Genomic DNA, 72089 nt, shown 5'->3' with positions numbered 1-72089 from the left:
TACATGGAGTCGGTTACATAAGAAGGAATCTTCGGTCGCCAAGCTTGCCTTCCACGCCAAGTAGAGTCCAATTCGGACACGGTGCAATCTTCGGTCTTCATGTCTTCATAGCCCATCAGTCCGGCCCATGGATAGCAGGCTGGATGCCCGAGGACCCCTTAGTCCAGGACTCCCCCAGTAGCCCATGAACCTGGCTTTCAGTGACGAGTGAGTCCGGTGTGCAAATTATCTTCGGAATTGCAAGGCGGGTTCCCCTTTCTCCGAACTCCAAGATAGTCTCCGGATGCGATGATAGTATCCGGACCTGTCACATACCACACACAACCGCAGAGAGAATATATATTTTCGCATGAGTTCTATCCACTGACAGCTTTTCACAACATGACATTACGTTTGTCCAGTCATAATTTCGAACCGCTTTTCGTCTGCCACTCCATGTTTTGAGACGCGGTTGCCATTGGCACGTCTCGTCAAAGTAGAGATCGTGTCCCCTTATCGCGGGATTCTCATCAATGCGGGCATGGGTAACCCAACCACGCCGTTTATACAGCCCTTGGGAATAGGCGAGTTTTTTGGACAAGTGGGGAGGCGCTTGATATTCACGGCCTTCATAAGGGGATAAGAACACTCTCCCTTAACTCACACCCTTCTTCATCTTCAGCCCTTCCGTCCTCGAGCTCTAGTGCCCAAGCTTTAGCTTTTCCTCTTTTGAGAAGGCACTCCAATCATGTCTGGATCCGGAGCTGGAGGCAAGTGGATGGCCTCCTCCGTTGAGAAGAAGAACATTACGGAGCTCCGGGAGGCCGGCTATTTAGCCAAGGAGATTGCTCACCGACTCCCGGCAAAAGGGCAAATCGTCCCTACCCCCGAGCCCCATGAGAGGGTTGTGTTTCTCACACACTTTGTCCGTGGGCTGGGATTCCCTCTTCATCCATTCGTCCGTGGATTGATGTATTACTGTGGGTTGGACTTCCACGATCTGGCCCCCAACTTTATCCTCAATATCTCCGCATTCATAGTTGTGTGCGAAGCCTTTCTTTGCATCCCACCTCACTTTGGCTTATGGCTGAAGACTTTTAATGTAAAGCTAAAGGTGGAGCACGGCCAACAGGCCGAGTGCGGAGGTGCCATGGTGGGCAAGATGCCCAATACCACCTGGCTCGAGGCTCCTTTGTAGAGACGGTGAAGGAATGGCAATCGGGGTGGTTCTATATCACCGAGCCGCGCAACGCCAACTGGGTGGCGGCTCCCGTATTCCGATCTGGAGTCCCGATGCGGCTTACCTCCTGGCAAGAGAAGGGCCTGACCTGGGGATCTTTGGAAGAGATCACGGGGCTCCAAACGTGCCTCCAGAATATGATAACCCGGAAGATCAAGCTCGTTGATGTGATCCAAGTCATGCTTGTACGCCGGATCCTTCCGTGTCAGCGCCGGACATGTTATTTGTGGGAGTTCGATTCGGGCAAGCACCAGATGCTGCTAAGGCTTTTCGGCACGATGCACGAAGATATCTGGAAGGTGCTCTTCAAGGGCACCGACACACCGCCACCCTTGACCAAAGACCGCGGGCTCAACTTTAAGCGTCAGGCCAATTTGGTAATCTGCCATGGTATAGTCTTTCAGGGCACACTTCGAGGAAGGATACTAAGCCTTCTTATCAATTTCTTTTTCAGGCCTGGGTTGACCTAGCGGGACAGATTAATAGTCTGGCTCCGCTGCCTAAAGATGAAGAAACCCCACCCCTTATGAAGATGCTATTTCCGGTGCCTTACGACGTACTGGAGAAGAAGGTCAAAACCACGGCCAAGGGGACCAGGAGTGGGCTTTGCCGAAGGAGCACCTTGGTCATCTGGTCTAACGATGAGACAGACCCCTCAGCCACCGACGATGACGACAAGGAGGGAGGCAACTCCCCTCCTGCGAGAGGAAGGGAGAAAAGGGAGGCCCCCACGAGTTTGGAGGCGGAGGCGCCCAAGAGGGGAAGAGGCTCCCTCGCAGATAACGCCGCGTGGGATGTTGATAGCAGTCCGGAGCGACCTCACTGGACCAAGCCTCAGGCCGCCTCGTGAGTACCAGAATCAAAAATATCTGGCCTTCTCGGTTTGTAATATTGATACATATTAAACCTTGTCATTGCAGTCCGGCATGCGATGGCTCCCCGCTATCCTCGATAGAGGATTCGCTGGACTCGAAGGATATGGCTAGTATGTCTCTGCCACCTGCTCATTCCATCTCACCCAAAGGTGATAACGAGGTGGTGTCCAAAAAGACTTTCCCAGGCCCGGGGAGATTTCGGAGACCATCGGGGTGACGTCCCAGGATGACTCCTTGGCCGTCGGATATACGGGGGGAAAAGTCCCCATGAGGACTGGTGACGGGGCCCGAGTTCCCTTCAGGCCTCAGCCGGATACCATTTCGGAGATCTACATGGCTCTGGGGTCCAGCGAACGACATTCCCCCAAGGAGGGAATGTGCCTGTTCCACCGGTGACCTCTGTCCAACCAGAGGCACCGGATAATCTGCTGGGGGCGCTACGAGGCGCCTCTATCGTGGATGAGCATCGTGTCCTTATGGACACGGTAATAGAGAAGGTTCAGTTTATCAAAAGTAGACTGACCGAAGCCTGCACGAGCCTTCTAATGGGCTTTGAGGTAAGTAATGTGATTGTAGGAAAAACATCATCGTATAGACAGTAGCCCCTGATGCTCTGTTTGGTGTTCGGGAGGAAAAGCCAAACAAAGGATCGAGAATGAATTTCGCATGAGTCTAACATGAGTTGTCTATGTGAATAAGCAGGTATCGCTGCAGGCTGCCACTGCTCATGTTGCGGAAGTTTCCGGACTGAAGCAGAAACTGGAGCGGGCCGAGGAGGAGCTCGGCCTCATGAAGAAGCAGCTGGAAGATAGCCAAGGTATGCAGTAACCTATGGGTACATTTCGAAAAAATGAGTAGTCCAGCCGGACTAAAGTGTCATAAACTTTATTAGTGGCCACGACCGAGGTGGCGGCCCTTAAGAAGGCGCTAGATGAGGCCGAGGACAAAGCGGCCAAGGAACGCGCCTCGCGCGAGGAGCACGTGGCCCGGGTTGGCGAGGCACAGCAACAGCTCCAGGGCGCGATAGAGAGGTTTGAGTCCTTAGAGCGCGATTTTAAGGTGCAAGAGTCTGAATTGGCAAAGGCCCGCCAGAGCACGCAGGATGCACGAGCCGAAGCCCTGAACGCCCTCCAGGAAATTCACGGCCAAGAAGATTACAGCAGGTAACTCTTTCATCATGCATAGCAAGTGTGTAGAAGAAACGTTCCTTGTACTTATCCTGAATTTGGATTTTTCAGGGGCGTTTACAAATCTGCCGCATAGTGTGTCAAATGCTGCCGAGCATTATAGAGCCGAAGAAGGGATGTCTGCGGAGAAGCTATTCTGGTCCCAATATCTGGGATCTTAACATCCGGTGCCCTTCAGCGACCAGCTAAACCAGTTGGTCGAGCTGCATAGGTTGGCAGAGCTAGCCATGAAGGACCTAATAGTCTGGTTGTGGCCTGCCGATCCTATACCTAGCAGCTACTTCGGGCTTGTGCAGCGGCTTGTGAGTGACTGTCCGCGGGTCGAAGTCGTGAAGCGGTCGATCTGTGTTGAAGGTGCGTGTATGGCCTTTGCTCGCGGCAAGACGCATTGGGCAAAGTTGGATGCCAAGAACCTGATGACCGAGGGACCGCCAGAGGGCAAGGAGCATCGTCCGCCCAAGCACTATTTTGAAGGTGTCCTTGAGGGGTCCCGCCTTGTGGCAGAGCAATGTTCGAAGGATATCATATTCCCATGAGAACATGTGTATTACCTTGCCCTATAATATGGAACAATGGTGTTTATGTAGTATAATGCTTATGATTTAAATTTACCTCATGTGCGGCCGTTTATTAACTCTGAGGGTTGACCAGTCGTCGGCTTCTGCCCCCATGTAGATAGTACGGGGGTGTTCGGGATAAATCTAAACACTCTTTACTCCACATTCTGGTCCTTTTAAGGAGGTGTTTAGCGCAACAAACAAGGCAATCAGACTATGTGGCCTTTACCGCCCTCACTTAGCCATAGGAGTTTGACAATTGAGAAAGTTGGCGAAGCTCCTGGTATTCGGAAGACCGAACTAGGGGCGCTATGCGCGCCTAATCGGGGGAACCGATTCTTCGCAAGAAGCGGAAAAAATCTCTAACAATATGGAACCTCTCGAACAGCTGACCGGCTCTTGCCGCATCATGACAGTCAGTTTTCGGCTTTCTCTACTGAGGTGCTCGTCCGGAAGAACCGGGACACAATCGCAGTAGTTCTCCCTTTACTACCCTAGTCGATATAGCGGAATGTAAGGTAGCAAGCACAGGAGCCGGGCAACCCAACTATTGACCAAAGACATGATTCGGAGCCGATGCATATAATGCTATAAGTTCGGGGTGCCAAACTGTACTATAAAAGTGTTCGGACTTTTATTGCCATAGTGTTGGGTGTAATGAAGCCCCTGGCGTAGTAATACATACCATGGTGTATGTGTGCGGCGAGTACTTAATACCGAGGTGAGTAAACGAAAAAATGAAATAATGAGCTGACGCTACTGTGTATTCACCATTGTGATGCAACTAGTACGTCAAGGCGTACTTTGTACAAGTAATGTGATAGGCAAAATAGGGCTATTTAACATGCCGCAACCAAGGGCGAGCTACATGCGGGTATGAAAAGCGAGTATGGCAATTGTTTAGTAGAGACCACCTGGGGATTCCCTTGTAAGCCAGAGCTCCTTGCCTCCTTGGTGTGTTCTGCAAGCAGGTTGTCCGCATAGACCTTCAAAAGAGAAGAAAACTTGTAAAAAGAAAAGGTAAAATCGTGCGAATCCCAGGGTGGGTCGAGCCGTACAGTGGGTCGCGAACGAGTTATGCCTCCGTCAATTCCCCTAGGGTTTTGAGTGCGTAATTTATGTACACGCAGTATTGGTGCCATTGCCTCATCAGGGCTAGGACGGAGGTCAAATTGCTAATTCGTCCAAGCCGAGCTGTCCTGCTGCAGTGTGGTCCGGACCCTCTTGATGATGTCTAGGGGCTCGGCAGCCGGATTACAATGCTTCTTGAGAAGGCCGCTCTGTACTTTTGCTGCTAGGGCGGCAGTGTGCTCCTCTGTACGGAGGGAGCGTTCCGTGTTTCCATTTACTGTAATGATGCCACATAGGCCGGGCATCTTGAACTTGAGATAAGCGTAATGTGGCATCGCATTGAATCTAGCGAATGCGGTTCGTCCGAGCAGGGCGTGATAGCCGCTGCGAAATGGGGCGATATCAAAGATTAGTTCTTCACTTTGGAAGTTACCCGGGGAATCGAATACTACCTCTAGTGTTATTGAACCCGTACAACGGGCCTCTACGCCTGGTATGACTCCTTTAAAGGTAGTCTTTGTGGGCTTGACTCGTGAGGGGTCGATGCTCATTTTACGTACTATATCCTGATAGAGCAGGTTGAGGCTGCTACCGCTGTCCATTAGGACTCGTGTTAGGTGAAATCCATCGATGATTGGGTCGAGGACCAGTGCGGCTGAAATGCCATGGCGGATGCTGGTGGGATGATCTCGGCGGTCGAAGGTGATCGGGAATGACAACCATGGATTGAATTTTGGGGCGACTAGCTCTAACGCATAGATGTCCCTAAGTGCGTGCTTGCGCTCCCTTTTGGGATGTGTGTAGCGTATATCATGTTCACCGTTTTGATTTGAGGGGGAAATTTCATTTGCTCCCCAGTGTTCGGCTGCCGGGCTCCGTGTCATCGTCCTCGCTTTGTGATTCTCCTTCCTTGTTTCTGCTATTGACCTTGCTGGCTTGTTTAAATACCCGGCAATCTCTGTTAGTATGGTTGGCCGGTTTGTCTGGGGTGCCATGTATCTAGCAAGGACGATCGAGTATGCAGTCCAAGCTGGATGGTCCTCCGCTGCTCCTTTTATAGGGCTTCTTTCGCTGGCCGGACTTGGAACCACTGAATCCAGCGTGAATTGTAGTGTCATCGGTGTTATCGCCATTGCTTCAGCGTTTGTGTCTGTTGCGCCAGAGCTTGTCGGTGCTGTTTTTGGCCTCGGCAGGGCCTATGTCGTTGGCTGAGTTTGTACTGCGAGCCAGCCAACTATCCTCTCCCGCGCAAAAGCGGGTCATAAGTGACTATTGACTTGCAAGATAGGATCCACAACTCACATATATTTATGGAAACATAATAGGTTCAGATTTGAAATCATGGCACTCGGGACCTAGTGACAAGCATTAAGCATAGCAAAGTCATAGCAACATCAATCTCAGAACATAATGGATACTAGGGATCAAACCCTAACAAAACTAACTCGATTACATGATAAATCTCATCCAACCCATCACCTTCCAGCAAGCCTACGATGTAATTACTCACGCACGGCAGTTAGCATCATGAAATTGGTGATGGAGGAAGGTTGATGATGACGATGGCGATGGATTCCCCTCTCCGGAGCCCCGAACGGACTCCAGATCAGCCCTCCCGAGAGAGATTAGGGCTTGGCGGTGGCTCCGTATCGTAAAACGTGATAAATCCTTCTCCCTGATTTTTTTCTCCCTAAACGTGAATATATAGAGTTGGAGTTGAGGTCGGTGGAGCCTCAGGGGGCGCGTCCCAGGGGGGTGGACGCGCCCCCACCCTCATGGACAGGTGTGGGCCCCCTGGTGTTGATTCTTTCGCCAGTATTTTTTATAAATTCCAAAAATATTCTCCGTGAAGTTTCAGGTCATTCCGAGAACTTTTATTTGTGCACAAAAAAACACCATGGCAATTCTATTGAAAACAGCATCAGGCCGGGTTAGTTCCAGTCAAATCATGCAAGTTAGAGTCCAAAATAAGGTCAAAAGTGTTTGGAAAAGTAGATACGATGGAGACGTATCAATGCCCATCACATGTTTGATGGAATGCAGACCCCGATGCCCGATGACCCAAGGTACTAGGATGATCTCATGGCGGGCATGATCAATGAGGGTGGCCAAGGGGATGGTGGCCAAGAGACTCAAGGCAGAAAGACCGAAAGAAAAGATACTCAAGGCCAAGAGACGGAAGGCCAAGAGAGTGTCAATATCGAGTAAGATCCATTGTTTGAGGAGGAACTATCTCATCAAGCCCGGTCACAAAAGAGTTGGTAAAGTGTGACGACCGGAGCATACACGAAGGAGGAGGACAAGTTGTTTTGCGAGGCTTGGATGAAAATTGGACAAGATCCCAAAACGGGCACCGAGCAAAACGGTTCAACATTTTGGAAGAGAGTCCATGATTTCTTCCATGAACATAGGAAGTTTGAACCCTACAAATTTGAGAGTGACCGAGGTGATGTGTCACTTCAAAAGAGGTTGAGCTTCATCCAAGTAGGCGCTAGCCGAATCGACAGCCAGAGTGTAGGCGAATGCACCCCCACCGCCACCAGCCCCGCCCGCATCAGAGCTTGTGAAGGAGGATTGGAGGGGCCGTGGTAGTTACAGCGCAATCGTGGTAGTGGATGAACATGTGACGCCCTCGATTCAATCGTACACTAATCATACACGCAAATGTGTATGATCAGGATCAAGGACTGACGGGAAGATATCACAACACAACTCTAGAGACAAATTAAAATAATACAAGCTTTATATTACAAGCCAGGGGCCTCGAGGGCTCGAATACATAAGCTCGAATACACAAGAGTTAGCGGAACCAATAATATCTTAGTACAAATATAAGTTAAAAAAGTTCTGCCTTAAGAAGACTAGCACAAACATCAACGATCGAAAAGGCAAGGCCTCCTGCCTAGGAGCCTCCTAAACTACTCTAGGTCGCCAGCGGCCGTCACGTAGTAGTAGGCACCCTCAGGGTAGTAGCAGTCATCAGTGGTTTCATCTGGCTCCTGGGATCCATCATCTGGTCGTAACAATCGGGTATGGGGAAAAAGAGGTAGCAAAGCAATCGTGAGTACTCTTACAAAGTACTCGCAAGACTTACATCAGATCTAAACAAAGTATGCATCTGTATCAAAGGAATGGGTTGTTTCTGTGGACTAAACTGCGGATTTCCAGAAGAGAAGGGGAAAGCCTAGCCTATTGAAGACTAGCATCTTCAAGCAGCTCCAAGCATCTTGCAGCATCAAAAGAGATAAGAGTTGCATATTATAATATTAGTAAGTATGTTGTAACATTGCCCAGAGATCACTTCCTCGACTCCCTGCGAGGAAACAATCCCGGAGCCATCATTTCCATTACATGCCTCAGCATCCAGTTCTAGTTGTATCGATCGGGATACAACTCTGAGTGTCCGTTACCGTAGGACAGGCTATCGATAGATGGTTCCTTCCCTGCAGGGGTGCACCAACTTACCCAACACGCTCGATCAACTCCAGCCGGACACACCTTCTGGTCATGACTGGCCTCGGTCGATCAACACACCGCAGCCCTACCTAGGCTCGACAGAGAGGTCAGCATGCTGGTCTAAATCCTAAGCGCGCAGGGGTCTTGGGCCCATCGCCCATTGCACTCATGCACATTGCGTACGCGGCCGGTGAGCAGACCTAGCTACCTCCATAAACAAGGCAGATGCTTATGCAGTCCAACCCGGCGTGCGCTGCTCAGTCACTGACGTCCGGAAAGCTTCGGCTAATGTATATGATGCAGAGTGCCCATACTTATTCCCGCGTGATGGTTAGTGCTATCAGGGCAGAGGCCCCTTAGCTCAAATATGCAAAATCATAGTGGATTAGGAACGCGCGGTAACGAGCAGAGACTCACGATCGATGTGACCCCGTCGCCCCGTCTTGAGGACTCATGGCAAGGGCAAAGAATGCCCAGCCACGCCTCGTAATTATCTCATGGGAACCTTCCAGGTCAACCTGACTCCACATCACTCGCAATTAAGCTCGCGCGGGTACCCCTCAGGGCCAACCCGTCTTTAGTAACATGGTTCAGTGTAAAGTCGTAGTAACCATAGTACCCGTGTGTCTAACACCAAGGGGAACCCTGAGGAATCACCCTCGATGGAATTCCACCTGATGTTATCGTCAAGGTGAAGGAATGAGGAATCACCCTCGAGGTCCACTCTTGAGGAGTTGCACGACAGTGTCATTATCGGGAGTGGAGAAGGAGGAATCACCCTCGATGACCATAACCGATGAAGTAACCTACAAGGTTAACATAAGAAGTGCTGATGAGGTATCACCCTCGGCACTCGATAGTAACCCAGTAGTGTCGAGCAACTAAGGGGAAAGTGATGTGCGGTGCCGGGGCCTGGTCTTCGATCCCGTTGATCGGGTCTTCTGATAATCCAGCGGGGCAGTCAGGGCAAAGTGGGGGTCTCTGATGGGTCTCTACCCAGCCTATACTAAACAGTTTAGGATAAGTAGGTAGGTAACAATAGGAGGTTACAATAAACAGGCTATGCAGCAGGATAACAGTAGTAGTAGCAGATTCTAATGCAAGCATAAGAGAGAAGGGAATGGGCGATATCGAAATGCTCAAGGGGGGTTTGCATGCCTGGAAGCTCCGCTAAAAGGGAAGAAGGATCGTCGTCGACGTAGTCAATCATAGCGGCATTAGCATTGGTCTTGGGGTCTACCGGAGAGAAGAGGGGTAAGCAACAGTAAATACAAGCAAACATAAGCAAGACATGATGATACGCGGCGCTAAGGGTGATCTATGATAGTACTACACGATACCCACGAAGGGGGATAACATGTGGGAAAGTTTTCCCAAAATTTGGCTTTTTCGGACAAATGAAAGAGAGGAGACGGTTGCACGTTTGTTATGCTAGGGATATGTGGCAGACGAACGGACCACGTATTTGGAACCGTCTCATTGTTCTAAGCAATTTTCATGTATAAAGCTTTTTCATCTGACTTACAGTTTAATTTCTATGATTTTTCAAAGATTTAACAATATTATGAATTTATTATTAATTCTAAAATGGAGTTATTGCACCAGCATGACATCATCGGTCAACACTGACCGTTGACTGGTCAGATAGGGCAGTGGGGCCCGTCTGTCATTAACCCAGCTTAACTAAACAGGTTTAACTTAACTAACCTAGTTAATTAGGTTAACTAATCAAAATTAATTAAGTTAATTAATTAATTAATTAATTACTATTATTATTTTAAAATCTCTTTTTTTAATTTCTTCTACATGGGCTGGGCCCCACCTGTCAAAGGCCCATAGGCCATAGCGGGTGCGGGTTATTGGGCGCGGGCACGGGCGCCCGACGGGGTGAGCCCGAGCGCAGCGTCGCCCAGACGCAGGGGTGCGCCGGTGAGGAGGAGCGGCTCAGGCGCGGTGTCCGGCGCGGCAGGGCGGGGCAGAGGAGGGCAGGGGCGGTCATGGCGAGGTGTCGGCAGTGGCCGTGAGCGGTGAAGGCGCGGGTCGCAGCGGAGGCAAGGCCACGGCGGGGCAGGGAAGTAGCGGGCGGGCGCTGGCTGCACGGGGTGGCACAGCATGCGGAGGAGGAAGTCGGAGACGAAGCGCAGCGGGGTAGCAGCAGCGGGGCGCATCGGTGGCAGCTGCGGGTGAGCAGAGACGAGCGAGCACGACGGCATGCGATGCGACGCGGAGCAGGGCACGGGCCGTAGTGGTGGATCAGCAACAGCGGAGGCGGCTCGACGGGTGCGGCAGGGCGCCGCCAGGGGTGGGCTAGCAGTGTACAAAGGGGGATGCCGGGGAGGCATTGCACGGCTGGAGCGCGGGCGCAGTGGGCGGCAGCAGCGGCCGGCAGAAGTGGGCGGCGGCGATGCGAGCAGCCGCGGGCAGAGGCATGGGCGCAAGCGGCGACAACAGGTGCGGGGTGGGCAAGCAGCGGCGACCTACAAGGACAGCAGCAAGCCCGACGGGGCAACGCGGCCTGTGAGAGGTTCGACACGGGGAGGTGGGCACGTAGCACGCACAAGTAGTAGAAGCAGCAGTGGCACGTACAGAGGAGCTCGGGCTCCAGCCATGGCGACTATATACGAGCACGAGAGCAGCGACAAAAGGCATCGATCGAAGGGGAAAAGTGACGGATCAGTAGAGAGGCTCATGCTCGTTGGAGAGAAGGCCCGGGGACGACTCGAGGTGCTCGGGGCAGCGCAGATCGACGACGAGCTCCGATGCGTCCGACGGTGGAAGACGACGATGGAGCGAGTGCTGCCGTGCTCCCCGGCTCCAGGCGCTTGGCGTAGACGGTGAAGAAGACGCCCGCGAGGCGAATGGACAGGGAGGTGGACGCGGGGATGAAGGTGGGCGCGGCTAGGGCGGAGCCATGGCGATGGTGGCTTGGTCTCTTGCGCGAGGAAGAAGAAGCGGTGCAAGGAATGAAGGGGGAAGTGTCTAGGGTTTGCCCGAGGCTCGAGGGAGACCTTATCTGCATCAGGGAGACACGGGATAGACGTTGTGTGGCCATCCGCAGCCATGGACGGGGCTCATGTGTCCACGGCGCTCCTGGTGAGCAGTAGGAAGGAGGAGGTGGTGAAGTGGGGTGGGCTCCCACTGTTGAACTAGAGCCCAGTCCACCAGTAGTTTAGATCTTTTACTTTTTTGTTTTAATTATTTGTTTCCTACTTTGCATTTTATTTGAGCTACTACATGAGTTTTGTTTAATACAAAACTTGGCACAAAAATACAATGCAACATTCTAGGTTGCTAAAAAAAGTTCCAAAGCATGTGGGAGTGTCTAGCTATTTTCAAAAATTGAAAAGGCCAACTTTAAATGTTGTTGGACCACTAAATAAATTTCCAGGGGCACTTTGGGAATCCAAAAGAGAATGGTTCCAACATGACAAATATCCAGGGATTATTTGCCACCATTTGAACATTTTAGATTTTATGTTTGAAAACTTTAATTTAAATTTGAATCTGGACCGGATTCAAACCAATGCGAGTTTAACAATAGTAATCATGATGACATTGCATCATTAGTAGGGAATTACTGTAGCTTAATTATCCGGGCGTCACAAAGGGGCGGAGTAAGGGGGAAAGACTCGGGAAGGACGGAGCTCAACACAAGATAGTTACCTGGGGGCTATCTCAGTGAACGTGGCGTAGAGGCACCTCTCGAGTCGAAATTCAAGAAAGACGTTGAGAGCAAGGTAAGGAGGTGCAACAAGAAGCTTCAACCGGGTAGGCAATCGTTCGTTGCCTAAAATAGAGGGTGAAGGGGTTCAGAGCAATGGGAGTAGGTATTGCATCTGATACCAGAATAGATCGCTAGGAATGTGGCTTGTGATTTACATACGAAGCCAAGTGTGAGGAACAATTTTGGAAAACAGGGATGTACAGGAGAGTCAGGTTTCGATCCTGTGGAACTGTGGGTTAAAAAATAGGAAGGGTGTTGACATCTTGCACGGTCATGATAGCAAGGCATGTCCGAGGATAGCCTATCAGTTATGCTGGCAACAACGTCGGTACCAAGGGCAAGGGACGAAGAGAACCATTTTCCTGCTCGTTAAAACGAAGCGGACCAATAGGCAAAGTTCTCGTCCATCGGTGGTTACCGGAATGTCAACGACAATAATAACAGGGTCTTACTAACAAATTGTACACCGAGGTGTTTACATAAGCAGGGAACTATTACTGCTTAGATCTCATGAATTATAAGAAAGATTAAACAAAAACAATGGAAGGGAAAATATGATTGTTAGTTTAATCAGAACAATAGAAAGCAAAATCTGTTTAAACACAATTGTAAGGAGTATTCCCTTCCCAAGGACAAGCAGAGGACGATATCCCTGGCAGGATAGTAAGTAGATAACCAACTAGGTAAAGGGGCGGGGGAATTCATGTTGTTGCCCATACAACAGGGTTTGGATAATCGATCAAGAAACATTTAGCATTGCGCTTCCAATGTTCTTATGATGACCGGAGTACCACAGACATGCTTCAGGATAGCATTGACATGGTCATCAGGTAAATGTCAGACTTTTGGATTCACAAAGGATCCCGCGGGAACTGCTAGAATAGTTCATACAGTTTCATTATGGAAAGGATGAGGATGTGTCCGATGGGTTCAGCAGCAATCCATCGACATGTCAAAAGGATGTAATGCCAAAATGATAAGAACAAGTTTGTGTTGGGGGAAGGCAAGAATGTTGTCGATGATAACCAAAATCATCGAGGGGCAAGGATCGTATTTCTCATCATGAATTCGATTGATATCCTGGAAGAGCATCAGAATGTTGGTGATGATCATGACACATTTGTCGAGAGATTTCATGAAGATGTAATCGATCGGCGATGGCATCAAGTCAACGGAATGATTGTAGCGACCAGACCTCAAGCAGTCTGATCTCTGTGCTCCGGTGTCATCCCTGGATCAGTAATGCTGACACCACACAGTACTTGGAGGATTTATAGTAGAGTAGCAATCACACACTTATTAAATCGAGTGTCTCAAGAGAGAACTTATTACAATAAATATGGCTTAAGGCCATCTAATAACGATAACAGCGGAAGGCTTGGAAGATAAGTGAGTCCATCAACTCCAACGGCATCACTGAGTATAGAACCACGACCTAAAAACTCCTTAATCATCGTCTGAAAAGTCTGCAACATTAACGTTGCAGGCCGAAAACGGGTCAGCACATGGAATATACTGGCAAGGTAACACATAGAGAGTAATGGAATGAAACACCTATAGTATATGCATATTTGGCTGGTGGAAAGCTCTATGGTTACAGTTTTGTGTAAAGCCAATTTTCCCTACTTCAAAGGAATAAAATTTTAATTACTATCAAGGTGGTTGTTAAACATTGAGAATGGTTGACAGCATTCTCAATCCCAATTAAGTATCATCATTAAAAACCAACAATATTAATTTAAAGTAACATGATGAGATTCACATGATAATCCAAGTACTAGATACTCAAGATGTCCATAACCGGGGACACGGCTAATCATGATTAGTTTGTTACACTCTGCAGAGGTTTGCGCACTTTTCCCCACAAGACTCGATCGCCTCCGTTTGTTTTATCGCACTACATGGTGTTTGAGAAGACGGATGACCGAGACATAGTCTTTCAGAAGCGCTAGCACCTTACGATCGGGTAGATCGTACCACCTACATCCCCTACATCTGCTAGTCTACCACTGTAAGAGTTCGCACAACTTAGTCAACTATGCTAGAGCCCATAATAGCTTGTGGCTGCACACGGAAGTTTCTAGTATGAATAGTCTCATGATCCCTTTGAGCCTGGGTGGCAGTCCAAAAGAAAACAGGCAAGTCCAGGAATACCCACGTGCCTCAATCCACCCAGATGTGTGTTTAAGTTGCCACCTTAGATAAACCATTAATTATCAATCTCACATCTGTCATGGATATCACTCACCCAATCCACGTCTACTAGCTTAGCATGGCATAATAAGCAAACGTAGAAGTAACTCCCAAAGGTTTGATAATAAACAGGTAATAGGTACTACCTCATCTACTTCCCATCCCACAATTTAATTAGATCCTAATCATGCAATGTGGGAGGATTGATCTAATGCAACAAAACTGGGTAGTAGCAAAGGTATGATCAAAGTGTTACTTGCCTTGCTGATGATCCGGGAAACCTAACAATTTGAAGTAACACGCGGCGCACTCCGGGTACTCTATCGCAGACAAACAAACAAGCATACAATAAGTACTCATCTAATGCATAGGTAAAACTCAAATAAGAGATCTAAGCAGAAGGTTCAACTTAAGAACTCCGGTTGGCAAAAAGAATCAAATCGAACGAAGCAACGAAATTCAAACGGCGAAAGAAAACAACTTCGTTCTAGTAATCTGGATCTAGGGCAAGTTTTACAGTAGCAAAATCTTGTTCAAGTTGGTTAAACGGATAGAGGGTTTCGAGACGAAACTCTCGGCGCTTGAATCGCCTGATTCCGATAAATGAGCGAAAAGTTATACTAAAACAAAAATCGGATCAGGAATCGCGATCAGAAAAATCGCGGATTTAATTCGAGAAAAAGAAAATGACGAACGGATTAACGAACGAACGTTCGTTATCCAGATCTAAACGATGAACGTGTTCGTTTGAACGAACAAACGAGCGAACGCTCGCTATTTAACCTAAATCGAAAAAAACTGATCTAAAAAAACGAAAACTAAAAAAAATCCGAAAAAAACCCGACGGAAAACCAATCGGTTTTCTAAAAAAATGGGCGGCGCAGATTACGAAGTGGCGGCGAACCTCGGCGGCGCGGCGGGGCGGCGGCTCCGGTGGGCGGCGGCGCGGGCGGCGGGCGGCGGCGCGGCGCGAGCGGCGGCGGCGCTGGCGGCTGGGGTGGCTCGGGGCTGGGGCTAGGGTTCCTCCCCGGGGGGCTGGGCCGACTTTTAAAGCCTGCCGGGCCAGAGTCCTATCCGGACACGGCCCGGTTAGGTCGGTTCCCTTTTTTTAAAATATTCCGCTCGGAAGAAAAATAAAAATAAATACTAAAAGGACTCCAAAAATCCTGAAATGAATTTTCCCGGGTTTCTAAAATCCAGCCCGACAAAGTGAACATTTATTTGGGCCCTAAATGCAATTTTGAAAAATGCACATTTTTCCTAAATTCAAATAAAACATCGAAAAACTCCAAAATAAAATCTTGTTTGATTTTATTATTAAATCCTCAATATTTCTCTATTTTGGGAAAGTCATTTTATTCCCTCTCTCATATTTTTGTAATAGAAATAATTGATGATAAAATAAATAAAATGAAATGATCCTATTCTCAAAATTTGAGAAAACTCAAATATGAAAATAACGAAATCCCCAACTCTCTCCGTGGGTCATTGAGTTGCGTAGAATTTTCTAGGATCAACCAAAATGCAAAAATAAAATATGCTATGCAATGATGATCTAATGTATAACATTCCAAATTGAAAATTTGGGATGTTACAAACCTACCCCCCTTAAGATGAATCTCGCCCTCGAGATTCGGGTTGGCTAGAAAATAGGTGAGGGTGGTCTTTGAGCAAATCTTCCTCTCGCTCCCAGGTGGCTTCATCCTCCGTGTGGTGGCTCCACTGAACTTTGCAAAACTTGATAACCTTGCTGCGAGTAACTCGGCTGGCAAACTCGAGGATCTTAACTGGTTTCTCCTCGTAGGTCAAATAATTATCCAACTGAATAGTTTCCAAAGGCAATGTATCTCTCAACGGTACGTCAGCCATCTCCGCAGACACTTCTTTAACTGAGAAACGTGGAACACATCATGTACTCCTGACAATCCTTCGGGCAATTCCAATCTGTAGGCTACTTCCCCCATACGTTCCAATACTCGATATGGTCCTACAAATCATGGTGCTAACTTCCCTTTAACTCCAAAACGCTTTGTTCCCCGAAGTGGAGATACTCGAAGATAAACTCTATCTCCGACTTCGTAAACTGTCTCCTTGCGTTTAGAATCCGCATAACTCTTCTGTCTCGACTGGGTTACCTTGAGCCTATCGCAAATCAATTTCACCTTCTGTTCAGATTCTTTAATCAAGTCAGGTCCAAACAACTGGCGGTCTCCAACTTCGTCCCACGACAGCGGTGTCCTGCACCTCCTTCCGTACAAAGCTTCGAAAGGGACCATCTTTAGACTGGTTTGATAACTGTTGTTGTAAGAGAACTCTGCATATGGCAAATTATCGTCCCAACTAGATCCGTAATCTAGCGCACAAGCTCTCAGCATATCCTCCAAAATCTGATTGACTCTCTCGGTCTGTCCATCTGTCTGTGGATGAAAAGTTGTACTGAATTCTAGCCTGGTACCCAAAGTTTCGTGCAACTACTTCCAGAACTTTGAGGTAAATTGGGTTCCTCTATCTGATACGATACTCCTTGGAACTCCATGCAGACATACTATTCTGGTCATGTATATCTTTGCCAACTTAGCACTGGTGTAAGTGGTCTTTACTGGGATGAAATGAGCTACTTTCGTCAATCGATCAACTACAACCCAAATTGAGTAATAGCCCGAACGAGTCCTGGGCAATCCCGTGATAAAATCCATGCCTAGCTTATCCCACTTCCATCGGGTATCGGCAATGGTTGTAACAATCCTGCTGGCTTCTGATGCTCTGCCTTTACTCTCTGGCATACATCACAAACTGCTACATACTCTGCAATATCCTTCTTCATTCCGTCCACCAGAAAATATCCTTCAAATCCAAATACATCTTGGTATTTCCTGGGTGAATTGAATACGGTGAATCGTGTGCCTCTTGCAAAATCAACTTCCTGATCTTCGGGTTATTGGGCACGTAAACACGGTCTTCAAACCATAGGGTATCGTGCTCATACTCACGAAATCCTTTAGCTTTTCCTTTGCTCAGTTTCTCCTTTATAGCGGCAATCTCTTTGTCAGTTCTCTGAGCTTCTCTGATTCTATCCATCAAAGTTGACTGAATCTCTAGTGCTGCTACATAGCCTCTCGGAACTATTTCCACACATAGTTCATGAAGATTTTCTGCTAACTCCTTGGGTATCCCTCCCATCATTAACGTATTGACATGGCTCTTACGGCTTAACGCGTCAGCTACTACATTAGCCTTTCCGGGGTGATAGTGCAATTTCATATCATAATCTTTGATAAGCTCCAACCATCTCCTTTGTCTGAGATTCAACTCCTTCTATGTGAAAAGGTACTTCAAACTCTTATGATCCGTGTACACCTCACAATGGTTTCCAATGAGGAAATGTCTCCATGTCTTCAATGCATGCACTACGGCTGCTAACTCCAAATCATGCGTGGCATAATTCAACTCATGGGGCTTCAGTTGTCTTGAGGCATATGAAACAACTCTCCCTTCCTGTATAAGCACTGCTCCAAGTCCTCAACGTGAAGCGTCACAATACACCTCATAATCTTTGGTCTGGTCTGGCAAAATCAACAGTCGTGAGGTAACCAAGCGTTTCTTCAACTCCTGAAAACTAGCCTCACACTCCTCCGTCCATATGAACTTGGTATCTTTCTTCAACAACTCCGTCATAGGCTTCGCAATCTATGAGAAATTCTCAATAAACCTCCGGTAGTATCCTGCGAGTCCAAGAAAACTCCGGATCTCTCCAACTGTTGTTGGGGCTTCCCACTTGGTCACGGTTTCAACTTTAGCGGGATCTACTGCTATACCTTCTCCGGATATAACGTGTCCGAGGAATCCTACTTCCTTCAACCAAAACTCACATTTGTTGAACTTGGCATATAATTGGTGTTCTCTGAGCTTTCCAAGTACCAAATGCAAATGCTCCTTATGCTCCTCTTCATTCTTCGAATATACCAGGATATCATCAATGAACACTACGACGAACTTATCCAAAAACTCCATAAACACTTTGTTCATCATGTTCATAAAATAGGCAGGCGCGTTAGTCAGACCAAATGACATAACGGTATACTCATACAGCCCATACCTGGTGGTAAAAGTTGTCTTCGGAATATCCTGTTCTCAAATCTTCAACTGGTGGTATCCTGATTGCAAATCGATCTTGGAAAATACTTTAGCTCCTTGCAATCGATCAAACAGATCGTTGATCATTGGTAGTGGGTACTTGTTCTTGATCGTTACCTCGTTCAATCCTCGATAATCAACAACCATCCTTAATGATCCATCCTTCTTCTCCACTAGAAGTACTGGCGATCCCCAAGGCGAAGAACTTGGGCGAATATATCCCTTATCCAGTAACTCCTTAATCTGCTTCTTAATTTCCACCAAATCCTTTGCTGGCATCCTATATGGTCTCTTTGATATTGGCCCAGTGCCTGGCAATAGCTCAATCAAAAACTCAATATCTTATCTGGTGGCATGCCTGGCAACTCTTCTGGAAATACATCAGGGAACTCCCTTACCCCTGGTACTTCCTCCTGCACAACTCCTATTAGGCAATTTACTTGGGTCCTCTTTGGCACATGCCGGGATACATACTTGATCCTTCTCCCTTCTGGTGTGGTAAGAAAAATTGACTTACTGGCACACTCAATATTCCCTTCATACTTTGATAACCAATCCATGCCTAATATCACATCCAATCCTTGAGATTCCAATACTATTAGGTCTGAGGGAAAAACATAGTTACCAATCCTTAATGGTAACCGATCACACCATAGACTAGCCACATACTCTGCTCCTGGCGAGGTTACTAACATGGGTGACCTAAGGGATTGGGTTGGTAGGTTATACTTATCCACAAATCCCCTTGAGATGTATGAATGCGATGCTCCAGTATCAAAAAGAACGAGTGCAGTAAATGACTTAACCAAAAACTTACCTATTACTGCATCGGGCTGAGCTTCAACCTCCTCCACGCTAACGTGGTTCACCTGTCCCCTGTTGAAAGGGTTCGGCTTCTTCCCAGAACTTCCATTGCCATTTTGGCCTTCAGGACATTCATTGGCATAATGTCCTGGCTTCGAACACTTATAGCAAGTGACTTGGCTCAAGTCCTTCTTGGCTGGGGTTGATTGGTTGGTGCGGTTCTGGCCATTGCTTCCTCCATTGCCATTACCATTCTTAGTGCCATTGTGATTGTGCGAGCTACCTCCCCCATGGGTATGGTGAAAATGTCCTCCCGGTCTAGGGGTAAAACGGGGCTTCTGCTGAGCTCCTGAATTGTACTTTCCTTGTCCATACTTCCTCTTGCGATTCTCAATTTGCTGCTGCTTCCCTTCAATCATAAGAGCATGATCTACCAACTCCTGGTAGTTGTTGAAGGTGGCTACCATCAACTGCATGCTCAACTCATCATTCAGTCCTTCCAGAAACTTCTCCTTCTTATTTGCATCTGTAGCAACGTCATCTGGGGCATAACGTGCTAGCTTACTAAACTCCTCCACATACTGGCCAACTGTCCGTCCTCCTTGGCGCAAGTTACGAAACTCACGCTTCTTCATGGCCATAGCTCCTGCTGAAACATGGGCAGTATGGAAAGCCTGCTGAAACTGGTCCCATGTGACAGTGTCGACTGGGAAGGTGGCTGTGAAATTCTCCCACCATGATGTTGCGGGTCCTTCTAACTGATGTGCGGCAAACTTCACCTTCTCCGCATCTATGCATCCTGTTGTGGTCAACTCCCTAGCTGTCTTGCGGAGCCAATCATCTGCTACTATCGGCTCGATGCTACAGGAAAACACCGGCGGATTCAGCCTAAGAAAACGGGCTAAGTGGTCAACAGGTGGTGGTGGTGGTGGGTTGTTGTTGTTGTTCCCCTGATTCTGATTCTGGACTAGCAACTGCATCAATGTGTTCTGCTGCTGGATCAACTGGGTGAGCTCCGGTGGAAAGGCAAATCCAGGGTCACGTCTCGGAGGCATCTGAGGGTTTAGAAAAGATGAGATATAAGAATAGAGAGGGTCTAAAGAGAAAACACTACCCACATGCACATGAGGCAAAAGCAAACAATTCACTTCAATCAATCAAACAAGGGCATACAATCGATCTAATTATCGCAAAAGTGCTCGGACTACTATATTTACATGGTGGACTACTACTACTGGTGAGGTGGTCTATTAGAAATATTCTACGGTTGTTGACTCCATAATATCTGCTCCAGCTTCATCAACATAATCATCATCACTACTATCTGCTTCCGAGTCGGTGCCGTCGATGATGATGTAGTCTTCCGGGCTAATCTCCTTGGGTTCTTCGTCTTCCTCTACTGGCGTCGGGCCTCCCATAAATATTCCAATCTTCTTTGTTAGGTCGGTATTCTTATCCACCAATACTTCAATTTCCTCTTCATAATCTTCATGTGTAGCCTTGAGTTCTTCCTCCAGTTCCTTGATTCTGGTCTTAGCCTTCTTCAGATCTATCATGTCGGCGCACATCTGGTTCTCCTGTCGTCGAATGTGCTGGTTTAACTCTTGGATAAAAGCTGCAATTGATCTATCATTCCGGGTGCTGATCATCTCCCAGTGTTCATCTCGGCCCCCACAAATCTGGTAGATAGTATCCCTGAGATCCTTGCGGTAGACTTCTCCAATGCGTCCCATGGTGATGTGAGCTGCCATGCTCTTTCCTAGACTCCAAGTTGGTGCATCAAAAGAAAATTCTATGGGCTCAGTGACTGGCATGAACGTCCTTCCTGGAACTTGAACTTGAATCATCTAGCGCTCTTCTTCAGGTAAAGTGGCGTTGTAGGTTCCCGTGAAGCTTGGTACTCCTATATTCAGGTATCTAGTGACTTCCTTCAAGTGACGTCCAAAGGGTGTATCTTCATCCGGTTGCGTGAACTTGTTCCTTGCATCCGCCATCCTAAAGAGTAGAAAAGATGAGAGGTCAGAAGAGAAGAGAGTGAGTAGTGATCTAGGTCTTTAGCTTAGTGGTCGTGTCCTACAGTCAGCGTGTGCTCTGATACCATCTCTGTAGCGACCAGACCTCAAATAGTCTGACCTCTGTGCTCCGGTGTCATCCCTGGATCAGTAATGCTGACATCACACAGTACTCGGAGGATTTATAGCAGAGTAGCAATCACACACTTATTACATCGAGTGTCTCAAGAGAGAACTTATTACAATAAATATGGCTTAAGGCCATCTAATAACGATAACAGCAGAAGGCTTGGAAGATAAGTGAGTCCATCAACTCCAATGGCATCACTGAGTATAGAACCACGACCTAAAAACTCCTTAATCGTCGTCCGAAAAGTCTGCAACATTAACGTTGCAGCCCGAAAACGGGTCAGCACATGGAATATGCTGGCAAGGTAACACATAGAGAGTAATGGAATGAAACAGCTATACTATATGCATATTTGGCTGGTGGAAAGCTCTATGGTTACAGTTTTGCGTAAAGCCAATTTTTCCCTACTTCAAAGGAATAAAATTTTAATTACTATCAAGGTGGTTGTTAAACATTGAGAATGGTTGACAGCATTCCCAATCCCAATTAAGTATCATCATTAAAACCCAACAATATTAATTAAAGTAACATGATGAGATTCGCATGATAATCCAAGTACTAGATACTCAAGATGTCCATAACCGGGGACATGGCTAATCATGATTAGTTTGTTACACTCTGCAGAGGTTTGCGCAGTTTTCCCCACAAGACTCGATTGCCTCCGTTTGTTTTCTCGCACTACATGGTGTTTGAGGAGACGGATGATCGAGACGTAGTCTTTCAGAAGCGCTAGCACCTTACGATCAGGTAGACCGTACCACCTACATCCCCTACATCTGCTAGTCTACCACTGTAGGAGTTCGCACAACTTAGTCAACTATGCTAGAGCCCATAATAGCTTGTGGTTGCACACAGAAGTTTCTAGTATGAATAGTCTCATGATCCCTTTGAGTCTGGGTGGCGGTCCAAAAGAAAATAGGCAAGTCCTGGAATACCTAGGTGCCTCAATCCACCCAGATGTGTGTTTAAGTTGCCACCTTAGATAAACCATTAATTATCAATCTCACATCTGTCATGGATATCACTCACCCAATCCACGTCTACTAGCATAGCATGGCATAATAAGCAAACGTAGAAGTAACTCCCAAAGGTTTGATAATAAACAGGTAATAGGTACTACCTCATCTACTTCCCATCCCACAATTTAATTAGATCCTAATCATGCAATGTGTGAGGATTGATGTAATGCAATAACACTGGGTAGTAGCAAAGGTATGATCAAAGTGTTACTTGCCTTGCTGATGATCCGGGAAACCTAACGATTCGAAGTAACACGCTATAACGCCCCAAGACCGATGTGCCAGGTGTCGTCCAGTTATTCACTTTTGTTGTCTTGTCATTGCTTGCGTGTCATGCTTTGCTTGTCATGTCATCATGTGCATTGCATCATCATGTTTTCAAAACTTGCATCCGTCCGAGTTTCCCCAGTTCCGTCCGTTGTCCGTTCTGAGCCCAGACACACTTGCACGCGCCCGCGGCATGTCCGAAATATTATTTTATAAGTGCCCAGAAAATGTTCTCGGAATGGGATGAAAGTTGGCGTGTGGTATTATTATAGTGTAGATAGACCGCCTGTCAAGTTTCATCGCATTCAGAGTTCGTTTGATAGCCCAACCATTAAACTATAGCGACGATATAGTCGGTCTAACATCGGACGTTTTCGGTCTCTGGAAACAGATGTCGGGCCCTCTCTCTCTCTCTCTCTGTTCTCCCCCTCGCAGTCTCGCCACAGCCCACCTAGTCCATCCTCCTTCACCTCTTCGCTTCCGGAGTTGTCTGATGCGATCGCACGGTCCCAAAACCCTCTCTGCACAGTGCATCGAACCCCTCACGTGAGCGTCCGAAATTTGTCCCGGACCCGACCCGAGCAGTCACCACCGTTGAGTCCGGATCATCCCCAAACATCTACAAAACGTCACCGTTTTCTCATTTGGTCTCCCTAAGCTTTTATTTCGCGACCGTCCGTTTAAGATCGGAGGGACCAAATGCCTCTATCCGAAAATCCTTTTGCTATATATAGCCCCAACCCTAAATCCTAGGGATCCGTCCCATCCATCTCATCACCGCCGCCGCAATCTTCTTTCTCCTTGTTTTCAGCGCTGAGCCAACCAGCCACTTTCTCCTCGATCCAAATCCTCACCTCACGATCCAGCCCCATGCTCGCACCGCCCCACCCCTATAGCCTCCTCCTTCCTCGGTCCCGAGCAGGAGAGCAGCCCCGCCGGCCAGCCAGGCCATCGGAACTCCCTCCGTCGTCGAGCACCGCTAGTAGATGAGCCCCGCACCAGCCCCATCTCTCCTTCCTTTGCCTTCCTTCTTCTCCCTTCTTCTCTGCTCCTCATTTTCCCTCTCTGTCTCTCGCAGGAGCAACCAGCCGGAGCCCCCGCAACCTCGACGCCGGCGTGCCCCATCTCGGCCCAGATCTGGTCGGTTCCCGTGCACCTTCGCCCCGCCAAGTCCCTCGTCGCACCTTCCCCCACCTCAAGTCCTCGTCGCCGGCCTCTGTTTCTGCGTGTGGAAGAGGACGACCAGCGCCAAGTCCCGCATCGCCGTTGACCGCGTCCCTGTTCGCCTGGAGCCCGCGCCAGATTGCACCAAGCCCAGCCACGCCAGGCTCCAGCTGGCCCGCGTCCGACCTCCCCAACCGGCCTCCTCCAGCCTCTCTGCACCGACCGGGCCAAGGCCCACTGAGTGAGGCCACACCCCAGCGCCCCGCCTTTGTTTTTCCTCCTGTTGGCCCAGCTTGATTCGGCCCATAGTATTTTTTTCCCTGGCTGCGTTTTTGTCCAATTATCCAGTGTAAAACAGTTTTGCAGAAAAGTCCCTCTAGATCATGCATTTAATATCTCCACAACCGTGCATCAGACTAAAACATTTTAGATATGAAACTTGCTCAGAATTTTGTCTAGTTTAATAATATGTCACTTTCATCCATGTTTAAAATGTTTAAAATGATGTTTGTTCAAAATTGCACCTATGCCATGCTAAAATGATTTAATTCATAACTAAATAACCGTAACTCCGAATTTAATAAACTTTATATGTAAATGGGGTAGAATTTTGCCTAGTTTATCATGGTGACATTGTCTTGCATGTTTAACAACTCTAAAATAATGTTTAGGGTAGAACAGTACCAAACCTTAAATTATGCATATGAGGATTTTCCGGAATTGTTGTTCGTTGCTTCCGGCCTCATTTAAACTTGCCTAGATAGGTAGTTTTGTTATGCTTCACCCCTTGCCATGTTAATCAACATTTAATATTGTTGGGTACATAACCGAGAGAGAACTAAATAAGCCATGTGGTGTTTCGTCAATATGCAACTCGTTGCATATTGATCTCCACTTAATTTGTAGTTTTGTTTGTGCCCCTTGCCATGCCATGCATATTTAAACTGGACATGCATCATACTTGATTGTGCATCATGCCATGTTCATGTCGTGGTTGTTTACTGTCTTGTTTGCTTCTTTCCGGTGTTTGCTTCTTCGGGTTGGTTCCGGTAACGTCGCGTTTGTGAGGACCCGTTCGTCTATATCCGTTTGTCTTCTTCATGGACTCGTTCTTCTTCCTTGCGGGATTTCAGGCAAGATGATCATACCCTCGAAATCACTACTATCTTTGCTTTGCCTAGTTGCTCGCTCTTTTGCTATGCCTATGCTGCGATGCCTACCACTTGCTTTCAAGCCTCCCAAATTGCCATGTCAAACCTCTAACCCACCATGTCCTAGCAAACCGTTGATTTGCTATGTTACCGCTTCGCGCAGCCCCTCTTATAGCGTTGTTAGTTGCAGGTGAAGATTGAAGTTTGTTCCTCGTTGGAACATGGAGGTGTTGTTCCTTGTTGGAACATGTTTACTTGTTGGGATATCACTATATATCTTATTTAATTAATGCATCTATATACTTGGTAAAGGGTGGAAGGCTCGGCCTTATGCCTGGTGTTTTGTTCCACTCTTGCCGCCCTAGTTTCCGTCATATCGGTGTTATGTTCCCGGATTTTGCGTTCCTTACGCGGTTGGGTAATGATGGGAACCCCTTGACAGTTCGCCTTAAGTAAAGCTCCTCCAGCAATGCCCAACCTTGGTTTTAACATTTGCCTCACCACCACCTACTTTTCCCTTGGGAGTCGCTCTCTCGAGGGTCATCTTTATTTAACCCCCCGGGCCAGTGCTTGTCTAAGTGTTGGTCCGAAATGGGCAGCCTACGGGGCCACCTCGGGGAATCTTGAGGGCTGGTTTTACTCGTAGCTTGAGCTATCCGGTGTTGCCCTGAGAACGAGATATGTGCAGCTCCCATCAAGATGTCGGCGTATTGGGCGGTGTTGCTGGTTTAGTTTTACCCTGTCGAAATGTCTTGTTGTACCGGGATACCGAGTCTGATCGGAATGTCTCGGGAGGAGGTCTATTCCTTCGTTGACCGTGAGAGCTTGTGATGGGCTAAGTTGGGACACCCCTGCAGGGATTTGAACTTTCGAAAGCCGTGCCCGCGGTTATGGGCAGATGGGAATTTGTTAACGTCCGGTTGTAGAAAACCTGAAGTCGACCTTAATTAAAATGAATCAACCGCGTGTGTAACCGTGATGGTCTCTTTCTGGCGGAGTCCGGGAAGTGAACACGGTTGTTGGAGTTATGCGTGACGTAGGTTGCTCTAGGATCACTTCTTGATCATAGTTTCTCGATCGTGCTTTGCCTTCTCTTCTCGCTCTCTTTTGCGTATGTTAGCCACCATATATGCTAGTCGCTTGCTGCAGCTCCACCTCCTAACTTTACCTTACCCATAAGCTTAAATAGTCTTGATCGCGAGGGTGCGAGATTGCTGAGTCCCCGTGGCTCACAGATACTTCCAAAACCAGCTTGCAGGTGCCGATGAGTCCGTGCAGATGACACAACCAAGCTCGGGAGGAGCTCAATGAAGATCTTGTCCTTTGTGTTGTTTCGTTCTAGTTGATCAGTAGTGGAGCCCAGTTGGGGTCGATCGGGGACCTTTGTCGCATTTGGGGTTCTTCTTTTATTTTGGTTCCGTAGTCGGACCTTGATTTTATCTGGTTGATGTAATGCTTTATTCTTGTATTTGTGTGAAGTGGCGATTGTAAGCCAACTATGTATCTCTTTTCCCTTAATGTATTACATGAGTTGTTTGCGAAGATTACCTCACTTGCGATATTGCTTTCAATGCGGTTATGCCTCTAAGTCGTGCTTCGACACGTGGGAGATATAACCGCATCGAGGGCGTTACACACGCGGCGCACTCCGGGTACTCTATCGCAGACAAACAAACAAGCATACAATAGGTACTCATCTAATGCATAGGTAAAACTCAAATAAGAGATCTAACCAGAAGGTTCAACTTAAGAACTCCGGTTGGCAAAAAGAATCAAATCGAACGAAGCAACGAAAGTCAAACGGCAAAAGAAAACAACTTCGTTCTAGTAATCTGGATCTAGGGCAAGTTTTACAGTAGAAAAATCGTGTTTAAGTTGGTTAAACGGATAGAGGGTTTCGAGACGAAACTCTAGGCGCTTGAATCGCCTGATTCCTATAAACGAGCGAAAAGTTATACTAAAACGAAAATCGGATCAGGAATCGCGATCGGAAAAATCACGGATTTAATCCGAGAAAAAGAAAACAACGAATGGATTAACGAACGAACGTTCGTTATCCAGATCTAAGCGATGAACGTGTTCGTTTGAATGAACAAACGAGCGAACGCTCGCTATTTAACCTAAACCGAAAAAAACCGATCTAAAAAAAGAAAACTAAAAAAACCAAAAAAAAACCGACGGAAAACCAATCGGTTTTCTAAAAAAATGGGTGGCGCGGATTATGAGGCGGCGGCGAACCTCGGCGGCGCGGCGGGGCGGCGGCGGCGGCGCGGCGGCGGGCGGCGGCGCGGCGGCGGGCGGCGGCGCGGCGGCGGCGGCGCGGCGCGAACGGCGGCGGTTGCGCTGGCGGCTGGGGCGGCTCGGGGCTGGGGCTAGGGTTCCTCCCCGGGGGGCTGGGCCGGCTTTTAAAGCCTGCCGGGCTAGAGTCCTATCCGGACACGGCCCGGTTAGGTCGGTTCCCTTTTTTTTAATATTCCGCTCGGAAGAAAAATAAAAAGAAATACTAAAAGGACTCCAAGAATCCCGGAATAAATTTTCCCGGGCTTCTGAAATCAAGCCCGACAAAGTGAACATTTATTTGGGCCCTAAATGCAATTTTGAAAAACGCACATTTTTCCTAAATTCAAATAAAACACCGAAAAACTCCAAAATAAAATCTTGTTTGATTTTATTATTAAATCCTCAATGTTTCTCTATTTTGGGAAAGTCATTTTATTCCCTCTCATATTTTTGTAATAGAAATAATTGATGATAAAATAAATAAAATCAAATGATCCTATTCTCAAAATTTGAGAAAACTCAAATATGAAAATAACGAAATCCCCAACTCTCTCCGTGGGTCATTGAGTTGCGTAGAATTTTCTAGGATCAACCAAAATGCAAAAATAAAATATGCTATGCAATGATGATCTAATGTATAACATTCCAAATCGAAAATTTGGGATGTTACAATGATGAAGCGAAAGGTTATTCGAACCACGGGTATGATACAAACTTGAAATCAAGATTGTTGTTCTGGGTGAAATGATATGACAAGGAAGATCGACGTAAGCTTAGCTCATCGTTGAAAATTGTGCTTCGGGAAGAAGAACCAAGTAGCATAGTTGAAAATTTGGCACAATAATGATATAGCCGATCAGGCTAGGAATTACTTGAAGGATTATTAAACATGTAAGCAATGAAAATTACTTAGAGTTATTGAATCGGAGTGCGGAATCGATTCGCTTATCGGTGCTCTTGGTTGACAAACAACCCAGAACCCATGAAGTGACAAAGACAGGGTAAGGTACTACTCCATCAAAACTTATAAGATGTAGTGCAATGGCATGATATCCTCGAGATACCAAGGGTAATACTCGAAGGTAGATGATAATAGAGGTTGGGCAGGCATATTGACCTGCAGAAGACAAGTGATTTAACTTGTCCAAGAAATGGGATCAGAGAAGAACATATGGTCGAAACCACGGTTGCAAGGATCAATTCCCTGATACCAAAGGATATTATATCAAGGAAAAAGTTATTATTACAAGAAGCTTCCATGATAGGATCTACATCGTGTCCATGGGCATGAACACAAAGGTTCAAGGTCGACTCCCACTTCTTCAATGCATAACCTTCCATTCACCTCTCATATTTCAACATTGACATTAGTTGTTGAAAGTTTTACCTGGTGCAATACTAGATAAGTATGACCCCTAAAATCTTTTGGATTCACACAGATTAGGGAAAGCGTTGGTTCAACCCATCGGGGCATCTCCTACCTCTTGAGCATGCGTTGGTTTTCCCTTGAAGAGGAAAGGGTGATGCAGCAATGTAGCATAAGTATTTCCCTCGGTTTTTGAGAACCAAGGTATCAATCCAGTAGGAGATAACACGCAAGTCACCTACTACCTGCACAAACAATCAAGAACTTTGCAACCTACGCAATAAAGGGGTTGTCAATCCCTTCATGGTCACTCACAAAAGTGAGATCTAATAAAGATAATAAGATAAATATTTTTGGTATTTTTGTTGTATAGATTGGAAAGTAAAGATTGCAAAATAGTAAACAAGGTGCGATAATAAAAAGAGAGGCAATATAATAAGGAAGAGACCCGCGGGCCATAGGTTTCACTAGTGGCTTCCCTCATGATAACAAGTATTACGGTGGGTGAACAAATTACTGCTGAGCAATTGATAGAAGAGCGCATAATTATGAGAATATATAGGCAATGATTATGAAATATAGGCATCACGTCCGTGTTAAGTAGACCGAAATGATTCTGCATCTACTACTATTACTCCACACATCGATCGCTATCTAGCATGCATCTGGAGTATTAAGTTCATAAGAACAGAGTAACACTTTCGGCAAGATGACATGATGTAGAGGGATAAACTCAAGCAATATGATATAAACCCCATATTTTTATCCTCAATGGAAACAATACAATACGTGCCTTGCTGCCCCTACTGTCACTGGGAAAGGACACCGTAAGATTGAACCCAAAGCTAAGCACTTCTCCCATTGCAAGAAAGATCAATCTAGTGGGCCAAACTAAACTGATAATTTGAAGAGACTTGCAAAGATATCAAATCATGCATATAAGAATTCAGAAAAGAACCAAATATTGTTCATAGATAAACTTGATCATAAATCCACAATTCATCGGATCTCGGCAAACACACCGCAAAAAGTATTACATCGAATAGATCTCCAAGAACATCGAGGAGAACTTTGTATTGAGAACCAAAGAGAGAGAAGAAGCCATCTAGCTAATAACTATGGACTCGAAGGTCTGTGGTAAACTACTCACACATCATCGGAGAGGCTATGGTGTTGATGTAGAAGCCCTCCATGGTCGAATCCCCCTTCGGCAGATCGCTAGAAAAGGCCCCAGATGGGATCTCACGGGTACAGAAGGTTGCGGCGGTGGAAAACTGGTTTCGCGCCCCCCCCTGATGTTTTTAGGGTATAAGAGTATATGGGCGAAAGAAGTATGTCGGTGGAGCTCCGTGGGGCCCATGAGGGTGGGGAGCGCACCTACCCCCTGGGCGTGCCCTCCTGCCTCGTGGAAGCTTCGTGGAGTTCCAGACTTCCACTCCAAGTCTCCTAGTTTGTGTTTGTTCCAAGAAAGATCCTCGCGAAGGTTTCATTCCGTTTGGATTCTTTTTTATATTCCTTTTCTGCGAAACACTAAAATAGGCACACAAAAAACAGAAACTGGCACTGGGCCTCCAGTTAATAGGTTAGTCTCAAAAGTAATATAAAAGTGCATATTAAAGTCCATTAAACATCCAAAACAGATAATATAATAGCATGGAACAATCAAAAATTATAGATACGTTGGAGATGTATCAGCATCTTAGGAACATATACCACAAACTTCAGAGTAAAAAATACAAGCTCGGAAGTAGAGCATGCTTAATAAAGTAGAGGATACAATTTACCAAACGCATTATATACCCATGGAAAGGCTCACAAGGTTATTGAATATGAAGGACACTGCCGGATGATAATCCAACAAGGGGTTATGGTCTACAACGGAGTTGATGCGAGTATTGGTACTCTATCAGAGGAAGAAGGAATGAAAGGGCATCAGATTAAAGAAACAACTGACTTATTCAAAGCTCAAATGCAAAGGAATTGTCATTTCCAAATCAAGGGATCAGAAGCCAACACTCTGATTGAGAATGGATAAGTTGAGTAGGCTTAGGGGTACAATCGATGGCAATTTGATTGGTCAAGATCCAACTCATGTTTAAAATGACGTCTGAGCCGGAAGGATGAATTCTAGGATCTGGTTGAGGATTGCGAGCATTCGCAACATATTGAATCAACGGACTCAAAATGATAAAGACAAAGGATGCCAATTAGATTACCAGACTTATGGGATTAATCATAATGCAAGCAAGCAATAATTTCAAGGGCAATAGGTTGTTGAGGATTTTCGGAAGATCGAATGTATTTCAAAGACTTTGGTGAAATACATTAATCAACTGGGGATGAGAGGATACTCGATAAGTGCGAGAAATTATCCGTACGGGTATTCAGGTGGCAAAGAACTGCAAGGCAGTAGGCACAAAGTATTCTCAGAACAATAGGAAGAATTTCTGGGTATCTTGTAGTAACAAGAGCAATTGGGGACGAATGTAAGAATGGCAAGTGTATGTAGTTATCCATAGGGGTTGACGGTGGAAGGGAATTGCAAACGCGATGAGGCCAAGATATTGGGTTAACATCGGAGAATATCTGCGGGGTCTTCTGATGAATCAAGCCATCATCTGGAATGAAGGGGCTCTCCAGGAGGAAGTAGTTACGAGATCCTAGTGTTAGAGTTAGCAAAATCATTTAACCCGAATAGGAGAGAGATCAAAGTCCCAGATTAAAGGAGAGGAATAAAAGATCGTAATACCACCCAATGGCGATGTGGGCCCGTAAGCCACACAACCATGTTAGTAAATTAGTTTCTCAAAGACTAGACTCAACTTCGGCCAAGGAGTTCGAAAGGGGGATCCTACAGGCAGTTGGCTCTGATACCAACTTGTGACGCCCTCGATTCAGTCATACACGCAAATGTGTACGATCAAGATCAAGGACTCACGGGAAGATATCACAACACAACTCTAGACACAAATTAAAGTAATACAAGCTTTATATTACAAGCTAGGGGCCTCAATGGCTCGAATACATAAGCTCGAATACACAAGGTTAGCGGAAGCAATAATATCTGAGTACAGAAATAAGTTAAACAAGTTCTGCCTTAAGAAGGCTAGCACAAACATCAACGATCGAAAAGGCAAGGTGATACGTCTCCAACGTATCTATAATTTCTATGTATTCATGCCATGTTTAGAATATTTTTACATGATTTTGGTATGATTTGGTTAGAACTAACCTGGACTGACGTTGTTTTTAGCAGAACTACTGTGGTGTTGTTTTTGTGCAGAAATAAAAGTTCTAAGAATGCGCTGAAAATCAATGGAGATTTTTTCTAGAAAATATAAAAAATACTGGAACAAAGAGTTACTAGAGGGGAGTCCCGTGGGCCCCATGAGGGTGGAGGGCGCGCCCCTGTGCCTCGTGGACTTCCTATGGGGCCCCTGACTTGTTCTCAGCGCCAACCTCTCCTATAAATCCCCAAACCTCCAGAAAATAACCTAGATCGGGAGTTCCGCCGCCGCAAGCCTCTGTAGCCACCAAAAACCAATCGGGACCCTGTTCCGGCACCCTGCCAGAGGGGGGATCCATCACCGGTGGCCATCTTCATCATCCCGGCGCTCTCCATGACAAGGAGGGAGTAGTTCACCCTCGGGGCTGAGGGTATGTACCAGTAGCTATGTGTTTGATCTCTCTCTCTCTCTCGTGTTCTTTATTTGGCACGATCTTGATGTACCACGAGCTTTGCTATTATAGTTGGATCTTATGATGTTTCTCCCCCTCTATCTCCTTGTGATGAATTGAGTTTTCCCTTTGAAGTTGTCTTATCGGATTGAGTCTTTAAGGATTTGAGAACACTTGATGTATGTCTTGCATGTGCTTATCTGTGGTGACAATGGGATATTCACGTGGTCCACTTGATGTATGTTTTGGTGATCAACTTGTGAGTTCTGTGACCTTGTCAACTTATGCATAGGGGTTGGCACACGTTTTCGTCTTGACTCTCCGGTAGAAACTTTGGGGCACTCTTTGAAGTTCTTTGTGTTGGTTGAATAGATGAATCTGAGATTGTGTGATGCATATCTTATAATCATACCCGCGAATACTTGAGGTGACATTGGAGTATCTAGGTGACATTAGGGTTTTGGTTGATTTGTGTCTTAAGGTGTTATTTTACTATGAACTCTAGGGCTGTTTGTGACACTTATAGGAATAGCCCAATGGATTGATCAGAAAGAATAACTTTGAGGTGGTTTCGTACCCTACAATAATCTCTTCGTTTGTTCTCCGCTATTGGTGACTTTGGAGTTACTCTCATTGCATGTTGAGGGATTGTTATATGATCTAATTATGTTATCCTTGTTGAGAGAACTCGCACTAGTGAAAGTATGAACCCTAGGCCTTGTTTCAACACATTGCAATACCATTTTCACTCACTCTTATCAGTAGTTACCTTGCTGTTTTTATTTTTCAGATTACAAAAACCTATATCTACCATCCATATTGCACTTGTATCACCATATCTTCGCCAAACTAGTGCACCTATACAATTTACCATTGTATTGGGTGTGTTGGGGACACAAGAGACTTTTGTTATTTGGTTGCAGGGTTGTTTGAGATAGGCCATCTAAATCCTACGCCTCCCATGGATTGATAAACCTTAGGTCATCCACTTGAGGGAAATTTGCTACTGTCCTACAAACCTCCGCACTTGGAGGCCCAACAACGTCTACAAGAAGAAGGTTGTGTAGTAGACATCATGCTCTTTTCTGGCGCCGTTGTCGGGGAGGTTAGCGCTTGAAGGTATATCTTTAGATCTTGCAATCGAATCTTTTAGTTTCCTGTTTTATCACTAGTTTAGTTTATAAAAGAAAATTACAAAAAAAATGGATTGAGGTTGCTTCATATGCTTCATCTTTTTAATGTCTTTCGTGAATATAAGGATTCCGATAATTGTGCCAAGCTGTTAGAAGAACAATGCATTAAAATGTTTGGCACTAAATATTTGAATGATGAGCATGATTGCAATGTTGTTAGTATGAATTCTTTGAATATCCATGATGCTAATGATATGCAAAGCCACAAGCTTGGGGATGCTATGTTTGATGAGATGATATTTTTAGTCCCCCAAGGTTTGATGAGCAAATTTATTATGATGATAGCATGCCTCCTTTTTATGATGATTATGTTGATGAAAGTGGTTTCGGAGAGGTCATGACTTTATTTAGTGATGAATCCACTATTTCGGAAGAGGTTCCAATTGATTATGAGAACGCAGTTGCTATCTATGATGATTATTGTGATGACATGTATTCTATAAAGAACAATGAGAACCATGAAAGTTGTCATCTTGATTTTAATTTTCAATTGGATTATGCCTCACATGATAGTTATTTTGTTGAGTTTGCTCCCACTACTATTCATGAGAAGAAATTTGCTGATGTGGAGAGTAATAAAAATTATATGCTTGTAGATCATGAAAAGAATTCTTTATGTGATGGTTATATTGTTGAATTCATTCATGATGCTACTGAAAATTATTATGATGGAGGAATATATGCTCGTAGGAATTGCGATAATATCAAGTTTCCTCTCTATGTGCTTAAAATCTTGAAGTTATGCTTGTTTTGCCCTATGCTAGTTGATTCTTTTTCCCGTAAATTGTTTGCTCACAAAAGGCCTATGCATAGGAAGTGGGTTAGACTTAAATGTGCTAGTCATATTCTTCATGATGCTCTCTTTATGTTTCAATTCTTATCTTTTATGTGAGCATCATTGAAATCGTCATGCCTATCCAAAAAGGCATTAAAGAAAAGCGCTTGTTGGGAGACAACCCAATATTTACCCCTATTGTTTTTGTGTGTTCACATCATTAAGCTACTGTAGTGATCATGTTTTATAGCTTTTGTGTGAATAAAATGCCAAGTAAGACCTTTGGGAGGGCTTACGGTGATAGTTGATTTGATCTTGCTGAAAAACAAAAATGTTTGCGGTCAGGTAAGCAATTCTCATTTTTAATAGAAGCATGATAAAATACTGATTATTTTTGCAGAAGATTAATAAACAAATTGCCTAGGACTTCCCAATTTCTCATGTTTTTGGAGTTACAGAAGTATTCAAGAGTTACAGATTACTATAGACTGTTTTGTTTTTGATAGATTCTGTTTTTGATGCATAGTTTGCTTGTTTTCTAGTTTATATGGCTTATATTGCTTAATATAAATTGTAGAAATGGTATGGTACAGTAGGCATCATGTGAGAAAATTATGTATCTTGTCTTGATAGTACCTAAGTGGTGATTTGCTTTCTTATACTAACGGAGCTTACGAGATTTCTGTTGAGTTTTGTGTTGTGAAGTTTTCAAGTTTTGGGTAAAGATTCGATGGACTACAGAATAAGGAGTGGAAAGAGCCTAAGCTTGGGGATGCCCATGGCATCCCAAGGTAATATTCAAGGACAACCAAGAGCCTAAGCTTGAGGATGCCCCGGAAGGCATCCCCTCTTTCGTCTCCATTCATCGGTAACTTTATTTGGAGCTATATTTTTATTCACCACATCATATGTGTTTTGCTTGGAGCATCATTTTATTTTATTAGGATTTGCTTGCTGTTATTAAAGAGTAATATTTTGCATCTTTTACTTCAATAAAAAGGTCAAGTATAGTCTTTACCATGCTTATTTTGCAAGTCCATATGTTGCTGTTTTTAAAACAGAAAGTTTGCTGTTATGTTTTGAATATTTGTGAATAGTCAGAACATGATAAAATCTTGAAATTTTTACACAATGATCAACAACAAATTATCTACAGTGCGGTAATTTTTCAGAATTTTTGGAGTTAAAGAAGTGTGATTCCTCTTGCATTCTTTATAGACTATCCTGTTTAGACAGATTGCTGTTATGATTGCATTGTTTGCATATGTTTACTTGTTTAATGATTCTATTTGAGGATAGGAGTGTTAAATATGCAGAGGAAATTAGCAGGCAATGTTAAATAATAATTTTAGTGATTTTATACAGTAGAGAATGATAAGGTTTAGCATGGATTTATAATAACTTATCTCACGAGTTCTTGTTGAGTTTTGTGTGGATGAAGTTTTTAAGACTTAGGAAAACCACAATATGAAAGGAATTAAGGAGACACAAAAGCTCAAGCTTGGGGATGCCCAAGGCATCCCTAGTTAATATTCCAAGAAGTCTCAAGCATCTAAGCTTGGGGATGACCCGGTAGGCATCCCACCTTTCTTCTTCAACAATGATTGGTCAGTTTTGGTTGAACCTAAGATTTTGCTTCTTCACATGATATTGATATCCTTGCAATGTCACTTTAGTTTGTTTTTCTTGCTGTTTGAATAAAGTACTTAAGATCTGAAATTTTATTCATGAGAAGGAGTCTTCACATACTTGCATAATTATTCAACTACTCATTGATCTTCACTTATATCTTTTTAGAGCACGGCGGTAGTTTTATTTTGAAGAAATTGTTGAACTCTCATGCTTCACTTATATCATTTTGAGAGTCTCTAAACAGCATGGTAATTTTCTTAAGTTATGAACTTAGTCCTAATATGATGGGCATCCAAGAGGGATATAATAAAAACTTTCATAATAAGTGCATTGAATACTATGAGAAGTTTGATTCCTTATGATTTTTTGAGATATAAGGATGGTGATATTAGAATCATGCTAGCGAGTAGTTGTGAATTTGAGAAGTACTTGTGTTAAAGTTTTTGATTCCCGTAGCATGCAGTATGGTGAACCATTATGTGATGAAGTCAGAGCATGATTTATTTATTGATTATCTTCCTTATGAGTGGCGGTCTGGGACGAGCGATGGTCTTTTCCTACCAATCTATCCCCCTAGGAGCATGCGCGTAGTACTTCATTTCGATGATTAATACATTTTTGCAATAAGTATATGAGTTCTTTATGACTAATGTTGACTCCATGGATTATACGCACTCTCGCCCTTCCACCATTGCTAGCCTCTCTTGTGCCGCGCAACTTTCGCCGGTACCATACACCCACCATTACCTTCCTCAAAACAGCAACCATACCTACCTATTATGGCATTTCCATATGTTGGGGAATGTTGCAGAAAACAAAAATTTTCCTACGGTTTCACCAAGATCCATCTATGAGTTCATCTAGCAACGTCGACGTGATCCAAATCACCGGAGATCCTAGCGCCGAACGGACGGCACCTCCGCATTCAACACACGTACGGTTAGCGTGACGTCTCCTCCTTCTTGATCCAGCAAGGGGGGAGGAGAGGTCGATGAAGATCCAGCAGCACGACGGCGTGGTGGTGGATGCAGCAGTCACTGCAGCAGGGCTTCGCCGAGCTTCTACGAGAGGGAGAGGTGTAGCAGGGGAGAGGGAGGCGCCAAGGCTTAAGGGTGCAGCTGCCCCTCCCTTCCCCCTTTATATAGGCCCCTTGGGGGGCGCCGGCCCTTGGAGATCAGATCTCCCAAGGGGGGCGGCGGCCAGGGGGTTGGAGTACCCCCCAAGGCAAGTGGGGCGCCCCCCCCACCCTAGGGTTTCCAACCCTAGGCGCAGGGGGTGGGCCAAGGGGGGCGCACCAGCCCACTATGGGCTGGTTCCCCTCCCCACTTCAGCCCATGGGGCCCTCCGGGATGGGTGGCCCCACCCGTTGGACCCCCGGGACCCATCCGGTGGTCCCGGTACAATATCGGTGACCCCGAAACTCTCCCGATGGCCGAAACTGCACTTCCTATATATAATTCTTCACCTCCGGACCATTCCGGAACTCCTAGTGACGTCCGGGATTTCATCCAGGACTCCGAACAACTTTCGGGTTTCTGCATATTCATATCTCTACAACCCTAGCATCACCGAACCTTAAGTGTGTAGACCCTACGGGTTCGGGAGACATGTAGACATGACCGAGATGGTTCTCCGGTCAATAACCAACAGCGGGATCTGGATACCCATGTTGGCTCCCACATGCTCCTCGATGATCTCATCGGATGAACCACGATGTCGAGGATTCAGGCAATCTCATATACAATTCCCTTTGTCAATCGGTATGTTACTTTCCCGAGATTCGATCGTCGGTATCCCAATACCTCGTTCAATCTCGTTACCGGCAAGTCACTTTACTCGTACCGTAATGCATGATCCCATGACCAGACACTTGGTCACTTTGAGCTCATTATGATGATGCATTACCGAGTGGGCCTAGAGATACCTCTCCGTCATACGGAGTGACAAATCCCAGTCTTGATCCGTGTCAACCCAACAGACACTTTCGGAGATACCCGTAGTATACCTTTATAGTCACCCAGTTACGTTGTGACGTTTGGTACACCCAAAGCACTCCTACGGTATCCGGGAGTTACACGATCTCATGGTCTAAGGAAAAGATACTTGACATTGGAAAAACTCTAGCAACGAACTATACGATCTTGTGCTATGTTTAGGATTGGGTCTTGTCCATCACATCATTCTCCTAATGATGTGATCTCGTTATCAATGACATCCAATGTCCATAGTTAGGAAACCATGACTATCTGTTGATCAACGAGCTAGTCAACTAGAGGCTTACTAGGGACATGTTGTTGTCTATGTATTCACACAAGTAATACGATTTCCGGATAACACAATTATAGCATGGATAAAAGACAATTATCATGAACAAGGAAATATAATAATAATCCTTTTATTATTGCCTCTAGGGCATATTTCCAACAGTCTCCCACTTGCACTAGAGTCGATAATCTAGTTACATTGTGATGAATTGAACACCCATAGAGTTCTGGTGTTGATCATGTTTTGCCCTAGGGAGAGGTTTAGTCAATGGATCTGCGACATTCAGATCCGTATCTACTTTACAAATATCTATATCTCCATTTTGAACATTTTCATGAATGGAGTTGAAGCGACGCTTGATGTGCCTGGTCTTCTTGTGAAACTTGGGCTCCTTGGCAAGTGCAATAGCTCCAATGTTGTCACAGAAGAGTTTGATCGGCCCCGACGCATTGGGTATGACTCCTAGGTCGGTGATGAACTCCTTCACCCAAATTGCTTCATGTGCTGCCTCCGAGGCTGCCATGTACTCCGCTTCACATGTAGATCCCGCCACGACGCTCTGCTTGCAGCTGCACCAGCTTACTGCTCCACCATTCAACATATACATGTATCCGGTTTGTGACTTAGAGTCATCCAGATCTGTGTCGAAGCTAGCGTCGACATAACCCTTTATGACGAGCTCTTCGTCACCTCCATAAACGAGAAACATGTCCTTAGTCCTTTTCAGGTACTTCAGGATATTCTTGACCGCTGTCCAGTGTTCCTTGCCAGGGTTACTTTGGTATCTTCCTACCAAACTTATGGCAAGGTTTACATCAGGTCTGGTACACAGCATGGCATACATAATAGACCCTATGGCTGAGGCATAGGGGATGACACTCATCTCTTCTATATCTTCTGCCGTGGTCGGACATTGAGCTGAGCTCAATTTCACACCTTGCAACACAGGCAAGAACCCCTTCTTAGACTGATCCATATTGAACTTTTTCAATATCTTATCAAGGTATGTGCTTTGTGAAAGACCTATGAGGCGTCTTGATCTATCTCTATAGATCTTGATGCCTAATATATAAGCAGCTTCTCCAAGGTCCTTCATTGAAAAACTCTTATTCAAGTAGGCCTTAATGCTATCCAAAAGTTCTATATCATTTCCCATCAAAAGTATGTCATCTACATATAATATGAGAAATGCTACAGAGCTCCCACTCACTTTCTTGTAAACGCAGGCTTCTCTATAAGTCTGCATAAACCCAAACGCTTTGATCATCTCATCAAAGCGAATGTTCCAACTTCGAGATGCTTGCACCAGCCCATAAATGGATCGCTGGAGCTTGCATACCATGTTAGCATTCTTAGGGTCGACAAAACCTTCCGGCTGCATCATATACAGTTCTTCCTTAAGATAACCGTTAAGGAATGTCGTTTTGACGTCCATTTGCCATATCTCATAATCATAGTATGCGGCAATTGCTAACATGATTCGGACGGACTTCAGCTTTGCTACGGGAGAGAAAGTCTCATCGTAGTCAACCCCTTAAACTTGTCGATAACCCTTAGCGACAAGCCTAGCTTTATAGATGGTCACATTACCATCATCGTCTGTCTTCTTCTTAAACATCCATTTATTTTCTATGGCTCGCCGATCATCGGGCAAGTCAGTCAAAGTCCATACTTCGTTTTCATACATGGATCCTATCTCGGATTTCATGGCTTCCAGCCATTTGTCGGAATCCGGGCCCGCCATCGCTTCTTCATAGTTCGAAGGTTCACCGTTGTCCAACAACATGATTTCTAAGACAGGGTTTCCGTACCACTCTGGTGCGGAACGTGTCCTAGTGGACCTACGAAGTTCAGTAGCAACTTGATCTGAAGTTTCATGATCATCATCATTAACTTCCTCTCTAGTCGGTGCAGGCACCTCAGGAACATTTTCTTGAGCTGCGCTACTTACCGGTTCAAGAGGTAATACTTCATCAAGTTCCACTTTCCTCCCACTTATTTCTTTCGAGAGAAACTCTTTCTCTAGAAAGGACCCATTCTTGGCAATAAAGATCTTGCCTTCGGATCTGAGGTAGAAGGTATACCCAACAGTTTCTTTAGGGTATCCTATGAAGACGCATTTTTCCGACTTGGGTTCGAGCTTTTCAGGTTGAAGTTTCTTGACATAAGCATCGCATCCCCAAACTTTTAGAAACGACAGCTTAGGTTTCTTCCCAAACCATAATTCATACGGTGTCGTCTCAACGGATTTCAACAGAGCCCTATTTAAAGTGAATGCGGCAGTCTCTAAAGCATAGCCCCAAAATGACAGCGGTAAATCGGTAAGAGACATCATAGATTGCACCATATCCAATAGAGTGTGATTACGATGTTCGGACACACCATTACACTGAGGTGTTCCAGGCGGCGTGAGTTGTGAAACTATTCCACATTTTCTTAAGTGTGTGCCAAATTCATGACTCAAGTATTCTCCTCCACGATCTGATCGCAAAAACTTGATTTTTCTGTCACGTTGATTCTCAACCTCACTCTGAAATTCCTTGAACTTTTCAAAGGTTTCAGACTTGTGTTTCATTAAGTAGACATACCCATATCTACTCAAGTCATCAGTGAGGGTGAGAACATAACGATAGCCACCACGAGCCTCAACACTCATTGGACCGCACACATCAGTATGTATGATTTCCAATAAGTTGGTTGCTCGCTCCATTGTTCGTGAGAACGGAGTCTTGGTCATTTTTCTCATGAGGCATGGTTCGCACGTGTCAAATGATTCGTAATCAAGAGACTCTAAAAGTCCATCTGCATGGAGCTTCTTCACGCGTTTGACACCTATGTGACCAAGGCGGCAGTGCCACAAGTATGTGGGACTATCATTATCAACCTTACATCTTTTGGTATTAACACTATGAATATGTGTAGCATTACACTCGAGATTCATTAAGAATAAACCATTCACCACAGGAGCATGACCATAAAACATATCTCTCATATAAATAGAACAACCATTATTCTCGGATTTAAATGAGTAGCCATCTCGAATTAAACGAGATCCTGATACAATGTTCATGCTCAAAGCTGGTACTAAATAACAATTATTGAGGTCTAAAACTAATCCCGTAGGTAAGTGTAGAGGTAGCGTGCCGACGGCGATCACATCGACCTTGGAACCATTCCCGACGCGCATCATCACCTCGTCCTTCGCCAGTCTCCGCTTATTCCGCAGCTCCTGCTTTGAGTTACAAATGTGAGCAACCGCACCGGTATCAAATACCGAGGAGCTACTACGAATACTGGTAAGGTACACATCAATTACATGTATATCACATATACCTTTTGTGTTGCCGGACTTCTTGTCTGCTAAGTATTTGGGGCAGTTCCGCTTCCAGTGACCACTTCCCTTGCAATAAAAGCACTCGTTCTTGGGCTTGGGTCCATTCTTTGGCTTCTTCCCGGCAGCTTGCTTACCGGGCGCGGCAACTCCCTTGCCGTCCTTCTTGAAGTTCCTTTTACCCTTGCCTTTCTTGAACTTAGTGGTTTTATTGACCATCAACACTTGATGTTCCTTTTTGACTTCTACCTCTGCTGATTTCAGCATTGAAAATACCTCAGGAATGGTCTTTTCCATCCCCTGCATATTGAAGTTCATCACAAAGCTCTTGTAGCTCGGTGGAAGCAACTGAAGGATTCTGTCAATGACTGCGTCATCCGGGAGATTAACTCCCAGCTGAGTTAAGCGGTTATGTAATCCAGACATAGTGAGTATGTGCTCACTGAAAGAACTATTTTCCTCCATCTTACAGCTGAAGAACTTGTCGGAGACTTCATATCTCTCGACCCGGGCATGAGCTTGAAAAACCATTTTCAGCTTTTCAAACATCTCATATGCTCCGTGTCTCTCAAAACGCTTTTGGAGCCCCGGTTCTAAGCTGTAAAGCATGCCGCACTGAACGAGGGAGTAATCATCAGCACACTGCTGCCAAGCGTTCATAACGTCTTGGTTCTCTGGGATGGGTGCGTCACCTAGCGGTGCTTCTAGGACATAATCTTTCTTGGCAGCTATGAGGATGATCCTCAGGTTCCGGACCCAGTCCGTATAGTTGCTGCCATCATCTTTCAGCTTGGTTTTCTCTAGGAACGCGTTGAAGTTGAGGACAACGTTGGCCATTTGATCTACAAGACATATTGTAAAGATTTTAGACTAAGTTCATGATAATTAAGTTCATCTAATCAAATTATATAATGAACTCCCACTCAGATAGACATCCCTCCAGTCATCTAAGTATAACATGATCCGAGTTAACTAGGCCGTGTCCGATCATCACGTGAGACGGACTAGTCAACATCGGTGAACATCTTCATGTTGATTGTATCTTCTATACGACTCATGCTCGACCTTTCGGTCTTCTGTGTTCCGAGGCCATGTCTGTACATGCTAGGCTCGTCAAGTCAACCTAAGTGTTTGCATGTGTAAATCTGTCTTACACCCGTTGTATGTGAACGTTGGAATCTATCACACCCGATCATCACGTGGTGCTTCGAAACAACGAACTGTCACAAGGTGCATAGTTAGGGGGAACACTTTCTTGAAATTATTATGATGGATCATCTTATTTACTACCGTCGTTCTAAGTAAACAAGATGCAAAAACATGATAAACATCACATGCAATCAAATAATAATAGTGACATGACATGGCCAATATCACATAGCTCCTTTGATCTCCATCTTGGGGCTCCATGATCATCTTGTCACCGGCATGACACCATGATCTCCATCATCATGATCTCCATCATCGTGTCTCCATGTAGTTGCTCGCCAACTATTACTTCTACTACTATGGCTAACACATTTAGCAATAAAGTAAAGTAATTTACATGGCATTTCTCAATGACACGCAGGTCATACAAAAAATAAAGACAACTCCTATGGCTCCTGCCGGTTGTCATACTCATCGACATGCAAGTCGTGATTCCTATTACAAGAACATGATTTCATACATCACATATATTTCATTCATCATTCATCACAACTTTGGCCATATCACATCACAAAGCACTTGCTGCAAAAACAAGTTAGACGTCCTCTAATTGTTGTTGCAAGTTTTACGTGGCTGCAATAGGGTTTTAGCAAGAACGTTTTCTTACCTACGTAAAAGCCACAATGTGATTTGTCAACTTCTATTTACCCTTCATAAGGACCCTTTTCATCGAATCCGCTCCAACTAAAGTGGGAGAGATAGACACCCGCTAGCCACCTTATGCAACTAGTGCATGTCAATCGGTGGAACCAGTCTCACGTAAGCGTACATGTAAGGTCGGTCCGGGCCGCTTCATCCCACAATACCGCTGAAGCAAAATAAGACTAGTAGCGGCAAGAAAGTTGACAACATCTACGCCCACAACAAATTGTGTTCTACTCATGCAAAGAGAACTACGCATAGACCTAGCTCTGATACCACTGTTGGGGAACGTTGCAGAAAACGAAAAATTTCCTACGGTTTCACCAAGATCCATCTATGAGTTCATCTAGCAATGAGTGATCAGATGCATCTGCATACCTTTGTAGATCGCAAGCGGAAGCGTTCAAAGAACGGGGATGAGGGAGTCGTACTCGATGTGATCCAAATCACCGGAGATCCTAGCGCCGAACGGACGGCACCTCCGCATTCAACACACGTACGGTCAGCGTGACGTCTCCTCCTTCTTGATCCAGCAAGGGGGAAGGAGAGGTCGATGAAGATCCAGCAGCATGACAGCGTGGTGGTGGATGCAGCAGGCACCGCAGCAGGGCTTCGCCGAGCTTCTACGAGAGGGAGAGGTGTAGCACGGGAGAGGGAGGCGCCAAGGCTTAAGGGTGCGGCTACCCCTCCCTCCCCCCTTTATATAGGCCCCCTTGGGGGGCGCCGACCCTTGGAGATCAGATCTCCCAAGGGGGGCGGCGGCCAGGGGGTTGGAGTACCCCCCAAGGCAAGTGGGGCGCCCCCCACCCTAGGGTTTCCAACCCTAGGCGCAGGGGGTGGGCCAAGGGGGGCGCACCAGCCCACTATGGGCTGGTTCCCCTCCCCACTTCAGCCCATGGGGCCCTCCGGGATGGGTGGCCCCACCCGTTGGACCCCCGGGACCCATCCGGTGGTCCCGGTACAATACCGGTGACCCCGAAACTCTCCCGATGGCCGAAACTGCACTTCCTATATATAATTCTTCACCTCCGGACCATTTCGGAACTCCTCGTGACATCCGGGATCTCATCCGGGACTCCGAACAACTTTTGGGTTACTGCATATTCATATCTCTACAAACCTAGCGTCACCGAACCTTAAGTGTGTAGACCCTACGGGTTCGGGATACATGTAGACATGACCGAGACGGTTCTCCGGTCAATAACCAACAGCGGGATCTGCACACCCATGTTGGCTCCCACATGCTCCTCGATGATCTCATCGGATGAACCACGATGTCGAGGATTCAGGCAATCCCGTATACAATTCCCTTTGTCAATCGGTACGTTACTTGCCCGAGATTCGATCGTCGGTATCCCAATACCTCGTTCAATCTCGTTACCGGCAAGTCACTTTACTCATACCATAATGCATGATCCCGTGACTAGACACTTGGTCACTTTGAGCTCATTATGATGATGCATTACCGAGTGGGCCCAGAGATACCTCTCCGTCATACGGAGTGACAAATCCCAGTCTTGATCCGTGTCAACCCAACAGACACTTTCAGAGATACCCGTAGTATACCTTTATAGTCACCCAGTTATGTTGTGACGTTTGGTACACCCAAAGCACTCCTACGGTATCCGGGAGTTACACGATCTCATGGTCTAAGGAAAAGATACTTGACATTGGAAAAGCTCTAGCAAACGAACTATACGATCTTGTGCTATGTTTAGGATTGGGTCTTGTCCATCACATCATTCTCCTAATGATGTGATCTTGTTATCAATGACATCCAATGTCCATAGTCAGGAAACCATGACTATCTGTTGATCAACGAGCTAGTCAACTAGAGGCTTACTAGGGACATGTTGGTGTCTATGTATTCACACATGTATTACGATTTCCGGATAACACAATTATAGCATGAATAAAATACAATTATCATGAACAAGGAAATATAATAATAATCCTTTTATTATTGCCTCTAGGGCATATTTCCAACATCATAGGCATTCCGAGATATATTGCCATGCAACTTTCCACCATTCCGTTTATTATGACACGCTCTATCATTGTCATATTGCTTTGCATGATCATGTAGTTGACATTGTATTTGTGGTAAAGCCACCATTCATAATTCTTTCATACATGTCACTCTTGATTCATTGCACATCCCGGTATACCACCGGAGTCATTCATATAGTCATATTTTGTTCTAAGTATCGAGTTGTAAGTAAATAAAAGTGTGATGATCATCATTATTAGAGCATTGTCCCAGTGAGGAAAGGATGGTGGAGACCATGATTACCCCACAAGTCGGGATGAGACTCCAGATGAAAAAAAAGAGGCCAAAATAAATGAAGGCCCAAAAAAACCAAAAAAGGAAAAGAAAACAAAAAAATGAGAGAAAAAGAGAGAAGGGCCAATGCTACTATCCTTTTACCACACTTGTGCTTCAAAGTAGCACCATGATCTTCATGATAGATAGTCTCCTATGTTGTCACTTTCATTTACTAGTCGGAATTTTCATTATAAGAACTTGGCTTGTATATTCAAATGATGGGCTTCCTCAAAATGCCCTAGGTCTTCGTGAGCAAGCAAGTTGGATGCACACCCACTTAGTTTATTTTTGAGCTTTCATACACTTATAGCTCTAGTGCATCCATTGCATGGCAATCCCTACTCACTCACATTGGTATCTATTGATGGGCAACTCCATAGCCCGTTGATACGCCTAGTTGATTTGAGACTATCTTCTCCTTTTTGTCTTCTCCACAACTACCATTCTATTCCACCTTTAGTACTATATACATGGCTCACGCTCATGTATTGCGTGAAGATTGAAAAGTTTGAGAACATCAAAAGTATGAAACAATTGATTGGCTTGTCATCAGGGTTGTGCATGATGTAAATATTTTGCGTGATGAAGATAGAGCATAGCCAGACTATATGATTTTGTAGGGATAGCTTTCTTTGGCCATGTTATTTTGAGAAGACCTGATTGCTTTGTTAGTATGCTTGAAGTATTATTGTTTTTATGTCAATATTAAACTTTTGTTTTGAATATTATGGATCTGAATATTCTTGCCACAGTAGAGAAGATTACATTTATAAATATGTTAGGTAGCATTCCACATCAAAAATTCTGTTTTTATCATTTACCTACTCGAGGACGAGCAGGAATTAAGCTTGGGGTTGTTGATACGTCCCCAACGTATCTATAATTTTTGATGTATTCATGCCATATTTATTTTTACATGATTTTGGTATGATTTGGTTAGAACTAACCCGTACTAATGTTGTTTTCAGCAGAACTACCATGGTGTTGTTTTTGTGCAGAAATAAAAGTTCTCAGAATGCGCTGAAAATCAACGGAGATTTTTTTCTCGAAAATATAAAAAATACTGAAATGAAGAGTTACCGGAGGGGAGTCCCGTGGGCCCCATGAGGGTGGAGGGTGCGCCCACCCCCCTAGGGCGTGCCCTTGTGCCTCGTGGACTTCCCGTGGGGCTCCCTGACTTGTTCTCAATGCCAACCTCGCCTATAAATCCCCAAACCTCCAGAAAATAACCTAGATTGGGAGTTCCACCACCGCAAGCCTCTGTAGCCACCAAAAACCAATCGGGACCCTATTTCGGCACCCTGCCGGAGGGGGGATCCATCACCGGTGGCCATTTTCATCATCCCGTCGCTCTCCATGACGAGGAGGGAGTAGTTCACCCTCGGGGCTGAGGGTATGTACCAGTAGCTATGTGTTTGATCTCTCTCTCTCTCTCTCTCGTGTTCTTGATTCGGCACGATCTTGATGTACCGCGAGCTTTGCTATTATAGTTGGATCGTATGATGTTTCTCCCCCTCTATCTCCTTGTGATGAATTGAGTTTTCCCTTTGAAGTTATCTTATCAGATTGAGTCTGTAAGGATTTGAGAACACTTGATGTATGCCTTGCATGTGCTTATCTGTGGTGACAATGGGATATTCACGTGATCCACTTGATGTATGTTTTGGTGATCAACTTGCGAGTTCTGTGACCTTGTGAACTTATGCATAGGGGTTGGCACACGTTTTCGTTTTGACTCTCCGCTAGGAACTTTGGGGCACTCTTTGAAGTTCTTTGTGTTGGTTGAATAAATGAATCTGAGATTGTGTGATGCATATCTTATAATCATACCCGCGGATACTTGAGGTGACATTGGAGTATCTAGGTGGCTTTAGGGATTTGGTTGATTTGTGTCTTAAGGTGTTATTTTACTACGAACTCTAGGGCTGTTTGTGACACTTATAGGAATATCCCAATGGATTGATCAGAAAGAATAACTTTGAGGTGGTTTCGTACCCTACAATAATCTCTTCATTTGTTCTCTGCTATTAGTGACTTTGGAGTGACTCTTTGTTGCATGTTGAGGGATGGTTATATGATCTAATTATGTTATCCTTGTTGAGAGAACTTGCACTAGTGAAAGTATGAACCCTAGGCCTTGTTTCAACTCATTGCAATACCGTTTTCGCTCACTTTTATCATTAGTTACCTTGTTGTTTTTATATTTTCAGATTACAAAAACCTATTGATGCGGAGCATCCTATGGACATCGCCATGTCAAGAGTCCGTTCGGCAGGTGACACGTGCGACATCTACTTCATATACACAAAGGTGAATCATCTCCTATACACGTGCTCACTTGACCCCTTCGAGGATGGTATACTACTTGACACTCCACTCGTGTGCATGCCTAGGTATTGTCAGAACACTACGGACGACGAGGAGGAGTGCAAGCGCCAAGGAACAACTACACCATCCGCAAGGGAAGCCTGGAAGCAACGACGGAAGAAGACGGCGATGCTGAAGCTACAGCGGCCGGACATCCGGTGCCAACCCCGGACATCCGGCGCCTCCCGACAGCCCGGACATCCGGCATCTCCCCCGGAAATCCGGCACCAACGTATCCAGAGAGTAGCTGAACCTCCACTTCAGCCCGGACATCCGGCCGTGACCCCGGACATCCGGCTCGTCCTGAAGCCCCGGACGTCCGGCACCTGCGCGTGACTAACCGGGCCAAAAGACCATGTATCCCCTCCTCACTTACCCCTTTGTGGCTCTAGACTATATATACTCCTCCACCTCCTTCTAGTTAGGGTTAGCGTTGTGATAGCTCATTTTAGAGATAGAGCTTCGCTCATCCATATCGGATCTACTACACGAGAGAGACCGCGGCCCCTCTACGGAGAAGATCCACCTTGGATTCAAGACCCCTCACGGGAAGATCCCTTGAGGATTCAAGACCTCCTCACGGAGAAGAACCGGCTACCTCTTGTATCGTCCGTTGTTGACCTTGGATCTTGTATCTCCCTTTGTGTTCATGGATCTAGCGCATGTGTGATCATTCTTGTTGGTTTGAGTGTTCTCTCGTGTTTCCCCTCGTGATTCCCCTCGTTTTCCCCCTCGTGTTCTTCGTGTTCATCACGGGATCCGCTCCTTTCGTGAAAGATCGCGCCACTAGGGTTCTACCCTACATCATCTGGTATCATGAGCCACGTTGATCACGATTTCAGAGCCTCCCCGTTGTGTTTTCTAGCCTAATTTTGTTGTGTTCTTCCCCAATTTCAAAAATCCCCACCAAAAATAGCCCCAATTTTTTTTGTGATTTATTCGTTTGATGATGTTTTGTTGATTTTGATCCATGGATTCGTTGTGTCTTGAGTATATATATCTTTCCCCCAAGTTTCCCCATTTTCCATCCACGAAATCTCTCCAATTTTGCCTTCCCAATTCGAAAATTTCCGCCCCAAACGAGATCTGGATTCGTTGGGCCGGACATCCGGGCCATCGGGCCGGACATCCGGGTCCCCGGCCGGACATCCGGCTCCTGGAGCGCCAAATCTGCACGGTTCTGGACATCAGGTCCCGGATTTCCGGCCCCGAGCCCGGATGTCCGGCCCCTGACATCTCAGCCATCCCCGTTTCACCGTTTTGTCCATAACTAATTCATCTGGAGTCTGATTTTCGCGTTCTTTAGCTCGTTGAAAAGCTCTTGACATCCCCCTTCCAACAAAAATACTACCATCACCATTTGTCTCCATCAAATTTTTGGAACTTTGGCATCTTTGCCTAGGGCTTCCACCACAACCTCCGCATAACCACCACCGACTTCCGCAACCTAATCAATTTTGTTCCTTATAGCATTTGTGGTTGCTTGAGTAGTGATTCGAGGATCCTAAGGTGTTTAGGCTACTTAGGGACGATTGCTTCTTCATCAACCACCACCACCATAACTCCCACATAGGCTTGTCCACCATACACTTCCACCACCCCAACTTAACCCAATTTTGTTTGTGTTGTGAGTTGTGTCTCCTAAGGTCTTTCGGCTACTTAGGGACCGTGCTTCCAACTCCGACACCGTGTATAGTCCACCACCTTACCCTCCACTTCCGCATTGCGTCTCAAAACCCATCATTGCATCGACGCAATCCCATTGAGCTTCCGCAACCACCACCGCATTCCCGCTATACCACCATTTGACGTTTGAGATTTTGAGTTCGCGGTTTTTCCGTTTCCTAAGGTGTTTCGGCTACTTAGGGATGAGTCCCCATCATCTTGGTATCTACATCAAGAACACCGCCACTCATCGTCGCCAAGGACGGTAACCTCCATATCATCTTGGTATTGTGGTATCCCTCCATTGTATATTCCCTTGCCATTGCATTGTTAACCCCTAGCCCATTTTGCGTTACTTGCCTATCGAGACTAGCCATTTGAGTATTATCGGCAACGTTACTTGTGCACATTAGTGATCTACACTGTACATTGCATACCATACCATATCATATTGGTATCATAGCATCTCGTGTGCCTCAAGTTTGTTCCCGCATATACACAATAGCTATCTTGGTTTGTGCATTTCGCAAAGTGGCCATACAAAAAAATAGAAGAAAGCTTTTAAGCAAAAGAGTTAACAAAGAGCTGTAAGCAATAGCCATAGTATCATACCACATTGCATATAAGATCATCTTGGATCACCTTGTGAGAAAAAACGGGAACCATACATACATAGCATACTTGGGATAGAAAGTTATCCATTTTGCATATTCTAGGTTGTGCACAAGTGTCGTATCCGCCTATAGAGAAATCGTGCTAGCGTCTCTCTTGAGTTGTGCAACACGAGCGTTTTCCGTGGATTCCACATTTTGTGCTCATCCTTGGTTGCACGACCCCATTTATCTATCCGTGTGTGCGTTTCCGTGTGCCACCCATATTGCTATTGGTCTACTTGTTTCACTTGCGAATTTGTGAATCTCTTTCAACATTATTGACTCTTGCTAACATTTTGCATTAAATTTTTGTGCCACTATCCTCACCGAGCTCCACCATAAGCCTTACTTGTGTAGGTGTGAGAAACCGACAAGAATTGGTACCAATTGTGCTATTTCCTTGTCCACATTGGAGTGATCATTGATCCACTTTCAACTTCGATCAAGGTACATTTGGTATTCGTTTTTCTCTTTCTACCAATCACATTTTTCTCTTGGGGTGATGGATAGGCAAGGCATTTCATCTTCGGTCTACAACAACAACGACAACTTCGATGCCACGAACAACTCCAACGACGCCAAGATGCAAGCTCAAATGGAGGAGATCAAAGCCCTCATCAAGTCCTACAAGTGGTCTTCCTCATCTTCGAGAAGGCGCTCAAGAGCACATGTCTCCGAGCTACCATCTCCGGTAAGGTCACATCGGCATCGACACCATCACCACCATGAACGTGAAGGTCAAGAGCTCAACTCCAACAATCGCTCAATGACTTCACCATCTCCCTTGGCATCTTCGCCAAGCGACTTCAAGGAATCTTCGCCTATGGATATACGGCATCTTCGCCCACAAGCACCTCAAGAGAAGCTCCCCAAGCTCAAGTCCGCGACTTCCACGAGCTACTATGACCTCGACATCGACCACAAGATTCCTTTCTATGGGACTCTAGAACCCGAGGAGTATCTCAAGTGGGAGCGTTTGATGGACGACTACCTCAAGCTACATCAAGTTCCTCCCAAAGATCAAGTGAAGTACGCCACAAGGAACTTCCATGACTACGCGTCCACATGGTGACTTCACGCACCTTCGGAGACCTACGACATGAGTTGGCCCAAGACGAAGAGAGCTTTGCGGCGAGAGTTTGTGCCTCCAACCTACACGGAACAACTTCAACGCCAATTGGAGAACACCATCCAAGGATCCAAGTCCATCGACGAGTACTTCAAGGAGATGAAGATTGCCTTGCGACGAGCCGGTGTGGACGACCCCATTTCGATGAAGTTCCACTTCATGATGGGATTGCACAACGACATCTCCAAGACGATCTTCCTCGAGAACTACAAGTCCCTCGACGACAACTACATTGGTGCTCTCAAGGCAGAACAAGAACTCATGAAGGCCAAGGCTTCTCGACCCCAAGCACACTTCTCTAAGACCAAGCTCCAAGAAGGCGAGCATGAGGATAGTACCACCAAGATGTCCAAGTCCGACGAGCTCCAAGGCGATGCTCCCAAGTTCGACTTCACCGCCATCCCTCTTCGTGGCATTGATGATGCCGAGTCCTCCATGACTCTTTTTCAAGACGGTGCAGCGACGAGTACGACTACGGAGACCCTCAAGGACCAATCTTTGGAGGCGAGCGACAAGGTGGCGAGCAAGGATGATGCTTCCATCTTAGGAGGAGAGAGTGATGATGTTCCATCTTCGACCTTCATCCATGGCGACGGCGATGAGATGGTTGAGCATGGGATTTTCCCTTCGACCACGGCGACGTATGATGACTTGAATGACTTTTGCCACCATATTGAGAGTGAGAGTGACTTCACCACTAGCCCCATATATGATGTGTTACCCCAATTCCCATGTGAGGAGAGCCACAACCCCCACTACTTGAGTGAGATGAGTGACTCCACCATACATGAGATTGAGTGCACCTACTTTGAGGGAGTGAGTGAACCACCACATAGAGAGAGTGTGATAGTTGATAGGTATCTTGAGGCCATTTGCATTTCTAAAAACTTGACCTCTACCTCTATTGTGTATTCTCATTTGGTGCTAGGTCCCATCTATGATGACACGCCGATTCACGATGACTTCGTCCTCCCTTTGGGCAAGACGATGGCCATGGTGGAATATGATGCACCCCCACATGGTTCCATCAAGATGATGATGACCACCATTTGGTCTTTCCCACCTCACCTACACCACATGAGTGGAATGACCAAGGTAACATAGGTGAAGGTGATGCTCTAGTCCCACTAGTGGACATTCTTGACGTTGATTGCTTGCATGATGTTGATCAACCTATTACCATGCTTCATGCTAGTGCGACTTCCCCATGCGATGGTTTACACATTTATGATGAGTATGATGATTGCCATGTGGAGTCTCTTAGTTGTGATGCAATGTTACATAGGATTTCTTGTGACAATTCTCTAGGTCACATCATGTTTGACAATCTGCTTGACTTGTCATATGCTATGCATGAGATCGACCACATGTCATATTTGCAATCTTTTCATAGTGACTATGCATATGCCATTAAGATTAACCCAATTTGCACTTATGGCATAGATGACAAGCCCATGGTTATTGGCATTTGTTTCTCTTGTGATGATATTGACATGCTACCTTTGCATCATTTATCTCATATGCCATGCCATGACCACCTAGCTTCGGATATGCATTGTTTTGGATATTGTCCATTTTCTCCGTATGATGTTTCCAATATTTCTCATGAGGAGACCCCCATAGTTTCCTCATACATTTTAGGAGATTTTGATCACCCCCATCCATTGCATGATCCTCATACTTATGTGCACAATATGCTTCCCATGAATAAACATGCTATTGATGTGCCATATACTTGCATTCTCAATTTGTGTCCCCATCATGTTATACACAATAACTATTCTTTCATGATGGATGACATGTTCTTATACCATGCATCAAATTTCTTTGAGCGATGCTTATCTTGTGCTAACTCTCACATGCACATACACATCATGATGGATGATGTGTACATTTACCACACACACACACAATTTCTTTCGTTTGTATTTCTTTTGTGTAGGTACCCACGAGTACTTGTCAACCTCACAACCCCATGAGTTGACAAAACGAGCTCTAGAGAGCAATGATGACTTGGGATCCCATGGATTTTCTTTCACACCGCTCTCTTCGCGCAACGCGCATTTCTTCTACATGGCCCTCCCTTGGCTATGGGTTATTATCCATTACCTATTCTATGCCCATCTTGCCATGTTCACGTTGCATGATATGTTCATTACTATGCCTTTGCCATGCATTCATGACCCATGCTTTGCATTACACATGATGATTGATTCTCATACTTGTATGTGTATTTGCAAGCTTGGTGGAGATATTGCTTGTTATTGCCATGTTTGCTTTGTGCCCCATGCCTATGATGATGCTTTCATCTTGCTTTGTGTTTGTGCTTGCGATATGCCATGTGCATTGCCTATGCTTATTATTTGCTCACATGACATGATTGGCATGATTTCCTCTAGTATGTTGCATCTTCGCACTACTAGCTTGCACGACTTGATTCTTATGATTGCTTGCCTTATTGCATCATCGATGATTCATACTTGCTCACTTCATGCGGTTGATGACAACCATTTACATGCTTTGCACATGATTTTTATTGCTTCTTGTCATATATCTCCATGTGTTTCCTCTCTCATGCTAGATGATTTGCCATGTATTGAGTGCAATTATGCCTTTAGTCTTGATAATGAGTTTGCCCCCATAGCATTCTCATATATATTTGGAGATTTTGACACATTCCTTATGAAGCATCCTTGTTGTACCTCTTTGCACCATATACCTAGTGCCATGAATATTGCCATTGTTGCATCATATTCTTCACGCACTTGTGCTTCTAATGGTTATGTGCAAGAGAAGAGAACCATCATGATGGATGATGTGTTTATCTACCATGCGCATACGTTCTTTCTTTTGTTGTGTGCATGTGTAGGATACTTGAACTTCGTGTCAACTTCCACGTCACGTGAGTTGACAATCCGAGCTCTTGAGAGCGAACCACCTTCTAGCATGATGATTCTACATCACACTTGCTTGTACTTCGGTATTGTGAAGGACGCACAAGAACATGCTTTCAAGGTGATATCCTTCTCTTTTGAGAACCCCCAAACCATGAGCATGCATATTGTGGATCATACTACTTGTGTTGCTTGCACCATGCGACTTATTTGTCATCTTGGACCCCTTTCTTGAGCACATGTTAGAGATCTTGCTTCCACTTGTCATTTTCACAATTCCATGCATCATTATATATATGCCTTGTGTGTTGCATCCAATTCTTGGATTACTTGCTCCGATCACATGTTTGGTTCCAACAATGTCATCACTTCACATATGCCATGTCCCATTGACTGCTACATGCTTGCCTTGATTGCCTCACACATGATGAACAATTGCTCTTTCCATTGTATGGAGTGCCACATGATATTCACTACACCCAATGCACATTATGCTTGGATTGTCGTGCACTTGACCCATGTGTTTAGACACTTCATTTTATTTGGTGTTGTGAATGATTCCTATGCCTACCATAGACCTTTCATTGAGAAATTTGTGAATGCTTGCTATGATCATGAGGTAGATGCTTATTCTTTTGTTACACATATTTGCATCACTACCTCACATTTACATGCATGTCCCCATAATATCTTTGCTTGTGCTCGATTCATATGCTTACATGCCATGTCACAATCCCTTGTCACGCCATATGGTTTGCATGATGACAACACTTGTTCGGTCACTCACCTCTTGAAAGCTTGGTTTTGCACTAACGCTAACCACATTTGTTTTTCCAAGTGTTTGTTGTCCTTACTCCTTTTGAAGGAACCACAAGATGGTGCGACATTGGAGAGTGCCCATTTCGAGCTTCAAGATGATAAGTACTTGGTGAACGTCCACTTCTACACGGCGAAGCCATCTCTTTCCCATGGTGATTTGGTTTTTGATCCGAGGTCAGATCTTTCCCAAGGGAGGGGAGATGATACGGAGCATCCTATGGACATCACCATGTCAAGAGTCCGTTCGGCGGGTGACACGTGCGACATCTACTTCACATACACAAAGGTGAATCATCTCCTATACACGTGCTCACTTGACCCCTTCGAGCATGGTATACTACTTGACACTCCACTCGTGTGCATGCATAGGTATTGTCGGAACAATACGGACGACGAGGAGGAGTACAAGCGCCAAGGAACAACTACACCATCCGCAGGGGAAGCCTGGAAGCGACGACAGAAGAAGACGGCGATGCTGAAGCTACAGCGGCCAGACATCCGGGCCAGAGGCCGGACATCCGGCGCCAACCCCAGACATCCGGCGCCTCCCGACAGCCCGGACATCCGGGCATCTCCCCCGGAAATCCGGCACCGACGTATCCAGAGAGCAGCTGAACCTCCACTTCAGCCCGGACATCTGGCCGCGACCCCGGACATCCGGCTCGTCCCAAAGCCCCAGACATCCGGCCCCCAGCCCGGACGTCCGGCACCTGTGTGTGCCTAACCGGGCCAAAGGCCCATGTATCCCCTCCTCACTTACCCCTTCGTGGCTCTAGACTATATATACTCCTCCACCTCCTTCTAGTTAGGGTTAGCGTTGTGATAGCTCATTTGAGAGATAGAGCTTCGCTCATCCATATCGGATCTACTCCACGAGAGAGACCACGGCCCCTCTACGGAGAAGATCCACCTTGGATTCAAGACCCCTCACGGGAAGATCCCCTTGTGGATTCAAGACCTCCTCACGGAGAAGAACCGGTTACCTCTTGTATCGTCCGTTGTTGACCTTGGATCTTGTATCTCCCTTTGTGTTCATGGATCTAGCGCATGTGTGATCATTCTTGTTGGTTTGAGTGTTCTCTCGTGTTTCCCCTCGTGATTCCCCTCGTGTTCTTCGTGTTCATCGCGGGATCCGCTCCTTTCGTGAAAGATCGGGCCACTAGGGTTCTACCCTACATCACCTATATCTACCATCCATATTGCACTTGTATCACCATCTCTTCGCCGAACTAGTGCACCTATACAATTTACCATTGTATTGGGTGTGTTGGGGACACAAGAGACTCTTTGTTATTTGGTTGCAGGGTTATTTGAGAGAGACCATCTTCATCCTAGGCCTCCCATGGATTGATAAACCTTAGGTCATCCACTTGATGGAAATTTGCTACTGTCCTACAAACATTTGCACTTGGAGGCCCAACAACATCTACAAGAAGAAGGTTGTGTAGTAGAAATCACAACGCCTCTTGCCTGGGAGCCTCCTAAACTACTCCAGGTCGTCAGCGGCCGTCACATAGTCGTAGGCACCCTCGGGGTAGTAGTAGTCATAAGTGGTGTCGTCTGGCTCCTGGGATCTGTCATCTGGTCACAACAATCGGGTATGGGGAAAAAGAGGTAGCAAAGCAACCGTGAGTACTCATACAAAGTACTCGCAAGACTTACATCAGATCTAAACTAACTATGCATCTGTATCAAAGAAATGGGTTGTATCTATGGACTGAACTGCAGAATGCCAGAAGAGAAGGGGAAAGCCTAGCCTATCGAAGACTAGCATCTTCAAGCAGCTCCAAGCATCTTGCATCATCAGAACAGATAAAAGTTGCATATTATAATATTAGTAAGTATGTTGTAACATTGCCCAGAGATCACTTCCTCGACTCCCTGCGAGGAAACAATCCCGGAGCCATCATTTCCATTACATGCCTCAGCATCCAGTTCTAGTTGTATCGATCGGGATACAACTTCAAGTGTCCGTTACCGTAGGACAGGCTATCGATCGATAGATGGTTTCTTCCCTGCAGGGGTGCACCAACTTACCCAACACGCTCGATCAACTCCGGTCGGATACACCATCTGGTCATGGCCGACCTCGGTCAATCAACACACTGCAGCCCTACCTAGGCTCGATAGAGAGGTCAGCACGCCGGTCTAAATCCTAAGCGTGCAGGGGTCTTGGGCCCATCGCCATTTGCACTCTTGCACATTGCATATGCGGCCGGTGAGCAGACCTAGCTACCTCCTTAAACAAGGCAGGTGCTTACACAGTCCAACCCGGCGCGCGCCGCTCAGTCGTTGACGTCCGGAAAGCTTCGACTGATGCATACGACGCAGAGTGCCCATACTTATTCCCGCGTGATGGTTAGTGCTATCAGGCCAGAGGCCCCTCAGATCAAATATCCAAATCATAGTGGATTAGGAACGCGCGGTAATGAGAAGAGACTCATGATCGATGTGACCCCATCGCCCCGTCTTGAGGACTCGCGGCAAGGGCTAAGAATGCCCGGGCACGCCTCGTAATTATCTCGCGGGGACCTTACAGGTCAACCTGACTCCACATCACTCGCAATTAGCTCGCATAGGTACCCCTCAGAGTCGACCCGTCTTTAGTAACATGGTTCAGTGTAAATTCATAGTAACCATAGTAACCGCGTGTCTAACACCAAGGGGAACCCTGAGGAATCACCATCGATGGAATTCCGCCTGATGTTATCGTCAAGGTGAATGAAGGAGGAATCACCCTCGAGGTCCACTCTTGAGGAGTTGCACGACAGTGTCGTTATCGGGAGTGGAGAAGGTGGAATCACCCTCGATGGCCATAACCGATGAACTAACCTACAAGTTTAACATAAGAAGTGTTGATGAGGTATCACCCTCGGCACTCGATAGTAACCCAGTAGTGTGGAGCAACTAAGGGGAAAGTGATGTGCGGTGCCGGGGCCTGGTCTTCGATCCCGTGATCGGGTCTTCTAATAATCCAGCGGGGCAGTCGGGACAAATTGGGGGTCTCTGATGGGTCTCTACCCAGCCTATACTAAACAGTTTAGGATAAGCAGGTAGGTAACAACAACGGGTTACAATAAACAGGCTATGCAGCAGAAATAGGATAACAGTAGTAGCAGCAGATTCTAATGCAAGCATAAGAGAGAAGGGAATGGGCGATATCGGAATGCTCAAGGGGGGTTTGCTTTCCTGGAAGCTCCGCTGAAAGGGAAAAGGGTCTGTGGTCGACGTAGTCGATCACAGCGGCATCAGCACCAGTCTCGGGGTCTACCGGAGTGAAGAGGGGGGAGAAACAGTAAATACAAGCAAACATAAGCAGGACATGATGATACGCGGAGCTAGGGTGACCTATCTTAGTGTTACACGATACCGGCGAAGGGGGATAACATCCGGGAAAGTTTTCCCAAAGTTTAGCTTTTTTGGACAGATGAAAGAGAGGAGACGGTTTCATGTTCGCTATGCTAGGGATATGTGGCAGACGAACGGACCACGTATTTGGAACCATCTCGTCGTTCTGAGCAACTTTCATGTATAAAACTTTTTATGTGACTTACAATTTCTTTTCTATGATTTTTCAAAGATTTAATAATATTCTGAATTTATTATTAATTCTAAAACGGAGTTATTGCACCAGCATGACGTCATCATGATGTCATTGGTCAACACTGGCCGTTAACTAGTCAGACAGGGCAGTGGGGCCCGTCTGTCATTAACCCAGCTTAACTAAATAGGTTTAACTTAACTAACCTAGTTAATTAGGTTAACTAATCAAAATTAATTCAGTTAATTAAGTAATTAATTAATTTCTATTATTATTATTATTATTATTTTAAATTCTCTTTTTTTAATTTCTTTTACAGGGGCTGGGCCTCGCCGGTTAAAGGCCCATAAGCCATAGCGGGTGCGGGTTATTGGGCGCGGGTTGCAGAGGCGTGCCGGCGAGGAGGAGCGGCTCAGGCGCGGCGGCCGGCGCAGCAGGGTGGGGTAGAGGAGGGCAAGGCCGGTCATGGCGAGACGCCAGCCATGGCCGCGAGCAGTGTAGGCGTAGGTTGCCGAGAGGCAAGGCCATGGTGGGGCCAGGAAGCAGCGGGCGGGCGCTGGCTACACGGGGTGGCACAATGCGGCATTGGCGGAGGTTGGCGATGAAGCATGGCGAGGCAGCAACAGTGGGGCGCATCGGTGGCAGCTGTGGGTGAGCAAAGACGAGCGAGCACGACGGCATGCGACGCGACATGGAGCAGGGCGCGGGCCGTGGTGGTGGAGCAGCAACAGCGGAGGCAGCTCGGCGGGTGTGGCAAGGCACCTCCAGGGGCGGGCTAGCAGTGTATAGAGGGGGACGCCGAGGAGGCATTGCACGGCTGGAGCGCGGGCGCAGCGGGCGGCAGAAGTGGACGGCGGTGACAGGAGTGGCCGCGAGCGCAAGCGGCGACAACGGGCGCAGGGTGGGCATGCGGCGGCGACCTACAACGACAGCAGCAAGCACGGCGAGGCGACGTGGCCTGTTAGAGGTCCGACGTGGGGAGGTGGGCACGCAACACACACAAGTAGCAGAAGCAGCAGGGGCACATACAGAGGAGCTCGGGCTCCGGCCATGGCGACTATATACGAGCACGAGAGCGGAGACAAATGGCATCGATCGAAGGTGCAAAGTGAGGGAATCGGCAGAGAGGCTCGCGGTCGTTGCAGAGAAGGCCCGGGGATGACTCGAGGTGCTCGAGGCAGCGCGGATCGACAGCGAGCTCCAATGCGTCCGACGATGGAGGACGACGGTGGAGCGAGCATTGTCGTGCTCCCCGACTCCAAGTGCTTGGTGTAGACGGTGAAGAAGACGCCTGCAAGGCAAATGGATAGGGAGGTGCGACGCGGGGATGAAGGTGGGCACGGCTACGTCGGAGCCATGGCGACGGTGGCTTGGTCTCTTGCGCGGGGAAGAAGAAGTGGTGCGAGGAATGAAGGGGGAAGTGGCTAGGGTTTGCTCGGGGCTCGGGGAGACCTTATCTGTGTCAGGGAGCCACGGGATGGACACCATGTGGCCATCCGCAGCCATGGACGGGGCTCACGCGTCCACGACGCTCCTGGTGAGCAGTAGGAAGGAGGAGGTGGCGAGATGGGTGGGGCTCCCACTGTTGACCTAGAACCCAGTCCACCAGTAGTTTAGGTCTTTTACTTTTTTTGTTTTAATTATTTGTTTCCTACTTTGCATTTTATTTGAGCTACTACATGAGTTTTGTTTAATACAAAACTTGGCACAAAAATACAACGCAACATTCTGGGTTGCTACAAAAAGTTCCAAAGCATGTGGGATTGTCCAGCTATTTTGAGAAATTGAAAAGGCCAATTTTAAATGTTGCTGGACCACTAAATAAATTTCCAAGGGCACTTTGGGAATCCAGAAGAGATTGGTTCCCACATGACAAATATCCAGGGATTATTTGCCACAATTTGACCATTTTAGATTTTATGTTTGAAAACTTTTATTTTTGACTTTAATTTAAATTTGAATCTGGACCGGATTTGAACCAATGCGAGTTTAACAAAAGTAATCATGATGACGTTGCATCATTAGGAGGGAATTACTGTAGCTTAATTATCCAGGCATCATAAAGCACGGTGCTGGTGTATGTGTAGCGCATGCCTATGTGGCTGAGCGCGACGAGGAGGCCAAGCGGTAGGCCACCCAGGTGAAGCACCAGGACACAACCTCTGAAGGAGGACTGGAGGAGCCGTGGCAGTGGGCGAGCATGGTGTCGGTGTATGTGTCATGCACGCCTGTGTGGCTGAGCGCGACCGATGAGGAGGCCGAGCGGTAGGCAACGTAGGTGGTGCACCAGGATGCGGCCTATGAAGGAGGACCGGAGGAGCCGTGGCAGTTGCAGGGGAAATTGTGGTAGCAGACGAGCATGGTGCCAGTGTATATGTCATGCACGCCCGTGTGGCTGAGCGAGACCGACGAGGAGGCCGAGCGGCAGGTCACGCAGGTGGCGTACCAGGATGTGGCTCACCATCGCAATGTCGGGCGTTGATAGCCTTCCCGTGGATGTCGGTGCCTGTCTTGGTCGACATGACCAAAGAGAACGACCCGCGGCAGCCTGGCTATTTTTAATTTAATATTTTTAGTTTCAATTAATGTAAGACTAGACTTTTGCTGGTTAGTTTTTAAATTTTAAAATTCGGCACAGAGTTAAAAAAAAGAAATCCGGCAGAAATGTGCCGCACGTTGGGACAAAAAGCGGAAAAATCTTCAGTCAGGTTAAGTTAGTCGGTTGAAGTTGTCGTTACTCCACCCCACCGCTCGTAGACGCCGCTGCTCGCCTCCCTTGGCGCAGGGACAACTCCGCACACTGCTAGCCTCGAGCTCAACCTGCCGGTGGCTGCCCAGCATGACGCCCATGGTAGGCAATGCCAAGCTCGAGAGAAAGCTCGACTCTGATAGGTTGTACCCGCATCTTCGCCGGACAACTAAGCCTCACGCTTGCCGGGTGAGGGCGACATCGTCAGCTCGTCTCATGCTGGAGCCATTCCTGACTGGTCACAGAGAGCAAAGATAATAGTATAGCCAACCCTATAGCCAACATGTATAACAATTAGCTATAAGTATGTGTGATGAGGACATCAATACCATTGTTACACCCACAAGCCCTGCTGCTATACATACTGGACCAATTACTAGAGCTCGCGCACGCCAATTAAATTATCAGGTACTTTCATTTCTTGGTAATGATTCTAATGTTCATGAGAATATGATGCTGCCTAAATTGGATACATTTGTTTTGCTTGCAAATGAAGGGCCTGGCATGGATAAGAGGGATGAACACTAGAGCAAGACCAAACATGGAGATGATGGCATGCGCAAGGGGATCAAGAACGGAGTTACAAGTGATAATTTCAGGACTTTGAAGCCACCATAAGGAGTGCATGAAGCCTTGGACGGAATATACAAGATGCCACTTCATAAATTTCGTCCAGAGGCTATTCTAGGTGTTGTGTCACCTTATTATTGGGCCAGGCCCATGTATTTTCGAAATACATAAGTATAGACTGTTTTTAGAGTCCGTATGTGTGGGGAAACAGGAGTTAGGGTTGGTTTCGGACCCCTCCTCCAAGGGCCACGAACCCCCCCCCCCCGCCCTCTTCCTCCATATATACAGCCCTTCGGGCATCGTTTAGACTTTGGGTTTTGTTTGGATTAAAAATTCACCATAGCTGCAACTTCGTGTACTTCGTTTGTGTTCAACGACCAGACCAAGACGTCACAGAACCCCACCTTGATCAATAAAGCTTTCCTCTTATATTCGCAATATCCAGATTGCAATCATAGTTTCTTGCTTGCTCTTTGTTTGCCTGCAGGAAATAGACCTTCGTGGTCAGGTTGATCGTGCTCCAGTTGGTTTAGCGATTGCTAAGGCGCGACATCCTCGCACGTTCGTAGTCGGATCGTCAAAGTCGACTTCCTCCAAAACGATAGCCACCATCTCATCGAAAGACGGGACACATTTGCCTCTATCAAGTGGTATCAGAGATCCAGATTGCTCGGTGAGATTTTATAGTTTCTTCGTAGTTTCGATCGAGTTTGTTCTTCATTCCTATAGTCCACAAAAAAGCCAAAAAAATTAGGGTCAATTCATCGTATCCGAACCAATCTGAGCCTTTGCATAATCTTTTCTATATTTGCTTTGTTGAATTTGCGGTTGCATCGTCGTGTCAAGTTGCTGGTCTTAGCGTCTAGTCCTTTAGAGTTTCGAGTTCTGTTCACAGGTTGTCACCACTGCATCATCATCGTCGATGTTGTCGTATACCACCACCACACCAACTTCATCGCTGCTGCCATATACCACCACTACATATTCACCACCAATCCGAGTCCATATACGCCACCATCTATCCGCCACCATCACGCCAATCCGAGTCCACCTGCAACATATATCCGCCACCAGTCCGAGTTCCACCAGATTCATCGCCGCCACCAGTTCGAGTTCCACCAGATTCACCTCCGCCACCAGTCCTAGTATGAGTCTAGTATTTTTTTACTCTGTTTCGGATTTCCAGATCATGCCATACTCCGAGTCATGACAGAGTAGGACTCCCGAATTTTCGTGCTACCCGCCGTAGAAAAATAGTTCCAAACTCAAAAAAAACTAAGTCTAGAAAATTCTGGCTAGGTAGTTTTTAGACCATTTGTAGACTTTTTCGAAAAAAATTGTTGCAGAGAAAAAAAAGAGGAAAAAAAGTGAAAAAATGAAAAAAAAATCAGAGTGTGCTCCTCCCTTGTTTATGTACAGTATCGTGATTTTGTTAGTGTTCTAGGCTCTTGTCTCTAGCACGGTCTAGCCTAGGACCAGCATAGTACCGTCGTTGAGCGTTTATTCAACTTGGCATCTCTGAATTGATTATTGTTGACCCTTTTTGCTACCATATTATAAACCTTCCCAGCTCCACATACATCTACGTCGCGCGTTTGACTCTCCCTAGTAATCGCTCTATCCAAGCTTTGAGAGTTTTGACTACGACGATTGCCGATCACCGCCTGCTGTTGGGTAAGAACTGGTAAGAATTTGAGATTTGCTTGACGGATTTGTGACACCCACCACCACCTCTTGTTAGTAGTCTGTAGGATCATATTCTTATGTGTTTCTATTGCTGCTAACCATGGCAGGCTCACAAGCCAACGAGACTGACTGGGAGAACATGACGAATAAGGAGTTGCCTGATAAATTTCAGCAAATGATGAGTGGACAGGTGCAAGATGTGCTAAACAGATTTGAAGAGGCCATGGAGAAGATAGATGGCATGGATAAGACGTTCGAAACAAAGCTCGATAACAAGTTTAATGAATTACTTGCGTGTCTTCCACCACCACCACCGGCTACACCTAACACACCCCTACAACCACGACGACGATGACGACAACGATGACGACTACCTCCACATCGCAAAACAGCCCTTCACTGAGCGAGCCGTATCCCTCTTGCGCTTGGCCAAACTGTTGGTGCTGCTATTGATACTTTTGTGGCTCCTCCTGCTGATGTGGAGGAGGATGATTATGCGGGAGTTTATGAGGATGAGGTTGATCAAAATCAGAACTACGTGCAACCACCAACACCAGAACCACCAGGTCGTCCACATGCAAATAATGGCAATGGTAGAGCTCCCCCTTAGGTACGAGATCATGACCATGTCCCTGAACTAAAATTGAATATTCCACCATTTGAGGGTAGATAGGTTCCTGATATATATCTTACTTGGGAGTTAGAAACTGGACAACGATTTACATGTTTACAATATCCTGAGGAGAGACGTGTTCCTGCTGCTGTTTGTGCTTTCACTAGCTTTGCATGTGTTTGGTGGTCTGAACATTGTAGATTATATCCTATTCCAACTACTTGGGCTGCTTTGAAAACTACTATGCGTACTCGTTGGGTTCCACCATATTATCAACATGAATTAATTCAAAAATTGCAGCGTTTAAGACAAGGAAAAAATTATGTAGAAGAATATTATCAGGAATTACAAACTGGTGTGATTAGATGTGGTATTGCTGAGGAGAATGAAGCTATGCTTGCATGTTTTATGGGTGGATTAAATAGAGAGATTCAGACCATTCTAGAGTATAAGGAGTATAATAATATCACTCGTTTATTCCATCTTGCTTGTAAAGCTGAACGTGAAGTGCAGGATCGACAGGCATTGGCGCGAACTAACTTTTCTGCAGGTCGATCTTCATCGTGGACACCACGTGCATCCTCTACTTCCACCACACCAGCACCTCCATCAGGTGCCACCTCCAGCCGTGATACATGAAAGCAGGCACAACCACCACTATCTGCCAAGAGCACACCTGCCGGGCCTGCATAGAGCTCTTCTTCTTCCATGGCATCAACAGAGCACACAAGTGATATTATTTGTCGTTGTTGTAAGGGAAGAGAACATTTTGTGAGAGAATGCAAATCTCAGCGTGTGATGATTGCTATTGAGGATGGTGGGTATGAGTCCGCTAGTGACTATGATGAGGAGACTCTGGCACTTATTACACATGAAGAACATGGTGGAGATGATTCTAATCATGAGACGCAATACATGGCTGCTGAAGATGCTGGCGGCTATGAATGTTTAGTTGCTCAACGTGTTTTGAGTGTGCAGGTTACACAAGCTGAGCAAAATCAGAGGCATAATTTGTTCCATACAAAGGGAGTTGTGAATGAATGTTCTATTCGCGTGATCATAGATGGAGGGAGCTGCAACAACTTGGCTAGCATGGAGATGGTGGAGAAGCTCTCTCTCACCACAAGACCGCATCACATCCTTACTACATCCAATGGTTCAACAATAGTGGCAAGGTTAAGGTAACACGTACTGTTCGTGTGCATTTTAGTATCTCTACATATGCTGATTATGTTGATTGTGATGTGGTACCTATGCAAGCATGTTCCTTATTACTTGGTAGACCATGGAAGTTTGATAAAAATTCTGTACACCATGGTAGAAACAATCAGTATACTCTTATTCATAAGGACTAAAAATATTACTTTACTTCCTATGACTCTTGATTCCATTTTGAAAGATGATATTAATAAAGCTAATAAAGCAAAACAGGAGAAACATAAGAGTGAAAATTAGATTGTGGCAAAAGAATTTGAGCCACAAATGAAGCCTAATAATAAATTGTCTAGTGTTGCTTCTGAAATTAAATTGAGAAGTGCATGTTTACTTGCCAACAAATATGATATTGATGATCTAGATTTCAGCAAATCTGTTTGCTATGCTTTTGTGTGCAAAGAGGCGTTATTTTATTTCGAGGATGTACCTTCCTCTTTGCCTGCTGCTGTCACTAACATTTTGCAGGAGTTCGCTGACGTCTTTCCACAAGACGTGCCATCGAGATTACCACCTATTAGAGGGATTGAGCATCAGCTTGACTTAATTCCTGGTGCTTCGTTGCCTAATCGTGCACCATATCGTACCAATCTAGAGGAGACGAAGGAGATTATGCGTCAAGTACAGGAGCTGCTCGACAAAGGTTATATACGTGAATCTCTTAGTCCTTGTGATGTTCCTATTATACTAGTGCCCAAAAAGGATGGTACGTCGCGTATGTGTGTTGATTGTAGAGGCATTAATAATATTAATATTCGTTATTGTCATCCTATTCCTAGGCTAGACGACATGCTTGATGAATTGAGTGGCTCTACAATATTCTCCAAAGTTGATTTGCATAGTGGATACCATCAAATTCATATGAAATTGGGAGATGAATGGAAAACAACATTTAAAACTAAGTTTGGATTATATGAGTGGTTAGTCATGCCTTTTGGGTTAACTAATGCACCTAGTACTTTCATGGTATCAATGAACAAAGTTTTACGTGCTTTCATTGGACGATTTATGGTAGTCTATTTTGATGATATATTGCTTTATAGCAGATCTTTGGAGGAACATTTGGAACATTTACGTGTTGTTTTTATTGCTCTACGTGATGCATGTTTGTTTGGTAACCTTGGGAGGTGCACCTTCTGCATCGACCGAGTATCTTTTCTTGGCTATGTTGTTACTCCATGGGGAATTGAAGTTGATAAAGCCAAGATTGAAGCTATTGAGAGTTGGCCGCAGCCCAAAACAGTCACACAAGTGAGGAGTTTTCATGGCCTCGCTGGATTCTATAGGCATTTTGTGAGAGATTTCGTCACCATTGCTGCACCTCTCAATGAGCTTACAAAGAAGGATGTACCTTTTGTTTGGGGTACCGCACAGGAAGAAGCCTTCACGGTATTGAAAGATAAGTTGACACATGCTCCTTTACTCCAACTTCCTGATTTTAATAGGACTTTTGAGCTTGAATGTGATGCTAGTGGAATTGGATTAGGAGGTGGGTTACTACAAGATGGCAAACCTGTTGCATACTTTTCTAAAAAATTGAGTGGGGCTAGTCTGAATTATTCCACTTATGATAAAGAACTATATGCTCTTGTTCGGATTTTAGAAACATGGCAACATTATTTATGGCCCAAAGAATTTGTTATACATTCTGATCATGAATCGTAGAAACATATTAAAAGTCAAGCTAAACTGAATCGTAGACATGCTAAATAGGTTGAATTCATTAAGACTTTCCCGTATGTCATTAAACACAAGAAGGGTAAAGAAAATGTTAATGCTGATGCATTGTCTCATCGCTATACTATGATTTCACAACTTGACTTCAAAATATTTGGTCTGGAGACCATCAAAGATCAATATGTGCATGATGTTGATTTTAAAGATGTAATGCAGAATTGTAAAGAAGGAAGAACGTGGAAGAAGTTTGTCGTTAATGATGGATTTGTGTTCCGTGCTAACAAGCTATGCATTCCAGCTAGCTCTGTTCGTCTTTTGTTGTTGCAGGAGGCGCATGGAGGAGGATTAATGGGACACTTTGGCGTCAAGAAGACGGAGGACATACTTGCTACACATATCTTTTGGCCAAAGATGAGACGGGATGTTGAGCGTTTTGTTGCTCGCTGCACTACATGTCAAAAAGCTAAGTCACGACTCAATCCTTATGGTTTATATATGTATTTGCCTGTACCTAGTGTTCCTTGGGAGGATATATCTATGGACTTTGTTTTAGGTTTACCTCGAACTAAGAAGGGGAGGGATAGTATATTTGTTGTCGTGGATAGATTCTCGAAAATGGCACACTTTATACCATGTCATAAAAGCGATGATGCTGTTAATGTTGCTGATTTGTTTTTTCGTGAAATTATTCGCTTGCATGGTGTGCCAAATACTATTAAGATCGTGATACTAAATTTCTTAGCCACTTTTGGAGATGTTTATGGGCTAAGTTGGGGACTAAACTGCTTTTTAGTACTAGTTGTCACCCCCAAACTGATGGACAAACTGAAGTAGTCAATAGAACATTGTCTACTATGCTTAGGGCTATTTTGAAGAATAATAAGAAAATGTGGGAAGAATGCTTGCCTCATATTGAATTTTCTTATAATCTTTCATTGCATTCCACTACTAAGATGCGCCCTTTTGAAATTGTGTATGGTTTCCTTCCTCGTGCACCTATTGATTTGTTGGCTCTTCCATCTTCAGAGAAGGTTAATTTTTATGCTAAAGAATGTGCTGAATTGATTTTAAAAATGCATGAGTTAACTAAGGAAAACATTGAGCGTATGAATGCTAAATATAAACTTGCTGGAGATAAGGGTAGGAAACATGTTGTGTTTGCACCTGGAGATCTTGTTTGGTTACATTTGCGTAAGGATAGATATCCTAATTTGCGCAAATCAAAGCTAAAGCCACGTGCTGATGGTCCTTTTAAGGTGTTAGAGAAAATAAATGATAATGCATGTAAACTTGAGCTGCCTGTAGATTTTGGGGTTAGTCCCACTTTTAACATTGCAGATTTGAAGCCTTATTTGGGTGCGGAAGATGAGCTTCCGTCGAGGATGACTTCATTTCAAGAAGGTGAGGATGATGAGGACATCAATACCATTGTTACACCCACAGCCCCTGCTGCTATACATACTGGACCAATTACTAGAGCTCGCGCATGCCAATTAAATTATCAGGTACTTTCGTTTCTTGGTAATAATTCTAATGTTCATGAGAATATGATGCTACCTAAATTGGATACATTTGTTTTGCTTGCAAATGAAGGGCCTGGCATGGATAAGAGGGATGAACACTGGAGCAAGACCAAGCATGGAGATGATGGCATGCGCAATGGGATCAAGAACGGAGTTACAAGTGATGATTTCAGGACTTTGAATCCACCATAAGGAGTGCATGAAGCCTTGGACGAAATATACAAGATGCCACTTCATAAATTTTGTCCAGAGGCTATTCTAGGTGCTGCGTCACCTTATTATTGGGCCGGGCCCATGCATTTTCGAAATACTTAAGTATAGGTTGTTTTTAGAGTCCGTATGTGTGGGGAAACAAGAGTTAGGGTTGGTGTCGTAGGAGATGTAGTTGGGTCCATGGGGATGGCCTTGGGATGCTCCGCATCATCTCCCCTCCCTTGGGGAAGATCCATCCTCGGATCAAATTCTTCATCACCATGGAAGGGAGAGAGATCTTTGAGGTTGAAGATGTCACTCACGTTGTACTTGTCGCGCGGGAGGTCGATCTTGTAAGCATTGTCGTTGTAGCGTGCAAGCACCTTGAAGGGTCCATCCGCTCGTGGTCGAAGTTTGGAAATGTGTGCTTGGGGAAAGCGGTCCTTGCGAAGGTGTATCCACACGAGATCTCCGATGTTGAATACCATAGGGTGCTTGTTGAAGTTGAGCTTGGTCGCAAGGCATTGAACTTGGCGCTCGATGGTGTTTCTTGTATCTTCATGCAACTTCTTGAGATGTGTCGCTCGTTCAGTAGCGTCCAAATTGATGCGCTCTTGTAGTGGTAGAGGAAGAATGTCCAATGGTGACAATGGGTTGAATCCGTAGACGACCTTGAAGGGGGACTTACCGGATGTTGAGTGTCTTGCTCGGTTATAGGCGAACTCGGTGATAGGTAGGCACTCCTCCCGCTCCTTGATGTTCTTCTTGATGAGTACTCGAAGTAGAGTGGAGAGTGTGCGGTTGGTAACTTCCGTTTGGCCGTCGGTTTGTGGATGATACGTCATGGACAAGAGTAGCATGATTCCGAGCTTGGCGCATAGGGTCTTCCAAAAGTAGCTAAGGAACTTGACGTCGCGGTCCAAGACAATAGTATTTGGCACTCCATGTAGACGCAATATTTCCCTACAAAAGATATTAGCAACATGTGAAGCATCGTCTATCTTGTTGCAAGGAATGAAATGTTCCATTTTTGAGAAACGGGCCAGAACGACAAATATCGAATCCTTCCCATTTCTAGTCCTAGGCAAACCAAGTACAAAGTCCATGCTAATGTCTTCCAATGGTTGATATGGAATTGGTAGAGGCATATAAAGGCCATGGGATTGAGCTTTGGACTTAGCTTTGCGACATGTAGAGCATCGGTTGGTGAAGAGGTTGACATCGCGAAACATCTTTGGCCAAAAGTAGTTCTTCGAGAGCGTGGCGAACATCTTGTCTCGTCCAAAATATCCCATTAAGCCTAGTCCATGAGATTCCTGCAAAAGCAACAAATGAAGAGAAGACTCGGGGATGCAAAGTTTGTTAGCTCTCATAAGAGATCCATCTTTGATGTAATAGCGTTCCCAAGAGGTGAGCGTCAAACACTTGGCATAAGGAGTAGCAAAAGTAGGATCATGCTCATACAATTCTTTGATATGCTCAAAACCAATGACATCCTATTCAAGTTGAGTAACAAGCATGCATATGCAAGAAAGGGCATCCACCACAATGTTTTCCTTACCTTTAATGTACTTGATGACATAAGGAAAAGACTCAATAAATTCACTCCATTGAGCATGATGCTTGTTCAACTTGGTTTGGCCCTTAAGGTACTTGAGCGTTTCATGATCGGTATGTATGATAAACTCATGAGGGCGAAGATAGTGTTCCCATTCATGCAAAACACGGACTACAGCATATAGCTCTTTGTCATAGATGGGGTAATTGAGTTGCGCGCCGGAAAGTTTCTCACTTAAGTAAGCTATGGGGCGCTTCTCTTGTGTCAACACACCTCCTATGCCATTACCACTAGCATCGCAATGAATCTCAAAGGGTTTGTCGAAGTTGGGTAAAGCAAGCACGGGAGCATGAGTAAGAAAATTCTTAAGCTCATTGAATGCGGTATCTTGGGATGGTCCCCAAACAAAAGGAGCATTCTTCTTGCTCAAAGCATGCAAAGGCAAAGCAATTGTGCTAAAATCCTTCACAAAGCGACGATAGAAACCCGCAAGGCCAAGAAAACTACGCACTTGATGCAAGTTGGTTGGTTGTGGCCAAGTCTTGATAGCATTGATCTTGGACTCATCAACATGAACACCCTTAGAGGAAACAACAAAACCCAAGAAAACGAGCTTGGCAACGCCAAAAAGGCATTTCTCCATATTAGCATAGAGGTGCTCTTTTCGAAGAGTTTGCAAAATGGTTCGAACATGGGCGACATGATCTCTAAGAGATTTGCTATAAATAAGGATATCATCAAAGTAGACCACAACAAATATACCAATGTAAGGGCGAAAGACATGATTCATAAGACGCATAAAAGTACCCGGTGCTTCCGAAAGACCCATAGGCATGACTAACTACTCATATAACCCAAACTTGGTTTTGAAAGCGGTTTTCCATTCATCACCCTCATGTATGCGGATTTGATAGTAACCACTCTTATGATCAATTTTGGAAAAGATAGTGGCACCGCTAAGCTCATCAAGCATATCATCTAGGCGTGGAATTGGATACCTATAGCGAACAGTGATAGCATTGATAGGTCTACAGTCGGAGCACATGCGAAAACTACCGTCTCATTTTGGCACAAGAATGACCGGGACGGCACAAGGGCTCAAACTTTCACGCACATGTCCATGGTCTATGAGATGCTTTACTTGCCTTTGTATTTCTTTGATTTCTTCGGGGTTGACGCGGTAGGGAGCTTTGTTCGGAAGCGGTGCTCCGGGGATGAGGTCGATGCAGTGCTCAATGCCTTGTAGTGGAGGTAGTCCCGGAGATAGCTCGTCGGGAAAAACATCGTGAATCCTGCAAAAGAGAAGGCAACATTATAGGAAGAGTGTGAGAAGTGTTAGTTTGTGGTGCATTGTCCTTGCACAGAAGGACGTAGTGTAGGACACTAGATGGGTTCTCACACACTCCTCTTATCTCACTTTTGGTGGCAAATAGGACTAAGTTCTTCTTTTCGCTCATCGTGGAGATGTTCGATTTGGGCTTGTGACGCTCACTCTCTTTTTGGTGGCTCGCTCACTCACTATGATCTCCACGATGGGTGGCTTGCTTGTCAGCGATCACTTGGCTTGGCAACATTGGACGA

The sequence above is a fragment of the Triticum aestivum genome, chromosome 4A, assembly GCF_018294505.1.
Source record: "Triticum aestivum cultivar Chinese Spring chromosome 4A, IWGSC CS RefSeq v2.1, whole genome shotgun sequence".
NCBI classification, from domain to species: Eukaryota; Viridiplantae; Streptophyta; class Magnoliopsida; order Poales; family Poaceae; genus Triticum; species Triticum aestivum.
This window is presented reverse-complemented; position numbering follows the sequence as displayed.